At 39.0% G+C, this 65,799-nt stretch overlaps 1 protein-coding gene across 3 annotated transcripts; it reads right to left on the bottom strand.

Moving 5' to 3' along the window:
* Nucleotides 1-9,976: 9,976 nt before the first annotated feature.
* On the bottom strand, nucleotides 9,977-62,412 carry LOC133551288 (lysine-specific demethylase 6A-like). 3 transcript variants are annotated; one of them, XM_061897843.1, is made up of 22 exons: nucleotides 62,250-62,412; nucleotides 60,413-60,519; nucleotides 49,972-50,010; nucleotides 49,761-49,890; nucleotides 45,823-45,885; nucleotides 43,700-43,904; nucleotides 43,341-43,586; nucleotides 42,668-42,814; nucleotides 42,293-42,577; nucleotides 38,408-40,608; nucleotides 38,209-38,335; nucleotides 34,947-35,052; nucleotides 30,577-30,782; nucleotides 29,943-30,118; nucleotides 29,794-29,862; nucleotides 29,570-29,718; nucleotides 25,583-25,697; nucleotides 25,302-25,489; nucleotides 25,030-25,171; nucleotides 22,015-22,141; nucleotides 20,381-20,551; nucleotides 9,977-14,509 (listed from the first exon to the last, which is right to left on the bottom strand). In XM_061897843.1, exons 4-22 carry the CDS (start codon nucleotides 49,883-49,885, stop codon nucleotides 14,486-14,488), a joined length of 4,872 nt encoding a protein of 1,623 aa, XP_061753827.1. In that variant the 5' UTR covers nucleotides 49,886-49,890; nucleotides 49,972-50,010; nucleotides 60,413-60,519; nucleotides 62,250-62,412; the 3' UTR covers nucleotides 9,977-14,485. The 3 variants fall into 3 exon arrangements, with proteins under 3 accessions (XP_061753827.1, XP_061753829.1, XP_061753828.1); XM_061897845.1 differs by lacking the exon at nucleotides 42,293-42,577; XM_061897844.1 differs by lacking the exon at nucleotides 60,413-60,519.
* Nucleotides 62,413-65,799: the final 3,387 nt, after the last annotated feature.

The following is a 65,799-nucleotide window of genomic DNA, read 5'->3' as shown; positions in this document are numbered from 1 at the left end:
ATATTGTTGCGTCCCGGAAGAGTTAGTGCTGAAAGGGGTTCTGGGTATTTGTTTGTTTGTGTTTATGTTGTGTTATGGTGTGGATGTTCTCCCAAAATATGTTTGACATTCTTGTTTGGCGTGGGTTCACAGTGTGGCGCATATTTGTAACAGTGTTAAAGTTGTTTATACGGCCACCCTCAGTTCGACCTTTATGGCTGTTGACCAAGTATGCTTTGCATTCACTTGTGTGTGTGAAAAGCTGTAGATTTTATGTGACTGGGCCGGCACGCAAAGGCAGTGCCTTTAAGGTTTATTAGTGCTCTGTATTTCTCCCTACGTCCATGTACACAGCGGTGTTTTAAAGAATCCTAAATTCTACAGATAACTTTGAAACCGATACCGACAATTTCCAAGATTACATTTTAATGCATTTATCGGCCGATAATATCGGCAGCCCAATATTATCGGACATCTCTATCAGAAATATGTAAATACAATTTTCCATTGGCCTGTACAATATTGATGTACAAACCCCGTTTCCATATGAGTTGGGAAATTGTGTTAGATGTAAATATAAACGGAATACAATGATTTGCATATCATTTTTAACCCATATTCAGTTGAATATGCTACAAAGACAACTAATTTGATGTTCAAATTGATAAACATTTTTTTTTTTTGCAAATAATCATTAACTTTAGAATTTGATGCCAGCAACACGTGACAAAGAAGTTGGGAAAGGTGGCAATAAATAGTGATAAAGTTGAGAAATGCTTATCAAACACTTATTTGGAACATCCTACAGGTGTGCAGGCTAATTGGGAACAGGTGGGTGCCATGATTGGGTATAAAAGTAGCTTCCATGAAATGCTAAGTAATTCACAAACAAGGATGGGCGAGGGTCCCCAATTTGTAAGCAAATTGTCAAACAGTTTTAGAACAACATTTCTCAACGAGCTATTGCAAGGAATTTAGGGATTTTACCGTCTACGGTCCGGAAAATAATCAAAAGTTTCAGAGAATCTGGAGAAATAACTGCACATAAGCGATGATATTACGGACTGTTGATCCCTTAGGCGGTACTGCATCAAAAACAGACATCAGTGTGTAAAGGATATCACCACATGGGCTCATGAACACTTCATAAAACCAGAGTCAGTAACTACAGTTGGTTGCTACATCTGTAAGCGCAAATTAAAGCTCTACTATGCAAAGCCAAACCCATTTATAAACAACACCAAAGAACGCCGCTGGCTTCGTTGGGCCTGAGCTCATCTAAGATGGACTGATGCAAAGTGGAAACGTGTTCTGTGGTCTGACGAGTCCACATTTCAAATTATATTTGGAAACCGTGGACGTGGTGTCCTCCGGAACAAAGAGGAAAATAACCATCCGGATTGTAATAAGGGTAAAGTTCAATAGCCCGCATCTGTGATGGTATGGGGGTGTATTAGTGCCGAAGGCATGGGTAACTTACACATCTGTGAAGGCACCATTAATGCTGAAAGGTATATACAGGTTTTGGAGCAACATATGTTGTCATCCAAGCAACGTTATCATGGACGCCCCTGCTTATTTCAGCAAGACAATGCTAAGCCACGTGTTACAACAGCGTGGTTTCGTAGTAAAAGATTGCTGGTACTTTCCTGGCCCGCCTGCAGTCCAGACCTGTCTCCCATCGAAAATGTGTGGCGCATTATGAAGCGTAAAAAACGACGACTGTTGAACGACTGAAGCTCTACATAAAACAAGAATGGGAAAGAATTCCACTTCCAAAGCTTCAACCATTAGTTTCCTCAGTTCCCAAACGTTTATAGAGTGTTGTTAAAAGAAAAGGTGATGTAACACAGTGGTGAACATGCCCTTTCCCAACTACTTTGGCACGTGTTGCAGCCATGAAATTCTAAGTTAATTATTATTTGCAAAAAAAAAAAAAAAGTTTATGAGTTTGAACATCTAATATCTTGTTTTTGTAGTGCATTCAATTGAATATGGGTTGAAAATGTTTTGCAAATCATTGTATTCCGTTTATATTTACATCTAACATAATCTCCCAACTCATATGGAAACGGGGTTTGTAATATTTACACAACGAGGAAATCAATCAGTTTACTCAAATTTCAGACAAAAAAGCCATTTAGAAAGTGTATTGGCATGTATTATATTAATATAGTATTTGCATCAGAAAAAAGTATTAATAACAATCTTAAATTAGAAAAATAAATTGTAAAAAATATATTGTCCTTTATTTTGCAACTATAATTCACGGTTGGAAATAGGATTGATTTTAACGTGCCTTATAAACACAAATTCAAAGTGGCCGCCACAGACTTTCATTTTAAATGACATGGGAGGTATTCCTCCTCTCCCAGGAGCAGAAATGGCAAGGCTGTGACCTTTGAACTTTTTGATGAAAACCAGATCTTGCACATAAGGAAATGAGGCTGGGGGTGAGCCTGACTAATTTGGTGGAGAAGGAAGGACAGCGCCAGACTGATAAGAAGCCGTCGGGGGCTCAGTTCAAAGGCTTGAATTAGTATTATGATATCAAGTGTCATTTGTGGGCATTATGGCTTATTTGTTTGTTCCCTCACATGGCTGATAAAAGTATGTTTACTTTGGAGAGAACAGCTCGAAAACACGGAATCAGACAGCCTAAAGCCATGTTTGTCTGAGGTAAAAAACACAAACAAGAGAAAAACAATGCATGTTTTTGCATTTGACAAACAATTGTGAGTGTTGTTTGTGCGTTAGTGCGCTTGTGTGTCAGCGGTGGGGGAGGTGACGACTTATTAGAGGAAAAACATTTTTCCTGTCCTTGGAACCAGGATATCCTTTGCGGCGTCTGTGGATGTGCAACTTGTGCCATTTTGTGCTCATCGAGACCCGAGATGTACGTAAAGGTTAAAAATAGAGGCAGTAAAGTTGACAATAACCAGCATGGCATGGAGCATGTATGTGTGCTGAATGATGATCTCATTTATACTTCTTCTCACCCAAAATTGCCTTTAACACCGTAGTGGAGTTACGATATATAAAAAAAAAAAGCAAAATTTATCCTAGCTGCACTCGGGCGGAAGGCAGGCACAGTTCCGTAACGAAGCTGATGAAATAACTGAATGGAACCGCTTTTCTTGTTGGAGAAATGTCTATGGACATTTCTTTTTTTATTGAAAAATTGCGAAGGCACCACCAGCAGAAATCATTGAAAAATGAAACTCGATATTGACAGTAAAAAGTTGTTGGAAATGAATTTAAACCATAACCAAGCATGCATCACTATACTTGTCTCAAAGTACAGTGGGGCAAACAAGTATTTAGTCAGCCACCGATTGTGCAAGTTCTCCCACTTAAAATGATGACAGAGGTCTGTAATTTTCATCATAGGTACACTTCAACTGTGAGAGACAGAATTTGGAAAAAAAATCCAGGAATTCACATTGTAGGAATTTTAAATAATTTATTTGTAAATTATGGTGGAAAATAAGTATTTGGTCAACCATTCAAAGTTCTCACTGATGGAAGGAGGTATTGGCTCAAAATCTCACGATACATGGCCCAATTTATTCTTTCCTTAACACGGATCAATCCTCCTGTCCCCTTAGCAGAAAAACAGCCCCAAACCATGATGTTTCCACCCCCATGCTTCACAGTAGGTTTGGTGTTCTTGGGATGCAACTCAGTATTCTTCTTCCTCCAAACACGACAAGTTGAATTTATACCAAAAGGTTCTATTTTGGTTTCATCTGACCACATGACATTCTCCCAATCTCTGCTGTATCATCCATGTATCCAATTTGGTATAAACTCAACTCGTCGTGTGATTTGGAGTTTTTTGCAGTTTTCTTCTGTGAAGTGTCTTGCGCTCCTATTTTGGTGGCTTTTCCTGTTTTGTTGGTATTTTACTGTAGCAGTCTTCTTTTGAGCGCTATTCCCCGCACCTGCTTTGTTTTAGCAATCAAGACTGTTTCAGTTGTTGCTATCCTTGTTGATTGTCATGTCATGATCGGGTGTACATTGTGGACGCCATCTCTGCTCCATATGCTGTAAGTCTTTGCTGTCGTCCAGCATTCTGTTTTTGTTTACTTTGTAGCCGGTTCAGTTTGTTTTGTTCCCAAAGCTTCAATGCCTTTTTTTTTAGGGGCATTCAACTTTTTTTATTTCTTGGTTTAAGCATTAGATACCCTTTTACCTGCACACTGCCTCCCGCTGTAGTCTTCATATTGGGATCACAACAAACCATGTTTCCAACATCTACAAAGCAATTCCCACAGTTCCTGTTTTGTGCACCCCAAGGTATGTTTTCAGTTACCATGGGTGCTTATTGTTTTCACATGTCTCTGATTGGTGTTCGGGATGCTCACCTGTTACCTGAACACTGATCGGAGCGCTACTTAATACTGCCTTTTCCGGTCAGTCAGTCTTGCTTCCTAATTTGCTCCCCACAACAGTTGACGACGACTTTGATTCCTGATTTTGTATACTAGCTCCTGCGCTAGCCTCCTGTGCTGTGAGCACACCTTTGTTTTTCCCTGTATGAGTTATCCCAATACATAATTTCCTACCTGCACGCTGTGTCCGGAGTCCGTCTGCATCCTGGGAGAACGACCCCCTCATCACCATGCGTTCCGGTTGTTACAAAAATAGAACAAGCACATTCTGAAAAAGTATACATCACAAATAATCCTCTTGACAAAAAAACTTTAAGTTTGTTGAACATTTTGAAGAAAAAATGGTTGTTGTTTTTTTATCTATATTGCCAAAAGTATTTGGCCACCCATCCAAATGATGAGAATCAGGTGTCCTAATCACGTGGCCTGGCCACAGGTGTATGAAATCAAGCACTTGGGTATGGGGACTTTTTCTACAACTATTTGTGAAAGAATGGGCCGCTCTCAGGAGCTCAGTGATTTCCAGCATGGAACTGTCATAGGATGCCACCTGTGTAACAAATCCAGTCGTGAAATTTCCTCGCTCCTATATATTCCAAAGTCATCTGTCGGCTTTATTATAAGAAAATGGAAGAGTTTGGGAACAACAGCAACTCAGCCACCAAGTGGTAGGTAAACTGCCAGAGGGGTGCAAAGACTTTCTGCACAGTCAGTTGCTACAGAGCTGCAAACTTCATTTGATCTACCATTTAGCCCACGTACGGTATGTAGAGAGCTTCATGGTATGGGTTTCTATGGCCGAGCAGCTGAATCTAAGCCATACATCACTAAGTCCAATGCAAAGCATCAGATGCAGTGGTGTAAAGCATGTAGAACAGTGGAGATGCGTTCTCTGGAGTGATGAATCACGCTTTTCCATTTGGCAATCTGATGGACGAGTCTGGGTTTGGAGGTTGCCAGGAGAATGGTAAATTTTTGACTACACTTAGCCGAGTGTGAATTGGGTGAAAGAGGTGGGGTTGTTCCTTAGTTCCAGTGAAATGAACTTTGAATGCTCCTGGATGCCAAAACATTTCGGTCAATTCCATGCTCCCAACCTTGTGGGAACAGTTTGGAGCGGGACCCTTCCTCTTCCAACATGACTGTGCACCAGTGCGTAAAGCAAGGTCCATCAAGACATGGATGACAGAGTCTGGTGTGGGTGAACTTGACTGGCCTGCACAGAGTCCTGACCTGAACCCGATATAACACCTTTGGGATGAATTAGAAGGGAGACTGAGAGCCAGGCCTTCTCAACCAACATCAGTGTGTGACCTCACCAATGCCTTTTAGAAGAACGGTCGAAAATTCCTATAAACACGCTCCACAACCTTGTGGACAGCCTTCCCAGAAGAGTTGAAAATGTAATAACTGCAAAAGGTGGACTGACATCCTATTGACCCTATGGGTTATAAATGGGATGGCACTTCATGTTCATATGTGAGTCAAGGCAGGTGGCCAATTACACTGTATTGCCAAAAGTATTTCCTCATTGTGGGAGAAATATTTTATTCTTTCCTAACATGCTATGTTTGGCTAATTAATGAGATTTTGAAGGATTTTTAAAAATGAAATAAATGTAAAAATGTGTTTACATACTTGAACATATTCCGATGCAAAAAAGATAAGAGTCTCCTGACTTGAAACACCACAAACTAGTGCTGGTCTAACAACTAAATGTACATTTTCAATACATACCTTCACTGACTTGCAGCCAAAAAGTCACTGCAGATGAATAATTTTTCAAAACCACATAGTCGGAGAATACATCCATCCATGTTTCTATGTCAGTCAAAATGTAGGCAGCAGTGCACAGGTCCAATTTAATGGACAAGTGATTAATCACAATTTTATCAAATGTCCAAATGCCATCCATCCGTTTTCTACCGCTTGTCCCGTTCGGGGCAGCGGGGGTATCGCTGGAGCCTATCTCAGCTAACAATTTCTTCTCAGTTGTATTTATATTTGGATACCTGTAAGGGTCACGCAGAAACAAAGCGATGTGTCATGATGCAACATGCCAGTTTAGACTTTGTTCTTTATGTCCCTGTGTTTGGTATCACTTCCTGTTCTGTTGCTCTTGTTATGGTGGTATTTCCTGTTGTTCTGTGTTTTGCAGCAGCTTTAATGTACTGTATGGTCCATGGACACCTGTTAGTTATATTTAGTTCCACCTTGTTCACCTCTCTTAAGTGTTGGTTTATTATTTAGTGTATGCCATAGTTTTGTTAATTTATGAATACCTGCTCAATCTGTGTTACTTTTCTTACACCTGCTACCTGATTATTCAACTTTCTGCCTGCGTGTTGCCTGCCTTCTCTGCATCCTGGAATCCCACTAACAGTTGCCATGCGTCATCGTCAAATAATAAACCGATCCTGCTCTGCTCTTCTGTCGGCCATCTTGTTTAAAAGGGGTTTTTTTTGCACTTAACCACTCACCAATGGGTGGCAGTGTAAGGCAAAACACAATAGTGTATTTTAGAATAGAATAGAATGTACTTTATTGATCCCTGGGGGAAATTCAGCACCACAGTTTGCTCACAATAAACAATAATAATAATAATGAATGATATGACATGTATTATATATATATAATATATGATATATGAATAATATAAATATATTCTACATTTAAGTGCAGTCAAGAAGGAACATATGCATTATACAGTCTGAAGGCTGTCGGTATGAAGGACCTCCTGTGTCGTTCCGTGTTACATTTAGGGAGTCTGAGCATTCCACTGAACGTGCTCATTCTCTCCGCAAGGTTCGAGTGTGGTGGGTTGGAGGTGTTGTCCATAATGGCTGGGAGTTTTGCTAGACTTCTCCTCTCTGACACCACCGCCAGAGAGTCCAGCTCCACTCCCACCACGTTACTTCTAGATTAGGACTGTACGAGTTTCTGCGATATAACGACATAGTGTTAATTTCCTATAACGACACCGAGAGGGACCAGTGATAGAAAATGGATGGATGGGACACAAAGGAAAAAACACACCGAAATGGACAAATAAATGTGCATACTGAATGACGAGGCTGGCCCCACAGGACTCGTCTGCTCTAGCGACAAATCTAAAACCGCCGCTGCAAGTCGAGTCATGACCGGTGTGAGTAGAAGTAATTTCCCAAATGTCAGCCACCAGCGACTACAGCAGCACCTTGATTTACAAACCCATTATGATACAACTTTTCAATTTACAAAACCACAGTCCAGATAAAAATATGTTTTGTTGCACAGACTTTGCGTCAGTATACAAAAGTTTCAGCCACCCATTGTGTGCGTGCAGCGCAGCCATTTTGTGCCCGGCAGCACATCCATCAAGTGGTAAGCATGTTTGAGTGAGACATTGTGTGCGTGTTTCTTTAAAAGAGTGTTTGTGTCTATTTGAGCGGTTTAAAAAATGCCTCATATTTTTTTAGATGATATAGATACTACCTGCATGGTAGCATTGTGTAATTGGTGGCACAACATTTTAGTACTACTACGCCCCGAGCACAAATAGTGCAATGTCTTTATGTATCTGCTGTTTACTTATATTAGTTTTAACATATCATGGGTTAAAACATGTTTTTCGGTTTTCGTCACCATCATCAATCCAAACAGAACTAAGAAAAAATGACTGCACAATTAAAAATAATAACTATATATATATATATATATATATATATATATATGTATATATATACATATATATATATATATATGTACATATATATATGTAATATATATGTATATATACATATAGATATATATACATCCATTTATATATATATATATATATATATATATATATATATATATATATATATATATATATGCGGCAGGGAGGAGAGACACGCTCGGAAAGGCGCTGGAGCAGCAATCGGAGTCAGGTGCGTACACGACACACCTGTGCTCAATCCCTGCATCTTGTGCGGCAGCATAAGAGGGGCAAGGGAGGAACGATCGTGGCAGAAGAAGGAGAAGGAACACACGACAAGACCGACCACGAGCGAGACGAACGAGACCGGAAGACAAGACCGACCACGAGCGAGACGAACGAGACCGGAAGACGATGAGCCCCCGCAAGAGACGCACACACTGGCCACCGAAAGGTGGGCCGCCATGACCAGCGGGAAGAGCCACAGACAGGCAAGAGAATGACGTGATTATTGAAACAATAAATCAGAGTCAAGCCTGTTATGATGCGTCCTGCATTGAGTGTCACAGCACCCCACGCACGGATGGCTGGAAGTCCGTCACAATAAATATTTGGGCTGCGAATCTTTTAGTGTCCCACGATTCGATTCAATATCGATTCTTGGGGTCGCGATTCGATAATATATCGATTGAACGCGATTCTCGATTCAAAAACGATTTTTTTTCGATTGAAAACGATTCTGTATTCGTTCAATACCTAGGATTTCAACAGGATCTACCCCAGTCTGCTGACATGCTAGCAGAGTAGTAGATTTGAAAAAAAAGCTTTTATAGTTATAAAGGACAATGTTTTATCAACTGATTGCAATAATGTAAAATTGTTTTAAATATTAAACAAACCAAAAATATGACTTACTTTATCTTTGTGAAAACATTGGAGACAGTGTGTTGTCAAGATTATGAGATGCGATGCAAGTGTAAGCCACTGTGAACCCTCTTGTTCTTGTTTTTTAGAAATGTCTAATTATAATGTCAATGAGGGATTTTTAATCACTGCTATGCTGAAATTATAACTAATATTGATACTGTTGTTGATAATATTAATTTTTGTTTCACTACTTTTGGTTTGTTCTGTGTCGTGTTTGTGTCTCCTCTGAATTGCTCTGTTTATTGCAGTTCTGAGTGTTGCTGGGTCAGGTTTGGTTTTGGAATTGGATTGCATTGTTTTGTTGGATTGATTGAAAAAAAAACGATTAAAAAAAAAAAGAGAATCGATTCTGAATCGCACAATGTATTCGAATCGATTTTTCCCACACCCCTAATATATATATATATATATAAATATAAAATTGTATATATGTGTATATATATATATATATATACACATATACATACATATATACACACACACACACATATATATATATATATATATATATATTTATATACAGTACATATATATATATATATATATATATATATATATATGTATATATGTACTGTATATAAATTATATATCATTATTTTTTGTTAGGTACATAATCCACACGTGTTCATTCATAGTTTTGATGCCTTCAATGACAATCTACAATAGTCATAAAAATAAAGAAAACTCATTAAAATGAGGTGTGTTCAAACTTTTTGGCCTGTACTGTATAAATGCCAACAATTAATTGTATTTTCATGTCAAGTGTAGTGAATTTTTAATTCAGTAGAAGGCAAATGGCCATTACAAAACAGTAAAACAGTGTCAATACAGTTAGTTAGTGTGCCATACACTCACTGAGGCATCATTTACCCACCATTTTTGTTTCACATTGTTGTTGTTTTTGGAATAGGGCGGGACAATAAAAAAAACACAAATTACAGTAATAATGGTATATATAGAAAACAGTACACATCCATAAAGCGAATACATTGTTGAATAATTTATCAAAACATTTTATTGGACAACAACACAATATGTCACAGAAATATCACAGAGCAATTTAAGACAGGTCTGGCTCAGGTGTTTTTTTTCTACGTCTTCTATCTGAAACAATAAGTGAAGCATAAACCAAACAAACCATAAGAGGAAAAACTAACAAAAAAATTATTACATCCGCCAAATAATATTGAAGACAAAACACACACACACACAAAAACAAAACCTTGGCCATTAAAAGTCTCTGTAAAAGATTGACTAGTACAGCTAATAATGCTAATGAAGTCACCAATATCGCCACACAGGATTATGAAGGTCATACACCGGAAAAAATATTAAAAAAGATGTAGTATTTATGAGTTCATTACAGTACAAAAAATGCATTTATAGTTATAGTGAAACTGTGTTAAAAGTTTTTTTAAGCACCAGCAGGTTGGCTTGACTTGCTTTTTCATCAGTTATGTGTCGTGGAGGCAAGGAGGGGTCGTAGCACCGTGGGAATTACACCGACGCCCCCATTCCTCCATCTTTACTACATCGTGAAAATACCTTGTAGCCCCCATCACGTCAAGTGAAGTACCATTTGATACGCAATAAATATAAGAAAAGCATGTATATATATAAACAATGTCACAATGTACAATTCTTTCTTTTTGCCCGAAAAACAAACCTGACAACAGAAAAGAGGTATAAAGGTGGGAGGAAGTTCCCGGTACAGTAATTAAAACTAGAGTGAAATAGGACAATTTCAGGATGTTGACTATTTTTTTGAAAAGACAGAAGTAGACAATTTTGAGCATTTACAGATGAGTTAAGCAACAGTCTACTAAAACAGATACATTATGTACAGGAAATGGTGTGCATAGATGACCAATAGTGAGGGTTGATGGGGTATTTGATATCTGATTTTAGGTTAGGGGAACCAATCGTAATGTTGTACAATGGGCCTGATTCACTTTTAAAGGTCACAGACAACAGAATGTAGTCCTCGCAAATACAAAATTAAAAGCACCTTGCAAGATGACCCCTGACCTGGGCTGCAACATTCTTAAAAAAAACATTGTCTTCATAAGATCAAAAACTACACTACCTGAAGTGTAGCAAAACAAAATAGTGTTTACCTCGGTTTTAATATGTCATATTTGTTGTATTATTTTACATCAAAACAGTCAAACCTGTCTATAGCTGCCATAAAACATTTCCCTCACAGAAAAAAATTGTATTGTAAAACCATATTTTTTGTACCCCAAAATTTTTATCATTCAGTATAGTGGCTACTAATATCAACATTTGATGCAATTTTGCATGATGTAAATAGAGGTTATTATTAGTTATTTGTTTACTCTTTTTACAATATGAATTGTTTTCTTGTGATTAAATCTTTTGAAATATCTAAGTTGAATAATTTAACAAATAACGGAAATTGAAGATGAGGCTTGCTTGTGGTTGACGTAAATCTACTGCGGACATTTGCATTTCCGAGCTAAGAGCCAATTTTTTTCCCCCACGCTTTATACAATGGTGCCACCTGATTTATGAATTGTTCCTTGGTTCATGAGCTTCATATGCAGCCAATAGATTTAGCCTATTATGACATTGAACTTGCCAAACGGGTCACATTAAATCAAACACAATTACAGAAATTAGCGCCTTTGGTACTCACCCCTCGTCATGGATAAGAAACAACACAATACACAAAACGCAGCTCCCAAGCCAAAGAAGATCCACAAAGCCATCGACAAAAGAATAATCCACGGCACAGAACGGAAATCCACCACTACCAATTTGGTTCAAAATGGCGCCCACACCTGCATATAGCTGCATAGGTGCTTTTGCTGTTTACCTTCAATGCTTGCTGTCACACAACCATCGGTCTACGCATGTCAAAGACTACGTGACTTCCTGGCAACTTACTTAGCAGTTATGTTTGTGGATGTTGTTTTTTTGTAATCCTTATTTTTATAATGTAATATTTAAACATTACATTCCAAACAAACATTATCTATAACTTGTTTGAATTCAGTTGCACCTATGTGCGTCATTCAGTTAGAGTGCAAGTTATTGAAATTGTGGCAATACTTTTTTGTATCTACCCTTTGTTTATTTTTATATTATTGTTCTTATTTCCTATCATGTTGGCTTTTGTTTTTATAAAAATAATTAATAAAACATTCACATATCACAGCATTTGATGCCGCAAAAGCTCTGTCGTGGAAAAATGCAAGGAGGGACGTGACAGTCTTTGCACAAGCATGGACCCATCATGTCGTCTGGTACAAACCGTGTAGCAATGGTCGCTATTGACAGGTTTGATCATAGTTTGCCCCCGTTTCCGCAAACAGTCTCGGTTAACAAAACAGTAAATATAACAAACTAGTGTGTTCGCCCGCGTATCATTCTGCTGAGTGCCTAAACAAAGAATTCCAGGCATTGGTGACTCAGTCTCGCTTTTTAATTGATTTTAATTGAGTACGACCTCAAAATAAGCCAACAAGAAGCCAAAGAAAGTTGCGCTTTGATAAAAAAAAAAAAAAAAAAAGTGAGAAACACGGTTACATTCAAGAAATAACTAGTAAGGTGGGGGTCTTGCTCTGCTCATCACTGCCTTCGCCAATAAAAATCTTCAATAAAAGGTAAAAGTGATGTTAAATATCCATATCATTTGTATGTATTTTGCTTTGTTTTCTCTGTGTAAATGTATAATCATTCTCTATAAAATGTATTTTGTGTTCATACTTCTACGTGTCTGTAATATAATATTGTACAGGAACAATTTATCGGTTTTTAGTACAATTCCGTCGGCCATTTTTTTTTAAGGTATTACAAAGGAAAACCAAAGTACCACTGTATTTATAAAAAAAATAAAAGAACATACGTAAACAATATGTAGTTAAAATGTATATTCCTGTGGAAACTCACGCAGTTAAATAATTCCAACAGCTCAAATTTCGACACAACTGTCAACATTTGCCTTGCTGGTGGAAAGACTGCCTATGATAGTACAACTATTATTCTATTGGCATGCTTTTACTTTGAAGGCCTGCTTTCAACAGCTACAGGATGTGTTACACTGAAGTGGGCCCGAGTGGAATGGAAGGGTGGGGGATGCCTCTGTTGCCCTAGTTTTGCAGCACCAGAGGCTTTCTTTTCATAAAACTTGGGGAATTTATGGGAAGCAAGCGCAAAATACAGTAGTTTCTCTGGGAAAAAGTGAGGGTTGGACTTCTAATGTTAATTGTGTAGAAGTGCTTTAGTGTTTTGCAAATCAACATTTGATAGCTGTTGAATAAATTGATTCTGGTTTTGAAAAATATATGATTTTAATGAGAATTATGAGCGGTGGAAAGGAAAAAAAATGACACTTGAAGAACTTGTAATGTGTCAATATGCTTTTATCTTACTTTGTGACATATCTAGTCATTACAGCTGGTGTCAGTTGTGGATACTGTATGTATTGTGGATAAGAGAAGCATACTAATGAGTGAAGTTCTCACAGTGTTTAACAAAAATAGAAATATGGTGATTTACCCCCCTGTGCTCCATCTATGCACACCACTTTTTGATTTCATATAGTCGCTCACCAGTTATTTATTCTCATGTCATCTAAAAACCAAGCAACACAAAGAGGTATAAAACTGGGAATCAGTTCCCGTTCCAAAACAATGAAATAGAAAAATCAACACCACGTTTGATTCTGCAAGTGTCGTAGAAACCACACCATTTAACACACTTGATTCCCATCTAAAAATACGGCCATATTAGTCCTCAACTAAACCCGTAATTTAGAGAAATTGCTATTTATTTTTTTCTAAATAAAACATAGTCATGTAATTTTATACTCTAATTACACCTTCTCTAAATACAGTTCACAAGGCCAATGTGGTGCACTTCTAGGCTGGTACAACCTTTTGAATGATGTGAAAAGAATAAATAAGATCGGAATAGCACCTCAAGAGTTTACAGGCATGAGGAACACATGTCAAAATTTCCCTGAAAACCAGGTATCAATACAGTATTGTTAATATGAAGCAAATGTGACAATCAGCTACTTCTCCTGTATGAAGTGGTTTCCCCTGCTGGTATAGTAGAATCACAGCATATTCATGGACATGTAGAATAACTAGATTGGTGTAAAAAACAGAATTTGCATAAAAGTACCTGAATTGATTCAGAAAATTGGCTACTTGACGCTTTTAAATCACAGCAGTATCTGTCGAACGTATACAGTAAATAACCTGATTTTCAGTGGTAGCAGTGCTCTTTTTTTCATCCTAAATGCTTTCCATTAGAATTACCATTCTAGTCATTCTATTTAAAATGCACACGTCCAATCAGCAGCTGGTATGGGGAAGACAGTGAGCTGTATTTGGATTGGATGAGGATATCCATACCTTATTGAGTGATGTAAACAACAGAGTAAACGTTGACTGCAGGAACCAGATTGCCTTGGAGGCAACAATTGTGCTGCCATTAGTTTTGGTTATGGCTGAAAGACCTCATGAAGACGTCTTCATTTTGAAGCGGGTGAGGGAGCCTGAAGGGAAAGATGGAAAAAAACCTTAGTTGATGACCTCAACTGCTAATATTCTATACATATTGACTAAGAGTGTAAAGATTCATAAATACATTGATAGATCGATTTCAAGTATATCGATCTGTGCTCGGCAAGTTTGCCTTCCAAGAGATAGGTATTAATCCAAGATTGTTTTTAAAGAGAATTGGTCGATTTTTAGGCAAACATCGGATTTAAGAACGAAGTGAAGTGAAATGAATTATATTTATATAGCACTTTTCTCTAGTGACTCAAATCGCTTTACATAGTTACATTTTTTTTTTTTTAAACCAGTGTGGGTGGCACTGGGAGCAGGTAGGTAAAGTGTCTTGCCCAAGGACACAACGGCAGTGACTCGGTTGGTAGAGTGGCCGTGCAAGCAACTTGAGGGTTGCAGGTTCGATTCCCGCTTCCGCCATCCTAGTCACTGCCGTTGTGTCCTTGGGCAAGACACTTTACCCACCTGTTCCCAGTGCCACCCACACTGGTTTAAATGTAACTTAGATATTGGGTTTCACTATGTAAAGCGCTTTGAGTCACTCGAGAAAAGCGCTATATAAATATAAATCACTTCACTAGGATGGCAGAAGCGGGAATTGAACCTACAACCCTCAAGTTGCTGGCACGGCCGCTCTACCAACCGAGCTATACCGCCCCGGCAGACTTTATATGAATTTGAGCACTTAAAATAAAGATTGTAAACCCTAATTCTATATTTTCCCATCAGTGGCGTCATCTAAAAAAATGTATTGAAGATTATCTACGGTGGTCAAGAAAGGTCATAACAAATGCCACACGACAATAGTGTAATTAATATCTGTGACGTCTGCATGTGCGACTTTGAGAGATGGTGCTATTTTGTGTGTGACGTGTGCGAGTGCGGCAGTCTAGTGAAACAGTCCCACAAGATTTTGGGTGTCTGCGAGTTGTGGCGAACAGCACTATATACCGTACGTGTGTTTCGACTCCCCGAGTTTGTTACCGCATGATAAGAAAGCGTGTGAAAGTGTATCTCCAAATGCCTCTCCTTCTCCACTGCCAGGCATTTCAATATCATAACTTTCAGCTGCAGCCCGATTGCAAAAGCCACAACAAATACAAATGACATAACACAAGAATAAAGCCGCAACACAACTTTAAACCACAGACGATGCGGCTGACAAAATGGAAGTGACAGAGCTGCAAGTTACTGCAATGCACAGAATCTTGGAACTAAGGGAGAAGTATGTTTGTGAGAAACAAATAATAGAAGAGATACAGTAGATCAAGGAGGCTATGGAAATTAGGAAGCGAAACAGTGATAAGCTTCCGCTTCCCCACACCTAGGATGCGGTCCTTCATCGGCAAGACGAGGGTGGAGAATAGATACTGTATGGCCAGGTCGGGTAATTTTATTTAGGTGGTAATTATACTGTTCAATCAATCGTTCAAAAAATTTACATATATACTTCTTGATTACAATTGTCTCAAATGGCTGCACAAGCCACAACGACATCCTCGGCTCAGATGTTAAAAAGTTGATTAGTGTACTTTTATTGAAAATTGCTTGAATGTTTAAAATGTAAGCAGAAAAGGTTTCCTCTTGTTAATTCAACCTAAAATGTTGGTTGCATTTTATTCAAATAAGATGTGAATGCATTGGCTATTAATTGTTGTTTACTTGCCTGTTTGTATCTATAATTTATTTATACATAATTTCCCTTACAGGAAATAACAGGAATTTAGGAAACTTATTGCATGCAGTTTCCATCCATCCATCCATCCATTTTCTACCGCTTATTCCCTTTCGGGGTCGCGGGGGGCGCTGGCGCCTATCTCAGCTACAATCGGGCGGAAGGCGGGGTACACCCTGGACAAGTCGCCACCTCATCACAGGGCCAACACAGATAGACAGACAACATTCACACTCACAGGAATTTAGGAAACTTATTGCATGCAGTTTCCATCATCCACTATTCATTTCACAGTCACAGTACTTGATTTGTTTTGCAAAAAAGTTACTGAATCGTTTGGCTGAGTCTGGTACTTGTTTGCTTGTCAAGTGTTTTGAGTCAGCGTTTCTCCTTCCACTGGACCTAATGTCATGAAGAGCAAAGGTATATAGCACCATTTGATTGTACGTGAATTGATACCTAGTAGTACCGACAGCATTTGGTCGGTGCCTATAAAAGATTCAGAATTCTTTACCCATCCCTATTTACTCATTTAAATCCTTTGGTTATTCCCTAAGAGTCCTTCTGTCGCCAGGAACCTGAATGTTTAAATGTTAACAAAAACAGCAAACAGATTTTGGAAAAATAAAAAGAATCGATTTAATGACTCAGTAATCTGTATCAACACTGCCGATATATGGATCAATTCGCTCTCCCCTTATGTGTACGCCTGCCCGCTACAAAACATCAACGCAACATTATATTATCTTCTCTCGAGATGCTACCTTTAATTTTTTTGTTAATAGCTGCTAAAATTCCATTCTTACGTTTCTATCTACTCTTCATAAAGTTTCCTGAGCATTAATCAATCAATCAATCAATTAAATCAAAGTTGACATATTTAGCCCTTAACCACAAATGTCTCAAAGGGCTGCACAGGCCAAAGCATCATCCTTGACATGTACTTCTTGTATTGTTTTAAGCTATTTTAGCAACTAATTTATCGATTACAATGCCTTCTTGTTTAATGCTGCTTGTTCTTACTCTGTGCATAACATGTTCAGCCTCGTTCTCCAGTGATAATGTTATGTGTGAGAAATGTTTCTTTGCCGAAATGAAAGTGCAGATAATTAATTTATGGGCGCGGCTATGCACTGTGCACACACAATTAGCTGCCACTGCCTGCCGTGGGACGGAAAATAAAGAAGATATTAGCCTGAAATTGAAAGGCATTAATTGCCTTTGGTCGATTATGTAATTTGTTTGTTTTTTTTTGCACAGAAATTGCCTGATACAGATCTTTGGCCGATCAATCAGATCATCTCTAATTCAAAAAAGGGGAACTGCACTTTTTGGGAATTTTGCCTATCATTCACAGTCATTATGAAAGGCATGACGAGGGGTGGATTTTCTTTAATGCATTCTAAATATTAAATAAACGTAAATAAAAGTGCGATTACAGCGGAAGCCAATGGGACGTCCTCTATTCCGCGCTAAAAAACCCAATAAATAACCATTAAAAATGTGCCAACAATACTCATTTTACTTTTCATGACTTAAATATTAAAGGCCTACTGAAACCCACTACTACCCACCACGCAGTCTGATAGTTTATATATCAATGATGAAATATTAACATTGCAACACATGCCAGTACAGCCTTTTTAGTTTACTAAATTGCAATTTTAAATTTCCCGGGAGTTTTTTCTTGAAACGTCGCATAATGATGACGTGTACGCTTGGCCATACAGTATCTATTCTCCACCCTCGCCTAGGAATATGAGCGCTGCGTACACACACAGCTAAAAGTCGTCTGCTTTAACGGCATAATTACACAGTATTTTGGACATCTGTGTTGCTGAATCTTTTGCAATTTGTTCAATTAATATTGGAGGAGTCAAAGTGAAGGATGGAATTGGGAAGCTTTAGCTTTTAGCCACACAAACACACGGTGATTCCTTGTTTAAAATTCACGGAGGTGAAACTTTACTATGGATCCCAACCGAATGTCAACCAGCAGGTTTCGGTGAGATAATTGTGGTTAAAAAGTCGCTTCTTACCGGATATCAGCTGAGCTTGTGCCGCCCATACAGCTGGCGTCGACTTCCCTGAGACACTGCGCGTCAACACCCGGCCGTGGACGTACACTTCCGACTATCAGGTACTGTTAAACCCACTAAAACACTAGCAACACAATAGAAAGATAAGGGATTTCACAGAATTATCCTAGTAAATGTCTCTAAAAACATATGAATTCGTCTCAATGCAATCGCGTTTTTTTTTTAACTTTTTTTTTTTTTCTAGTCCGTTGCTATCAATTTCCTCAAACACGAATCTTTCAACCTCGCTCAAATTAATGGGGAAATTGTCGTTTTCTCGGTCCGAATAGCTGTTTTTGTTGGAAGCTCCCATTAAAATCAATGTGAATATGTGAGGAGCCATCAACATGTGACGTCATCGTCTGCGACTTCCGGTAGAGACAGGGCTTTTCTCTTAGCACCGAAAGTTGCAAACTTTATCATGGATGTTCTCTACTAAATCCTTTCAGCAAAAATATGGCAATATCGCGAAATGATCAAGTATGACACATAGAATGGACCTACTATCCCCGTTTAACTAAGAACATTTCATTTAAGTAGGCCTTTAACAAAGTATTAGTGATATTGTTATTAGAAGCACTAAGCACACAAACCATTTATTGCGGCGACATGCTCACTACCGTGTGTGCCTAAGTTTACATTGAGTGGTCTGCTGTGTCTTCACTTCTCTGCTCCTTGGAAGTCTATTGTAGATCATAAATCATGCATCTCACCTGGAAAGTAGATGGTTGAGGATGTAATTCAACAAGTTGGTACAATTCGACAGCCATTTAGGACCCCGAACTGGCGAGAACGACACGGAAATACGCTTCTTTCCACCTCCCCACCCTGTTTTTTTTCGCAAGGATTATAGTTATTTTTCATCTAAATAAGTATATATGCACATCAGTCGGCATCCAAATGACAGCACACCTTAAACAGCAAGTGATTTTTTATTATTTTTGTTGGCTCTCCTGGAGTCTCCAGTGGGTAATATTTGTGACATAAAAAAAAGCAAACATGATGCGTTTTTTTAATTAATGCACTGCGACTGTTAAAAATGATAATAATACGTTAATATTCAATGTTATTATAAATGTGCCCGTTACTGCATTACAATATTACATATATACTTACATCATGTATATAAAACCCTAATGGAAGTGTTTTGATGTTTTTTTATGTCCTTATATGCAGAATTGAGCAGCTTCCATAGGCTCCATTGTAACTATACTTTTGATCACATTTATTAATATTTAGAATAAAAAAAAAAAAAAACATGCTCTATTTTCACACCTATGGGAATTTGTTAATACATTTAATAAACAAAATATGACAACAGTGTTAGAGAGAATATCATAATATGTATGGAGGTGAATTGATGACACCACTTTTATGGTAATTACTACAACATTATATTAGAAGGAGAAGTAGGGGTGGGGTAATCATCCGCCCTCATCATCTTATTTGCAAAAATGGCCATGACGGATGTGAGCAAAAAACATAAAAAGCAAAGAGGGGTCCCATTACTTGCTAATTACTACTATCCCTTTAGCCAGTCTTCTCTGACAGACTAGGTGATATATCCATAAAAAGAGGAAAAGTTGCGCACAATGTTTTCCACACAATGTTTGTGATCTATAAAAGCGCAACTACAAATTTGAATGAATGGTTTTGGATTTCTGGTGTATGGAGATTTTTAGACACAACGCCACATACAGTTGTATAGATGAGGAGTAACGATGCCATCCACAGAACAGATTTGTACCGACAAACTACCTCTGCAGACAGTCCCAATTATAATGTGTTAAGGCAGTGGTCCCCAACCACCGGGCCGCGGCCCGTTACGGGCCGCAGCTCGATTGGTACCGGGCCGCAGAATAATTTTTTATTAGTTTTAATTATTTTTTAATAGAAAAAAAAATAATAATAATTTTTGTTTTTTTGTTTTTATTAAAACACCATAAAAAACACAAGAAACACTTAGAAGTAGTGCACCCACCCAAAAAAAACTCCCTTTATCATGACAAAAACCTCCCTTTTTCATGACAAAGGGAAAGAAAAAATTATTGATTTACCAAATACATTTTATATTTTACCATTATTGCAAAAAAGATACTGACCAGTGTGAAGCTGTCGTAGGTTTTCATCAAGTCTTCCATTCGATATTGTTCCAACACCACCACTCCAGCCAGCGAAGGGTTCTTCGCTCGGGCGCAGTCCTCACAGTGCACCACGTAGCTCTTCTTACTGCAGTTTTCACTGGTCACGAACAGCACGTCAAATGTCTCCACCTATACAAACGTAGATGACGCACACAACTACACAACAAACACTGCATACAGCATACTTGCCAACCCTCCCGGATTTTCCGGGAGACTCCCGAAATTCAGCGCCTCTCCTGAAAACCTCCCGGGACAAATTTTCTCCCGAAAATCTCCCGAAATTCAGGCGGAGCTGGAGGCCACGCCCCCTCCAGCTCCATGCGGACCTAAATGAGGACAGCCTGTTTTCACGTCCGCTTTCCCGTGTCTGCCCAATGACGTTATAACTGTAGAATTATCGAGGGGGAGTTTTTGGTTTCTTATGTGGGTTTATTGTTAGGCAGTTTCATTAACGTCATCCCAGTGCGGTAACAACTCACAACAACAGCAGTCACTGTTGTGACACTCTTAAACAGGACAATACTGCCATCTACAGTACATGCACCACAACACTTCCAAGGAACTTCAACCCTTTACTAATACCCGATCTATTAACATCCCATCTCCCCGGATTGTAAATAACCTAATAATGTAAATAATCAAATGTATGTCTAATGTATATACTTGATCTTATGCTATCTGAACTCACTATGTTCTCTGCTGGCTGTACATATCCTGCTAAGTAAGACTTACACTGTTTCAATGTCCATTTCTCTGATGATGGAGTTGTTGATGACTGAAGTACTGATATCAACCAAAGCTCCTTATCCCACCCCCCGGATTGTCCATCCATCCATTTTCTACCGGTTATTCCCTTTTAGGGGTCGTGGGGGGCGCTGGCGCCTATCTCAGCTACAATCGGGCGGAAGGCGGGGTACACCCTGGACAAGTCGCCACCTCATCGCAAGGCCAACAAAGATAGACAGACAACATTCACACTCACATTCACACTAGGGCCAATTTAGTGTTGCCAATCAACCTATCCCCAGGTGTAAATAATGTAAATAATTCAATGTATATTGTAATATATTGGGTTGGAATCAATAACAAGGCGAGATGATAAAGTTACGTCTCTTTACTGTGGGCTTCAGAACAGACACACTCACTTGCTGTCAGGTGCGCAACATCACGTAAATCGTTGGCCAATCAAAAAGCAACCCCATAACGCTCTAGCCAACATTCACCAGGGGGATGGCAACAGACAACATAGATCACTCTATTAGATATATACTATGATGATTATTAACTTGTGTGATGACTGTATTATGCTGATAGTATATATTTGTACCATGAATTAACGTGGACCCCGATTTAAACAAGTTGAAAAACTTATTCGGGTGTTACCATTTAGTGGTCAATTTTACGGAATGTGTACTGAACTGTGCAATCTACTAATAAAAGTTTCAATCAAATCCTCCCCTCTTAACCACGCCACGCCCCCGCCCCACCCCGGCCGCGCATCCCCAACCACGCCCCCCCATCCCCTACCTTCCGAAATCGGAAGTCTCAAGGTTGGCAAGTATGGCATACAGACAACTAGTTGGGAGACTCACGTCGCACTCATTGCAGTAATAAGCAGGCTCGTCTTTAACCCGACTCTGGTATGAGATTCTCTTCCCTGCAGCCGTCAGCTGTTCTTTCAGGATCTGGATGTGCTTGATGGACTGCATGAGGCAGTGTCTGGCAGAAGAGAAGCACAAACTTTAATCAAATCAAAAATATTATCAACATTTTCCAATAATTTGTGTGGTTGTTGTTGTGCTATTGACATAAAGAGTATGACCTCAAACATAAGAACCTAAGTTAACACATGTAGGAAATGTATCATTTTGTGTTCTTCCTTTAAGCTGATTATTTGGCTCTTTATAACAGTAAGCTTTAGAAACTATAATTGCAGTATTACAGGGTCTCTGTAGGTTCGAACAAGTAAAATTTAAGACTTTTTTTAGGACCATAAAGAAAACAATTAAGACCCAGTTCACATTGGTAGGTGAGAGACATTATTGATCTCGAAAAAACTTTCTTTGAGCACCAAGGCGAGAAAGCAGTTCACCAGTTGATGATGTCAATACAATCAAAAAAGTTAGCTCTCTGTGATCAATGCTCTGCTATAAATAGTTTGTCTCTGTCAGCGCCTATAACAACAATATCACTAATAGCCAGTTAATATTGAAGTCACAAAACAAAACGTAAATGGAGTATTGATGGCAGTTTTTGCACGGCTATTTAGAGGGCTATATGGGCGGAATAGAGGGCCTCCTATTCGACTACGATTCGATTAAATACAGGCATTTGTAATAAGAAAAAGTCACATAATTCACATTATATTTATTAAATTAATGGAAATGTGTGTAAAACTCGAACATAAGAGCCCTAAAATAAAGGAACTGGTCAGCTCTCTCAGTGAGGTGCCTCGCGACAGTCAGTCAAATTTTAGAACTATCTGCATTACTTTACTTACAATAAATACATAGATTATCAAAATTTATGTTTACTAATCAATTTTATAATGGTCCATGTTTGAATTGTGATGCATCTATAAATCGATTATTTACCCCACCTCTATACATGTCCCAGGTGATGTACAAAATATTTTTTGTTGTATTTTAGTAGATAATTTATCAACATCACTAATATTGAAAATGTTGAGTAAAATTCAAAAATTCCATAACATGCATGCAAAAACGTTTCTCATTTGGCAACTCTATATGTCAATGAATCTTCTCATTCATTCGGATCATTGTCATCTCAGGGCATTAAATCGATCGGTCAGATCGGTCAAATCTAGTCTAGACTAGACTAAATCTGACCAATCTAAGTCTATGATCACAAACTGATGAAGCCTACTCGGATGAGCGACGAAACCTCTTCTAAGACAAACCAAACAGTCCAGTTGCGATCGATTGAGATGAGTTGGGTAATATACTTCCGGTAATGTGACCTCTGTTTATTCTCATCGCATCAGAACTATACCTTCTTGCTGGCCAGCGTTGCCAACTTGGTGACTATGTCACTAAATCTGATGACTTTCCAATCCTATTTTTTTTTTTGGGAAACAGCTACTAGCGACAAATTTAGTGGCTTTTCCCGGTGTTAATGGAGACTATTTTGTGTCTTGAATACTTTGATGTGAAAGCATGCAGGAGTTCCTCAGCGAGTAGTTGACGGGTGCTGCCTATCAGCTGGTGCTGCTGCAGCGTGAGCAAAGCAGAGAGCCTAAAAGGGTGGTAATAATTTGCCGTTTGGACTTTTATAGTGCGTTTTTGTACTGGGAAGTCAGATTTTTCCAGTTACTAGCCAGACGTTTCGACACAAATGTTGAATTTAAATCTTTCTTCACAGTCACACTTAAATAAATCACCAATTTTGATTTTCCTACTGTCTGTGTGTGTGTATGTGTGTGCGTGTCTCTCTCTCTTTGAAAAAAGTGGAACATCTAGCTAGATAGCTCATCATGTCAGTCAGTGCAGAGAAGACCCACACGCCTCCAGACTGCAAATTAAATCCACATGTGCAAAGCTGCCACTTTTATCACCCTGGTTTACAAAGCGAGATGGATATATTTCTTCAGTCATGTCAACCGAATAGAAATCACTGCAACGCCCCATTTCAATCGTTCGTCATTAGATTTGGTTTGTTGGTGAATAGCACAACCCTCAAATCTTTTGATTAAATTTGATACATTTAACAGTGCAGAACAAAATTGATTTCAAAAACATCAACAACTAAGAATCAAGATATTAAAGTTATTTTGCAGTTGTAATCATACTTTATCATACATTATTTTAAACTCAAACTCACTTTTGTAACTCTCCTGCAGCTCCCATTGCAATTATTTATGCAAATGAGGTAATGACATCATTGAGTGACTTTCAGGACAGCCAATAGCTACTTTCCTTGCTGAGGAGTTGGCAACTCTGTTGCTGGCTCCTAATAAATGCTGTAGAACTACAACTGGTTAGGAACTAAAAGTGTTTGGATTGTAATCATCCAAATATGATCAGCAGCGAAGTAAAAAGTTGTCTACGTTGTGGCTCGGAGAGCGAATACAGGCAACAAAAAGTAAGCTAGCTAGATGATGCTAACTATGATAACTAGCAACCTTGTTTCGGTAGCCCCAATCGTCCCTGTCCCTGCTCATGTTGATAATTCGGTTGGAAGCCCAAGTACTCCCACACAGGGACATTTGACGTCACAATCACATTTTTTCCTCCTAGTTTTTTCTACGTTGCAAGTGGCGACTAGCGAGATTCTCTGTTCGTGCATCCTGTGGGTGTTAGTTAGCGTCATCGTCTCCGCCCACCGAGGCAAAGATTGACAAGAAGGTTGACTGCCGAGAGGGTTCACTCTGTTCATTTAATTACTCTATTGAGTACACGCGCACAGGTGCTAAAGCAATGCACAGAGTGAACCCCTCGTGTACCTTTTTTGAAAGTGACAGATGACGAACACAAACACGAACAGACATAGCAATTTATGGATGGCGGCAAGGTTATCGAGTTAATTTTCATTTACCATTCCAATAATTGAGTTATTGACAAAATGAAAAAACAAGATAAACATCTTACTTTATCATCTTGTAGGTGTCGTGGTCGGTGACTTTGATGGTGCGAGCCACATTCCAGGAAACGTGGATCATGGGAACAATTGACTTAACCTTCTTCAGCTCGTTCCACTCAAATCGCTGCAGTGCTAGTTGATACTGGTATGCTAACAAACACAAATAGCAGTTAAACTCAGTGCAGGGAAACTGAATATTTCATTTGTAATTTAAGACAAAGAGATGATTATCGAGCAGCTTAATGTTTTGCTTTTTACATTGAGTGGTCTAAAGACTCACAGTTCAGAGGTCCCACATTCCATGCAATGTTGTTGCACCAGCCCACTGCTTGGACCCAATGCACGGTACCTGCATTGATCCACACTAAATCGCCTGGTCTTTGAATGAAACGATACACGGGGATGTTGGAACTGTAGAGGTCTTCCAGAACAGGCCACCAGGAGCCTGTCAAGTAATCTACTCCATGCCTGAGGATACAGAATTTATAAAATAAAATAAAAAAACACAGGTTTTGAGCTCTCTCTCATCCAAGATGTCCAAGTGCAAGATCTCTCACTCACTTTTCACAGAATGTGTTGATTGATTCCCAGTAATGTTCATGGACAGCAAACCACTCGCAGTCACCTGGTCCAATATTGATGTTGACAGAGCAGAAGTTGTTGTTCTCCTGGTGACCTGGTGACAAACAATGCAATTCAAACAGTAAAGAAATACACTTTTCAAGGGACATGAAATGACAGTATGTGAATAATAATGGATGGTCTTGCCAAGCCAAAATGTAGAAGTTGTATTGAATGCCACCGCGGTGAACACAAAACAAATTTGCATTTGTTAGACAACAAAGATAAGGATGGAATCTTAAAAAAGTCTGGTCAATTGCCGTATGTGCTAACACTAGCAAAACCTGTCTACTATACAATACTGTCAGTGTTAATATTTGGAGAAATGTGTACTTTGGACACTGAAGTCCTAACATTTATACAGTGTTACATAGGTTTTCCTTAGTAATGGGTTCCAAAAGGTAAGAAGAAAACCAAAGCAATATTTTCAATAAGAAATAATGTAAATCCAATTTATCCCCTCCAGGCACTCAAAAATATGTTGCATTAAACACGTTCATACTTGGACTAACCATGCCATTTACTTTGCCCGTACAAGCTCATTTACACTATCTGCTATACAGTCAGTGATCAAGTAAATGCATACAAAAATGACTGCGACTGGTGTGCTCACTGGTAAGTTTTACTCCAAAAATACAGCCTGAAAGAACTTTAGAAACGGTTACAATGTTTTGTGCAAATAATTGGCATGCATTTAAGAAAAACGTTCCTGGGTGACAGAAAAATTGCATTTGTGTACAAATATTAGTTCTTTTCTTAAACAACTTTTAAATATGCAAGCAAGTGATCATCTGTGATTAATCATGATCAATATAAATTCCAAAATGTGAATAATATGATTAAACAAAAAACATTTGACAGACCTAAAACTATAAATGCAAAACAATTTATAGAAAATAGTTATAGTAGAAAACAATGCTAAATATATCTCACGGCATTCAATCGATTACAACTGGACTATTGCCTCTAATTCGAGTAGGCCTCTCATTACTTCATGCTCATAGACTTAGTCAGATTTAGTCTTAGACTTATATTGGTCAGATCTAGTCTTAGACTTCACTTGATCAGATCTAGTTTAGCGGCTGGTACTAATACCTCAGTAGGCTTCATCAGTTCATGATCTTTTTTGTTGTTGTTGTCCTGTCCAGCTACTCAGGCAAATCATGTTGTTGATTTAGATGCCTATATCAGCTGTACAGATTTACTTTACAAAAGAGAAGTGTGGGATACTTTTCTTGTTGCTTTATTTGTATTTGTCTCTATTGAATAGATTTATAATATTATTTGGCGCAGCCGGGCCGCAGCAGGAGGGGATATAAAGAGAAAAAAAAGAAAACAGAGGGGGAAATTGCAGGGAAAAGAGGGGGATAAGACGGAGAGACAACAACAACAAACACAACAATAACAACCACAACAACAACCGAACAGCATTAGCAAACATGATATGTACAAATATGATAGTAAAAGTGATAGCAGAGAAGCAGTTAGTGAAGTAAATACTAATAACACAGAAATGACAATGAACATTATCACAAATTGAGCAATACAAATACCAATAGCACTATTGATAATAAATAATAACAATAATGACCTCCATTGTCAACAATACAATTGTTTCAAATGCAACAATACATATACTGTACGTAATGATCACTTGAAATACAAAAAAAACCAGATAAATGAAGGGGAAGTTCAGTAGATGCTTATAGACTTACATTGGCCAGATCTGGTCTAACCCAAAAACCTAAATATTTATACTCCAAAACCAGGAAGGTGTGCCTGAGCAAGGATGGTTTCGCCCTACCGTAGTGAGGAAAAAAAGTACTTAGATGCAAACAAGCAATCCTACTGTCAAAGCCAATGACAGTCCATCCATCCATCCATTTTTTACTGCTTGTCCTTTACGGGGTTACGGGGGTCCTGGTGCTTATCCCAGCTGCATTTGGGCGGTATGCAGTGCACACCCTGGACAAGTCGCACACTTATTGCAGGGCCAACACAGATAGACAGCCAATCAACCTATCCCCAGGTGCATATCTTTGGAGGTGGGGATTCTGGTCACCCTATATGACCAGATTTTTGTCAAACGCCTGTTAATTGTTGGTGGCTAAATTGTAGCGTCTTTTAGGAATGGTTGAAAGGACGGTGTTGTATGTGGGACCAGGTGGTTCGAAGGACAACACTGTCCTTTCATTCATTCCTAAAAGACTCTGCAATTTATAAATTACACTTTAACGACTGTCATTGGCTTTGACAGTAGGATTGCTTGTTTGCATCAAAGCAGTTGTTTTTCTCACTACGATAGGGCAAAAACAACCTTGCCCAAGCACACCCTCCTGGTTTTAGATTATAAATATTTTATCTTAACCAAACAGTACAGTTATGTACTCCAGGGATCAATACTGAGACCAAAATGATTCTCTCTCTACATAAACGTTTATAAAAATACAAAATATTTCAAAATTGAATTATTTGAAGACGACACAACTGTTTTGTTCAGTAAAGAACAAACAGAAGATAATACAAATATTACTGAAGAAATTAATAAAATAAAAATATTGTTTGATAAAGAGTATCCTTAAACATAAGTGAAACAAAAATAATGCTATTCGGTAACAGTAGAAGAGAAAGTCAAACACAAATACAAATAGACAGAGTGGATTTTGAAAAAGTTAATTGAAATCAAACTTTTGATGTAATAAAGGGGGATAAAATTAACTGGAAATCTCATAAAAAATGTACAAAACAAAAGGGGCAAGAAATACATCAATAATGAATAAAGCAAAATATGTATGGGACAAAATCACTCCATATTCCATATTCCTCGTTAGTGTTACCATATTTGAGTTATTGCGTAACAATATGGGAAAATAACTACAAAAGTAAACTTAATTCACTAACAGTGTTAGAAAATAGCTCAGTTACAATAATACTGAAATCTAATGATATAGTGAACTTGCAAACAGCCAAAATTATGCACAAAGCAAATTGATAACCTTCTACCCAATTATGTACAACAATTCTTCTCAACAAACAAGCAGAAATATAACCTCAACGGAAAATGTAATTTAAAACAATCGCCTGGACATACATTTAAAACCTTTAACATATCAGTATGTGGAATTACATTATGGAATGGCTGAAGGAAGCAAATAAATCAAACAATGTAATTTAAAACAATCGCCTGGACATACATTTAAAACCTTTAACATATCAGTATGTGGAATTACATTATGGAATGGCTGAAGGAAGCAAATAAATCAAACAATGTACTAATATGATTGAGTTTAAAAACTTTTAACACTCAATGTGTTTACAAAGTACAAAAAAATATTATTAAATATGATAAACATTTTAAACTTTTTGAAAATAGGTATCTTATTCATCTCACTATGTTAAATAAAAGTTACTTAACTATTTATTTATTTTTGTTTTTAGAATTATATCTATTCATGGAGTAAATTGTGTACAAATTGAGAATAGGAAGTGAATACAAGTGTTAGCGATTGCTATGAAACGGAAAAGGGGTCGGATTGAATAAGCTCTGCTTATTCCTACTCCTTTTTGAACAACTGGAAATAGTGATGTATCATGTAACTGTATGCATGTTCAAAATAAACTTCAACAATAAACCATAGTAGGGTTGTACAGTATATCGATACTAATAAAGTACAGCGGTACTAATGAATTAAAAACGGCACAATACTGCTTCTGAAAAATATCAGTACTCTTTTTCCCGGAGATGACGGCACGACATCGTCATGTCCATTGCTGGTAAAACGAGTATAAGGAGACGTTGCACCAAATACTTCAGATTTAGTATTTCCTGGTTCTGACTATTAAAGTGTTGCTTAAAACTAAATATCAAATGGTTTACTCTAAGTTTAGCACAGCCCTGATCATAAATAAAATATTTATCTCACTGACCTGGTGTCCGGCTGCCTGGCACCTTCATGTAGAGCTGGACAGTGTTCATTCCCAGGATTGTGTGGCCAACATGGCTGAGCATGTTGTTGCTCGACTCCACACGCATGAACGCCGGCAGCTTGAGCAGTTCCTGCAGCTGAGGCTTCCACCTTAAAGAAATATTGGTAATCTTGTGATATAACTGCTTGATGAAGTGATTTAGGAAGCAAATGTTATTAGCTCACCGTTTAGAGTCAGAGAGATCAATGTTGGTGCCAAATTTGATGATCTTGCCAACAGCTTTCAGTTCCGAGCTGGGGAGAATGAAGTGTGAGTATCAACAATTTCAAAATGTGACATCTTTGTAAAAGCAGATGGCCTCTTGTGTGCTAACCTGGATGTGTTGTTGGTGGCGGCTTTGCTAGTTAAGAGATCAGAGGTGTGTTTAATTGCAGTTGAGACCAGGTTGCCTTTATTGTGGTCTGACCACACATTTGCTTTTGTGGTGGACGGCGTATCCGAAGACTTGGCCTGATCCTCTTCCTCTTCATTTTCACTCTCTTTCTCCTCCTATAAAGCATCTACATCAGCTTAGCTGGCAGGTTGGATATTGGCAAATAGTCTATTAATCATTATATTCCACTTAACTTCTAAACTCTGAAGTCAGATTATTACTTTCAAATTAAATTTGTTATGGCTACTAAGCAAAGTCGATCCATAATATGCACTCACTGGCCACTTCATCAGTTAGGTTGTACTGGGGCGACAATGGATCAGTTTGTGAATGCTTCAGAACCCAGAACCACTAAATAACTGTCAATCACTGCAAGTGTATCAGTATCACTCTTCATCAGAATATGCAGGGGTGGCATGTAGAGGATATTAGTCAAGCAAAAAAATAATCTGCATTGATGTAGTTGTATGTCAAATTGAATGTCAACAATGTAAACTTTACTGTACATTATAATCATTAACAAATACACATGTTTTTTTTATTCCATGTGGTTGCCCAGAGTGACAATGTCTACCTGCAGGCTCTCCTGGAAACTGGATGCTTGGTACTGAGCGTATTTGGCAATGGTGGTGTGTGAGCGGCTGCTCTCACAGGGCCACGTCTGAGTGGAGCCACGGGTATCCCAATTTTCATCAGCAGGCTGCTGCACCTGAGTCCTCACCTCCACGGCATGTTCTGCATTGGCCTCCACCAGAGATTTGGTAGAAAACAGGCCAAGGTCTTACAACGAGGAGAAAAACAGACAATTCTTGTAACTTGATCTTTTGAATTTGAGAATGGACACTTTTAAAGTTATGCTGTGCTCTGATCTTTTTCGGGGTAAGACATTTTGGACTTTTTGATTGTTCAGAATCATAATGGAAACTATCTTAAATGGCCAAATTAACAAGAAAACCAATACGAATTAAGGGGGCACTGATACAATTTCTTAATTTCCGATATTGAGCTAACATAAATTTCAATTTAATTTAAACTATTTATTATTAACTATGTACTAATGTTCTTTAGCTGTCTTTAAGATTACGTGGAGTGGTAATTGTTAACACCTAATGGTCACAATAAATCCTTAAGTTAAACTTATGACGCTGTGAGTTTAATGATGGGGACACATTTTTTACTCGATACTTTTTAATTCGAACTGCCTTGGAGACATACTGTAGGTGTAAAGTATATACGAACAGTAATATTTTGATATTTGTTTATATTGACAAATGCCATGTTTTAGACTGCAATATTGTTCAATTAAAGACACTTATTTTCTATGTCTAGGTTGTGTGCTAATTGTAGGCTGAGCTGTTTCGTAGCTGCTAGCTTCTGGTAGGCTTGAGCCTATCGTGTTCATCTTTTGTAAATTACTTCCCTAAAATACAAGAAAAGGCCAACTTTGTGTGCTAATATGAGGACATTTAGATGTTAGACTTAGAAAAACTTTATTGATCCACAAGGGAAATTGTTCCACTTTTCACATTTTGTTCCACTGTTAACTGGCAGTCCAGCTTTGCACAAGTAAAGATGTGAGCCGACAGCGGTTTAGCTCGGTTGGTAGAGCGGCCGTGCCAGCAACTTGAGGGTTGCATGTTCGATTCCCGCTTCCGCCATCCTAGTCACTGCCGTTGTGTCCTTGGGCAAGACACTTTACCCACCTGCTCCCAGTGCCACCCACACTGGTTTGAATGTAACTTAGATATTGGGTTTCACTATGTAAAGCGCTTTGAGTCACTAGAGAAAAAGCGCTATATAAATATAATTCACTTCACTTCACATCCAATCCAATTTTTTTTGCTGATATCGGACAGATATCCGCTGTGAATACGGAGTGAACGAATGATGGTTTCTCACTTCTCTGTGAAGCTTCTTTGAGTGTCTGTGAACCTTTTTTGAGTGTCTAGAACAGTGGCGTGTCCAGACATATTTTCAGGGTTTGCAAAGGGGTGGCACTTAGTTCTGCAGGGGTAGCCCCCATAAAACAGTCAGTCGTCTTAAATCGTCATGTAAGACAATTGCTGACATTAAACAATATTGCAAAGCATTGACCACTACAGTATGTCGCAAAATGCAAATGCAAAATGTCAAAATTTCTCTTTATTTAAGTAAAAATTTAACATCCATAAACTTTTATTTAAATTTGAACAGATTAGGTCTTCATTCAAATTCACTTTTTACAATGCTGGCAACAGAATATTTCTAAATATTATATATGGTGCCTTTAAGAGTATTTGCACAACAAATCAATTACCTGGACTGAGAACAAGGATTCCCACAGTGTTTTGTTGTTAAGGCAGCCGCCTTAACAACAAAGAGCCACCGCCTAAACTAAAGTCTTAAAAAAGTCCTGTCCAGCTTCTCAGGCAAATCATATAGTTGATGTAGATGCCCATATCGGCTGTTCAGATTCACTTTACAAAAGAGAAGTGTAGGATACGTCTCTTGTTGCCTTATTTGTATTTGACTTTATGGATAAATTAAAGTCTTAACAAGCTGCTACGGTTCGTACTGCCTCTGCCTCTGTCAGTGCGTCTCTGCAGCACCCAGCATTGTCCCACCCCCACAACCATCTGATTGGTTCGCCGCAGAGCGGTAACAGACAATCAGCAGTGAGTATTCAGAGCGCATGGAGTCAGTGCTCACGGCAGAGGTAGGCAGAGAGGAGAGACAGAAAGGGTTAGCAGAAAGGTGTTTAGCAGGTGAGCATAATGCAGTGGACTCTCCTAAAATAATAATAAACACCTCCCAGTTGACAACAAGTAATATCACTATGAGCCCGTTGACGTTCTGGAAATATAAGCGGCAGCTCAGCTCGCTCGCATTCCTTGAGGTGAAGGCTAATTAGCTGTGGCGTAACGTTAGCTTATTTTGCGTTGTGTGCATTCGTGTGTGTGTGTGTGTGTGTGTTACGGACAGCAAAGCCCTATCTGTCTGAGAAAAAGACAAGCATTATTGACCAACAGTTAACAACTAAGTTATTTCACTTTACCTTTGTCTGTGTTTACGCAGCAAAAAAGGATATTATGTTAAATGAAGAGTTTCTGTCACTGATAGTTGATATAATAATGTAACTGCGTCATAAAGCCTACATGAACTCCATGGGGTTCAGGGATGAATAGTCTCTCCTATTGCTATATTGTACTATTTTTTTCAGCTATAGTTACATTAATCATTAGTAATCTAGCACCCGAGTTTAATGACAGGGTCCCTGCTATCACATGTTGATAAAAATATAACATTTACATAATAAAAATCAACTACAGGCTTCCCAAATGCTGTAATAAATTAAGCATGATGAGTTGAGCATATGACAGCATGTGGCCACACTTTTAACTCTTTTTTTCAAACGCTTATTTACAGTAAGTCATTAATTTGACTTAGTCATTATTTTGTCTTAGTAAGTCAATATTTACTAAGTCAAAATTATGAATATAATAATATTATTCTGAATCTCCAGCGAGGGCTTCACGGTGGAAGAGGGGTTAGTGCGTCTGCCTCACAATACGAAGTTCCTGCAGTCCTGGGTTCAAATCCGGGCTCGGGATCTTTCTGTGTGGAGTTTGCTTGTTCTCCCCGTGAACGCGTGGGTTCCCTCCGGGTACTCCGGCTTCCTCCCACTTCCAAAGACATGCACCTGGGGATAGGTTGATTGGCAACACTAAATTGGCCCTAGTATGTGAATGTGAGTGTGAATGTTGTCTGTCTATCTGTGTTGGCGCTGCGATGAGGTGGCGACTCGCCCAGGGTGTACCCCGCCTTCCGCCCGATTGTAGCTGAGATAGGCGCCAGCGACCCCCGTAAGGGAGAAAGCGGTAGAAAATGGATGGATGGATGAATCTCCAGCGACTCCCCGCGACCCTGAACGGGACAAGCGGTAGAAAATGGATGGATGGATGGATGGATCACTAAGACGTTGTCTGGGGTTGATTTCAGCTTTGTAAACGGTACTTTGACACGTAAACAGTACAGTAGATACTTTTATTATCATACATACATGCATAAATCCCGAAAATTTGATTTCAAAAGTTTACATACATTTGTAAAGAACATAATGTCATGGCTGTTTTCAGTTTCCAATACTTTCTACAACTCTTTTTTTTTTTTGTGATAGAGTGATTGGAGCACATGTTAGTCACAAAATAAATTCATGAAGTGTGGTTCTTTCATGAATTTATTATGGGTCTACTGAAAAAGTGACCAAATCTGCTGGGTCAAAAGTATATATAAAGCAATGTTAATATTTGGTTACATGTCCCTTGGTAAGTTTCACTGCAATACGGCGCTTTTGGTAGCCATCCACAAGCTTCTGGCAAGCTTCTGGTTAAATATTTGACAATTCCTCTTGACAAAATTGGCACAATTCAGCTAATTTTGTTGGTTTTCTGACATGAACTTGTTTCTTCAGCATTGTCCACACGTTTAAGTCAGGACTTTGGGGAAGCCATTCCAAACCCTTAATTCTAGCCTGATTTAGCCATTCCTTTACCACTTTTGATGTGTGTTTGGGGTCACTGTTCTGTTGGAACACCCAACTGCGCCCAAGACCCAACCTCCGGGCTGATGATTTTAGGTTGTCCTGAAGAATTTGGACGTAATCCTCCTCCTAGTCAATAAAACTACTCTGAATCCAATCATTGAATAGTCAACTATTCAAATACCTTCCTATATCACAGTCTAGGAATGGAATTATTACGTAACCAGAGGATCATATATTAGAACAATACAGTAAAATGGGTAAATTACCCTGTGATCACCTTTTATACCCATAATACACTTACAGTATATGGCACCTTTGTCTTTAAATATTGCATGCACTGTCTCTTTCTCTAACTAATGCCAGAAAAAAAAGACCCATTTTTGGTTCAGCAACCTCAGAATATATGTATTGTATCAACTCACTGAGGCGGAGCGAGCCAGCAAGACCTCTGATGACAGTCACAGCATTTTTGGGGTTGGTGCAGAACTGTAGCAGAACTGGTGAGAAGGCGTCCCTCTTGCTTTCCAACTGCAAAGAAAAACCCAAACACACACATGAGTTCTTTGATATTGAAAAACAGTGCTAAAATTATTTTTATCAGTACACCAAGTTCCCTAATAGGCAACAACACAAGTACTGCAGCACAATGAAGCCAAAAAAAGAACTGCAAGATGATAATGACCACAGAAATAAATTGTCTAACACTGTATCGCTCAGTGAAAGCTCGTTTACTCGATTGTATTACATTGCGCAAGTGTATCTGCTAAAAACAGTGATGTTGATAGAATTTTAATGTAGTGAGTCCCCAGGAACCACAAGTTGTGATTTGACTGGGTCTCTGTGAAATTCAATAGATCCCCAATTAAAATGAATTATTACAATTTTTATATTCTTATTTTTATTCAATTGTACTGTTATACTTATTTGATGATAATATGGTATCAAAGGGTTATAATTGATGTACGGTATATACTCATAAATGTTCAAAATGTATTTGAAATTAATCAAATACCATTCATAATTGTCTGAGGTAAACATAATGGCACGTAAACATAATGCGAAACCAACTTTTGTTACCTGTTGATACCCGTTTGTGTATTGGGGATCTGCATAATTCCCGAAAATTTGATTTCAAACCATGGAGGCATAGCGGAGATACTTCTAAAACACTCTTGCCTTCTTAATCGTTCCTCTAAACAAGCTATTTGGAATTTGCGTCCTTCGTAACGTTTTTCCCCATTGGTGACTTTAGCTTATTATCCATATATGGTAAAGTTTTACACCAAGAGTTTTGTGCGAGTCCGCCATTGTAGTCAATGAGTTCCTTCTTTTTCGCTATTCTCTTGTTGTGGGGCAGACAGGCTTGTACATGCAAATGCATCCTCTGCTGTTGCCATTTGTAAAACAAAGCAGCTTATAGTTTGGATTTATATCTGTCAGTAGACTCCATATAGAAGCGCTAAAAACTACAAACTGACTGACGAGGAGAAGACAAAGTCGAAGTGGAGCCACGTATGTAAGACCACCTTATAAAGCCATGCATCCTGAAGAGACGGTTGGAAAGGGGCTTGAAGACGGTCTGTAAAACATAATCTATGCAAACTGACAGAAGAACCATCATTACATGTTATGTCACCCAAACTCAAGTCTTTCAAATGTAGAAAAAAATTATATACGACCTCTTTAAAGTATTTTTTTCACCGCCACTGTATGTTTTTTAAAATGTAATAATAGCACGTGTGGGGCTTCACGGTGGCAGAGGGGTTAGTGCGTCTGCCTCACAATACGAAGTTCCTGCAGTCCTGGGTTCGAATCCAGGCTCGGGATCTTTCTGTGTGGAGTTTGCATGTTCTCCCCGTGAATGCGTGGGTTCCCTCCGGGTACTCCGGCTTCCTCCCACTTCCAAAGACATGCACCTGGGGATAGGTTGATTGGCAACACTAAATTGGCCCTAGTGTGTGAATGTGAGTGTGAATGTTGTCTGTCTATCTGTGTTGGCCCTGCGATGAGGTGGCGACTTGTCCAGGGTGTACCCCGCCTTCCGCCCGATTGTAGCTGAGATAGGCGCCAGCGCCCCCCGCGACCCCGAAAGGGAATAAGCGGTAGAAAATGGATGGATGGATGGATAATAGCACGTGCCCTAAACGTTAAAACACCATCGAGCTCAACGTAGAGCAGTGGAATAGTGGGTTTACTTTACTATGAGGATCATATCCTTAACTTTTGAAAATAAATCTGTGGTGACAGGCTAATTAATTTGGTTGCGGTTAAACTAGCATGTTGCAAAACTGTACAGGAGATGACGTGTGCGCTGAGCAGATGCAGAGAGAGCTACTCCAACTAGGTTAGTAGTTACTAGGGCTGCAACTAACAACTATTTTTATTCTCAAGTAGTCATCGACTATCTAAAAGATTAGATGACTAATCGTATCATGAAGCATATATAGCAGCTGTAATTTAGCCATCGGCGATCCAAATTTAGCTTGACATATTTCATGCATGCTAACTAACAGTGATGACTACCTCATTCAAAAATTGTGTAACTGTGCTGCTCATAGGGCTGTTACAATATAATAACTTGATTAAACTTTTGTCCATTTAAAAGCAAAGAAAGGAGAAAAGTGCGGATAAAAAAAACACAATATATTTTTGTACATAAATAAAAGACTGTCAAAACAGCAACAATAACAACAACATTTATGTGGCATTTACCGGTATTTAGCTTCCAAAAAATAAAACATTTTGTGATGATAATGGTATTTAGAAAGATGCACACAGGTTTTTAAAAAACAATGTTTTGCTGGGAAACTTTAGCTAAATTATAAATTAATACATCTATTTTTCACACAACTTTGTTGTTTGTTGTTAGCTAGCCAGCTAACAAGGTAAGTACCTTACAGAGGAGAGTCTGAGATTTCATCCACCAGAAGTCTGACATGCCTCTGCTTTAAATGCTTCCGCATTACAAGCGTACTGCCGTGGAGATCAAGGTTAACTTTTCAAATTGAGCAAGTTATTTGTGTCGTGGACGTGTGGGTTTTTACCCGAAGTGTTTTTTCCTTCTTGTTGCTCGGCAGTCACTGGTCGCCAAGCACACAATTCACCCCTGTACAATATCCTGCCCTAATACCCTACTGTGCAATACTACCCTTCGAGTGCAATATGTCCGGCACTGATTGTTATTTATTACTTCGGTACTCTTGTCTTGTTCTGTATATTGTACAGTATTTTGTATTTCTATAGTGTTTGTATATAGTATAGGATTGCTTGTTATTTTTATTGGATAGTAGTCTGTTTATTTCAATCGTTAGTTTCTCCTTTGTTACCTCTTGTGTTATTTATTTTACCCCATATTTGTTCCCACAACCGCACCTTAAGTTGGAGTCTTTAATCTCGTTATATGCAAATATAATGACAATAAAGTCTATTCTATTCTATTCACATACATGTTTGTTAAAGTCTGCTAAAACACGAGCGAGGACATCACAGACTATTATTGAAAAATTATTTTATTGGAAGCACATTTTCGTTGGTGATTTTTGTCTACTAATTACTGTGATTTTAAAGACAATGCAATGTCCACGAGAAGCAAAAAAGTGAGTTGACTGGATTATTTCAGATAATAAACCATCAGGGGCGCAGGACTCGTACCTAGCAACATCATTGTAGTTTGTGTGCACTCACATAGATGCTCGGTGTGGGAGGGTTGAGCTTTTCTCGAGGAATCGGAGTCCGACTAGAAATGTCAGGTTTGACAGAGAGGGAAGTAAGCAGGTATGACTCCTTAAATTTTTCCTTGACATTTGCCCCTCTAGGATCAAAGAAACAAACAGTAATCATTTACGCTCAAAGCAACGAGAAGTAACTTTTTGCAAACACTCACTTGCAAGCTCCTACTACTTCGGTTGCTGTGTTTTGAATGCTGATCTGAGAAAGTGGGATTTTTCGTTCTTCTACTTCTGTTACGTTGAATGTGTGCCTGGCATCAAGCTTCATCCTCACCACCAGGACCTTCAGCTCCTTGGTAAAGCCCATGGACAATGCTCTCAGCTTCAATGGGTTGGCAGCAGATTTACTTGCTGGTGTGGTGGTAATTATGTTGGATGGATTGATTTTTATAGTTGATAATGAGCTTGAGGTCTTGGGGGTTGAGTTTCCAGTTGCTGCTGAGGCAGCATTTTTTATTGTCTCATCATTGTCTTTATTGTCAATATTAATCTTTACGTTAGCTTTTTCATGTTTCACACGGTTTCTCTGCACATCTTTGCAGGAAGGGGATTTGTGTTTACGTTTGAGTGTATTTCTTGAGATAACAGTGCTTTTTTTCTTCTTCTTTGTCTTAATTTGGACCTGACTACCATCCTTGGCGTTTTGCTTTCGTTGTTTCTCTGCACCTCGGAGGTGGGTCTCCTCACTCTTCAGTTCCTCATCCTTCCCGGTGACTACAAGGAGGTGGCTCAAAGAGGAGGTGTGGGTGGTGGTTAGTCTCAGCTCTGCACTGAGAGAATGGTCCAAAAGTGAATCTCTTCCTTCAGGCAGGATATGTGTGCTTCTCCTGTCTTGCCTGTCTTCAATATCCTCATCAGTCTCCGTTACTTTGAGTGTAGGGGTTTCTGTGTCAGACTCACACTGATTTGTCACCGTATGGGGCTTCACATGTGAATCAGACAGATTATTAGGCTCCGACTTGAGGTCGGAAACCTTTTGCTGGTGACAGCGGATATCTGGTCCGAGAGCAAGCGCAGACACCAACTTAACCCCACTAGCAGTGCAAGGAGAAGACCCCCCGAATGGACCACCTCGACACGTGGCCCTCTGGCTACCAAGAAAATTGGCCAGGCTCTTGAAAACGTCATCCAGGCCTGCTTTGCGGTGAAAATCCTGTGACAGAGAGCTGGAAACCGCTAGACTTTCTGACTTATTCTCACCTTTAAGATCTTGTTTGTTTGTACTTGACGGGTTACAAAGTTGGGAACACTCTACCTGTTTACTTCCACAAGGCTCCTTAATCAAGTCATAAATGTTCTCACCTTCTGAGGGGGGAGGAGAAAAGCACTGGGTAGGACTGGGCTGGAGGACAGGTCTGCTAATCACTCCTTTTTGCAGCTCGTCCTCATCCTCTCCCACATCTGATACCGGTGAGCCCTGCCAACTGAGTACAGGAGGCGTGTTTGCTAGGTTCTCCCCAGCTTCCTGCACATTTCCTATAACACCCATAGGCTGGAGGTCCGGGGCATGGAGAAGCCCTCGTTGAGTTTCAGGAACACAAGACGCTGCACTGAGAGGTTCTACGGCTTCATTTAAAATAGAAGGTAATGAATTTTCAGGTTTTGCTTTGGGTTCTAATTGGGATGAGACAATAGAAGCCATCTTCCTGATGGGGCTCTTTATGGGGAGTAAGTGTACCTGTCGATCCTCAGTAAGATGTTTAGCAGAATTCCTTTTGGGCAGTGTTTGCCAAGAAGTGCATCCGGGATGTGGAGATTGTTGCTCCTCTCCTGAAGAGTTGGAAATAACCTCAGTCGTTAGAACGGTCAGGCCTATTTTCTTTTCTTTCCTTTTCACTTTATCTCTTTTCTTTCTTCTCTCCCCTAAATTATGTTCATGTTTTTTCTTACGTTTTTTTCTTCCTTCTGCCCTGTGGTTTGCCTTTTCAGCATTGCTCCTTCTTTCCCTTTTTACCAGCTTATCTTTATGTTTGCATTCAGCTTTTCTTCTGGCATTTGACTCCTTTTTGGGCTTGTTTGTTTTCGAGTTGCCATGGGCGGACAAGCACGGAGGCTGTGAGATCTTTTTGTATTTGACATCTGAAAACCTCGGCTTTGCACAAGGTGATGATGCACAAGATGGGGTAGAGGTTGAGCAGACCCTTGCTTTATTAGTAGGGCTTCCCTGGACGTTTGATTGTCCACTGAGGATCGGGCTACAATGTCTACTGCCATTGGCTGCCATGTGTAGTGACGGACTAACATGTGGACTGTGAGAAGAATCTTTCGGACGGCGTGACGACTGAGAAGAGACTGCTCCAGAAGACCAGGAGGTGGCATCTCTTGAAATGCCGCTTGGAAGAGTACACTGAGATTCCTGTGGATCACACATAATATATTTGTTTTCTTAGGGAAACACATTATATAGACACAAAATAAATTATGGACTGTTTTTAACACTTCCTACTGCTATGGGAAGACTTTCAAATAACTTCCATTCATTAAAGGACACTTAGAGGAAGAGATGGGTATTATTTAAATGTTCACCAATCCAGTGCAAAACTGGTAATTTATTACTGTAAAACAGTGCACAAAGCGATACTTAAAAACAGAAAATATTTTTGCTTATTTTCAGCAAATACATTTTCACTCCCTGCGCAACATTTTTTTTTAGCTATCTCCAGAGGTTTGTTTGTAACACTTCCCTAGGTTTCCAGACTTACAGAGTGACAGTTTTAGATGTTTTTGACACCACTTTAAAAGCATCACTTTTACATATTTATAACCAGATTTTTATGTCACGCCCTGAGTCTCCGAATTTAAATAAGTCACTTTGGGAGGGGGACTTGGGAGTGATTCTATCTGAGAATAGCTGGACAGAGAGCTTAAGTAGAATTCTAAAGTGTTCCATTATTGCAGACATAGCTTCATTCAATGCAAGCTAATACATCACACTTATTATACCAAGGTCCTAGTAGCTAACATGTGTGACAAGATATATGTATCTTGTGATTGGTGTCAACTGTCTCCAGCTAACTTGATGCATGTGTTTTGGTTTTGTCCATTCCTGTGTAGTTATTGGACAGACATTTTCAATACTTTGTCTGTGGTAATTGGCGAAAAGATTGAACCAAATTCTCTAAGTGGACTATTTGGGATAGTCCCTCCATCATCCTCTCTCAGCAAATCCAAAGAGAATCTTCTAGCATTCAATACTTTGTTGGTTAGAAGACTCATTGTGCTAATTTGAAGACTGCAGTACTTTCCTGCCACACTGGCTGGATTACAGATAGTATTTTTTTTCTCAAATTTGAGAAGATTAGGCTGACATTCAATAATTGTTCAGCAAAATTTCAAAAAGTATAGGATGCTTTCCTAAAATATGTAAAATCTCCAATTTAACCCCGATTTGAGATGCTAATATTTTAGGTTACGAGCTCTTGTCACAGAGAATGTGCAAACAAATGGTTGTTCTATATTGTTGATGTTCAAAGTTTTGGAGTTTTTGAATGCGCCTGGCTAGGCCTGAGCGTTATTGGTGCGTAAGGAAAGTGTTTCTGTTTTGTGTTGGAAAGTGTTACAGCAAAATATGGGTGTGTTATGGGCCTGAGCCATGTTGTTGGTGAGTTAAGATCGACAATAAAGTTAAAAAAAGAGTGTGTGCCCTTTTGGGACGCCACATTACGTACAAGAAGTTATTTGCACAATACCACTTTCAAACACTGTTGCGAGTAGCTGAGTTTGTATTATTTTACCACTAAAATCAGCCACTGATAGCTACTTTTTTGGTCTGGTTGTGACAGTTTACATTTGCATCTGTGCCATTATGCATCCAAGTTTTGGTACCCATCTCTACTTACAGCGTCACCAATAAATAAAACATTTGTTCATTATTTTTTTTCAATGTTTTGTGGAGCTGATCAGTGCTCTTTGCAGGCTTGTCCAAATCGCATGAAAAATGTGCCTTAGTACTGACATGTCCATATACTGCATCTATTTATACAATATAGAAACTAACATGTGCCATTATTCTTAAAATTGTAATGACTGGTTTTTCTCACTGTGCTTTGATTATGGAGATGATTCTTTGAGTCCTCCTCCTCATCCAGGTGGTATCGCAGACGTTTGTGCTGTTCAACTTTGAGGTGGCGTGTGTGTCGCTGATGATGGTAATGAGGGTTTTGGTGGCTGTAAGGCACACGAGTGTGTTCTGCTGGTGAAGAAGTTTTTCGACAACTCTTCCTACTGTTTCCAAGATGTGACATTTTGTTGCTGTGACCCTGGTTTTGGACTAGGGGGTCGCTATTGAACAAACTATATCCTCCAACTCTCGATTTCGAGGTTTCCTGTGTAAATATGTAATAATACCGGAAATTAAAAATGGCCTGCAATGTTAAAGGTTGTTTTTAATCATCACTGAGTGACTGCAAAATTACCTGTTGCTGTGTTGTTGAGGTCCTGTAGTCAGAGAGGCGGCAAGGACCTGTCCTGTCATGAATAGGTTTCCAGTCATCTTGGTTACGATGGTGGTGAGGTGGTGATGCTGGATGGGCAACTAAATTCCTTGATCCAGAATGAGATGGCTGAACAGAAAAGCATACATCATGTTACAAGTCAAAAATAGGAGTACAGTGGGTCCATGCCTGCCCCTCAACTTACATCTATTAATTCGTACTATTCAATACAGTGGTTTGGAGATTGTGCTGTTTCGGGGATGGTAGTGGACAAGCATTAGTTAAATTGATTTCAATTAATTCAGTTAAATAGGATACGTTGATTTGAGATTCAAGTATTTTGAGTTTTTTAGGTTTGTCACAAAATCAATTAAGCTTGTAAGTTGAGGTACTACTAAGCCGTATCTTATACGTTCTTAAACCAAGTGATGAGCCATTGCACCCTTAAAGATACCAATGACTGAATGGTAAACTACCAGTGGGTGGTGCTATTGCGCTCAGAAATAAAAGAGGCAATGATTGGGTGTACATATTTTAATATCACCCAAAGCCTGGTGCTATAAGCTTTATCATAATCAAAGCTCATTCAAACATTTAGAACAAAGACCGCGTTAAGAATCTACCAAACTTGATTAGTGAAGAGAACACTTTATACCTGATCAAGTGCAGAATCCCGGCTTCTCTTGGCCAGACCCTCATCCTTCATAGATGAAGAGTGCTGGACTGATGGTCGATGCTGGTGCATTTGGTCTTGGCACTGATGAGGAGTTGGCCTTTTCCAAGGCTCTGCCCTGTTAATGATCATTCGACCTGGGAAACTCCTGTGAAAGTCTGAGGGAGCCCATCTTTGTGAAGGAGGCTGGATTTCTCTGCTGTTGCGATGTAGGCGAGGACTCCCATGCTTGAGAAAAATGAGAAAAAAAAATATTTTATAAGAATGTTAAGTGAAGTCACAACACAAGTAAATCCTTTGAAAATGTACTTTTATTGAGAACACCCCTTTGAAGGCCTCACCAAAGAGTTGCTGACCCAATTTTTGCAGCGCTGTCCCGGTCTTGTTAGATAACCATTGTCGGCACCAGCTCGGTTGTGGAATGAGCGCATCGAGTTCTGATGCCAGTTCTGGGCCTCAAATGGCTGTTCTTTAGCATCCCAAAGATGCTCCCTGTGCCTCTTAGAGACACCCTTGTCTTGGGCATAGTGGACTGTTCGTTCCCCCCTTGGCAAACAGAGAACCAAACTAATCAACAAGCAGCATTGTGTTGGATAGAATTTAAATAATCACGCACGGAGGAATTGGGTTCTTTAGATGCATACTGTCCTGTTACATTACAAAACAGAGTCCAAAGGCGCTTCACAATCTAATATAATCTTATACAGGCACTGTAATAAAAATGCTCCCAGAGCTCAGTTATGATTGACACTGTCAAATGGTATTTATTGCATATGTGATTAATTATATGTATAAATTATTACTGTAAAGTTAAACTAAACTACATCTTCAACCGAAGCCAAATCATGTAACTTTCGACTGACAGACAACTCATCTCAGTATGTCATAGAAATCAGATTTATGAATGCGTACCGATAGTTTAAACAATGACTGAAGTTGCAATGTAGGTTGAACTAATATTCCGGGTTTGGTTTTCTTGAAAACACCTATCTCCACTTTTTTTTGTTGTATTGGATGCGAGTGTTTCCTGTACATTTACATGTGATGGAACCTGGATTTATGAACCCCCCATCACACAGACCTTTTGATTTATGAACCACATGCTGGATAAAAAAATGCTTTGTTGTATGAACTTTGTCTCAGTGTACACACTTTTCATCTACCCATTATGTGCCTCACAGGGCAGCCATTTTGTGCCAGGCAGCACATTTTAATTACCTCGGAAGTTGGAGCTCAAAATGACGTCAGAGCTGAGTTGTGAGTGTTCCAGTTACGAGGTCGGAAATCAAGATGGCCACATCCACGAAAGCGCTTGCTTTGTCTGAATATAAACAATATATAGGAAAATATGGACTGTTTCTAATAACTTCAAGTACGGTGGATGAAGAAGAAACACATACCCTATTGCTAGCAACTTACAGCATTTATAGTAAATCAAATAAATATAGTTTACCCTACAGTGACATTGTATATGTCTGAATTACTGCTACAAAAACTAATCAAAAGTGCTAATAATGAATATCATAGAAGTGTGCATCATTGTTTACATCCAGAGCGGCCATCTTTAAAACAAACTTGGGGGTGGTGAGAATGTTCCAAATTTTCAAGTCAGAAATCCAACCTTGAGGGGCGTTCCAGTTGAAATTCCGACAAAGAACTCGGAAATTTCGACTTCCCAGTACAAATGGAACGCACCATTATTAAGTTGGCTTAGTGCTGCTTTTAGCTACTATGTTACTTGTGTCTGCTTTTAAGGGTTTTTATAGGGTTTTTACATCATTTGTTTAGTTTTCATAGCTCAATATGAGTCCAAAGAAAGCAATGGACAAGCGATTTGGTACATTCAGAAAGAATGCGTTACGTTCTTGGGATACTGCTTCCTCCTGTGCACGAACCATGTTTAAGAACTAATTTAGTTTGTAAATCAATTTTCCACAAATTTGGAACGGCACAGAAAAGGAGAAAGATTCAATGTGAGTTTTTTTTTATTTGGCATGTTCACTTTCGCTTAAAAACATTTTATAATGGTACCGTCGGTGTCGCTTGCCATTCCAACTCCTAACAGTAGATGGCAATATAACTCTCCTTCTTAATACAACGTATACTTGCATACAGTAGCGTAGGTGACTCTGCCTCACATTAAGATGCATCTGTTCATCAACATAGTGATATATCAGACGTACAATGGCATTATTTTTGTAAATCAGTGCACACTTATACAAGGCTCAGGAAACAACATGTTTTTTTAATCGCCTGTGTGTTTTATAAGATGCACCGCCCAAAATAAAATCAACACCCTAAAAGTCCATGTTCTGTTCATGTCCGATTACGCATTTTATACATCACATGCACCCCGTGCACATTCTGGTTTTGTGGGAAACACTGATGTCCATACTTCGCTCTGTGTATCCAAAACATTCTTGGTTTCATTGCACTGTGCAGTTTAACTAATCTTATTCCTCACCTGGTAAAAGGCTGACTTGATGGTGAGATGGAATAATCGGATGGATGGTGTCGTCCGTGGGATCTGTAATGGCAACAAGCACAACTCTGTCTACAGGTGTATCAAACAACTTTAAAAGAGAACTGCACTTTTTTGGAATTTTTTTTCACAATCATTATGAAAAACATGACGATAGCATCAGACAACAGCAAAGCCAATGGGAGCTCCACTATTTCGCCCATAAGATTAAATAAACAACCATTCAAAAACTGCCTACAATGCTCCATTTACATTTGGTGACTTGAATATCAACCAAGTGTTAGGGATAGTTTTATTATAAGCGCTAATGCAGACAAACTATTTTATTGCGGCGCCGTGATCACTTCCATGTGTGCCTATGTTTACATCATTGAGTGGTCTGGTGCTTCCTTGCTTCCTTACTCCCTGTAAGTTTATTGTAGTTCACAAATCAGATATCTCACCTGGAAAAAAGAAGCCTGAGTAGGTATACCGACAGGTTGGTAGACTTTGACAGCCATTTAGGACTCGAAAATGACCAAAAGGGCAAAAGGACAGTTGGTCCCTCCCGCACCTCAACCCTGTTTGTTTGTGAGTGTATAAGTCATTCTTTATCTAAATGGGAATACATGAACATCCCAACAGTTGGCATCCTAATGACAGCAGACCTTGCACGTTAAGCGAGGTTTTATTATGTTTCTTGGCTCCCATAAAGTTTGCAGTGCGTAATAATCAGTGATAAAGGAATATTCAATGCGTTTTTTAAATTAATGCACCCCGTATGCTTAAAATGAGCAAAATACGTAAATATTATTATAAATGTGCCTGTTACTACATTACATATATGCTTACATCATGTATATAAAACCTCAATAAAGGTGTTTGGATGTGCTTATGAGGGCTTTGTAGGCGGAAAAGTGCGGCTCCCATCGGCTACATTGTAAGCAAAATTTTGATCGCATTCATTTAATATTAACATGTAAAAATTAGACTGCACGACATACATCGGTTGCCTCCATGTGTTTCTGATTTAGAATGGTTACATCAAGATGATGACATGTTAAGATCTGATGTTTTGTCCTTTATAAAGTGACTACAGTCAAATGCCACATCCAACTAGATAGATTGGCATCATATTTGCATCTTTGACTACTGACTATATAGAGCGAATCTTCTTTCTGTGACAACTGGAGACACTTTGGGCTCATTTGCTCTTATAAGTTCAATCTCACAGCTGCAGCTGAGCTAAGTGGTTTATCCTGAATGTGCTCATCACAGTTCATCAGTCTATATCATTGGCACTTTTCAATCAACACCACAGAGACCCTCAAGTTGTTCCCGTTGCCACTCCCACTAGCATGGGGCCAGAAATGTGCCGAAAGCAATATTACCATGAAGATGCCCTACCATCACAAACCTAATGAAATAATAATTTCAAAGAGAAATTCACAAAATGTTAAAATGCCAGCCATCCATCCATCCATTTTCTACCGCTTATTCCCTTTGGGGTCACAGGGGGCGCTGGTACCCATCTCAGCTACAATCAGGCGGAAGGCGGGGTTCACTCTGGACAAGTCCCCACCTCATCGCAGGGCCAACACAGATAGACAGACAACATTCACACTCACATTCACACACTGGGGCCAATTTAGTGTTGCCAATCAACCTATCATATCTATTATATTAGCTTGATAACTAACTGTACTTTAAATGCCCCCTTTCCATTGTCAGAATCGATATGTGTGTTCCCTCATGCTTGTTCAGCAATTCTTCAAGCATCTTGAGGAAAACATCAGTAGAAGAGGATGCAATAAGGAATGGGATACTAGCGGATTACCTTCTTTGTTTGTCATTTTTGTGTGGCGGGTCTGCTCTCCTTTCACCATTTTCTTTCCTTTTTTCCCCTCGACGGTGCTCCTTATTTTCGGGATCGTGTTTGGCTTGAAATTGTTTCCATTCAACTCAGACCAAAACCATTCTTCTTCAAATTCAGAATCATTAAAATGATCGCTGTAATTCAAACTCCTTTCGCTTGGTCCGTGACTGGAGAGGACCATACTTTGCATATAGAACCATCATTTGGAAATGTATGCAGACTGACGTCTTTAGTTTTATTGTTACAACTTGCAATACTGCATCTGGCAGACATACTTAAGAATTCCTTCAAATTCTGCACGGAAATATGATTCGGAATGAAGATGCTACTAAAAGAAATAATACGCAATAGGGATGTAACGGTAAAAGATAATATGATAAACCGCGATAAAATTCCAGATGGTTAGAAAAAACGTCCTTTATCACTGAATTTTAGGCAACACTGCTTACTTCCTGGAAATAAGTCACAGCACCGCTAGCACATGTATACATGCGTCGTTCAGCTAGAAAAAAACACGGCGGAAGAAAACTATACAGACTTTGCTACAGAGATTTCCCCTCGAGCCAAGCATTTGGTTCAACTTAATTTGCCCTCCCCTCATTTCCGTGGAGTATCGGCGTGGGTTTGAGAATGCTTTGCTGTTTTTTGATGGCGTTAAGTGTGGACAATATTGGAGACGGACGCAATTGTCTCACACTAAAAGTATTCAGCAAAGGAGAAAACTATTTCTGGTTGCTTTTATTTTGTCAATACAGCATCCATCAGCTGCTGTGACTGAGGGTTAATGACGTGAGGAAACATGCAGCAGGCGATGTGTTGGGAACCTTGCTACAACTTGTTTATAAAGTCTTTGTTTTGCTTACTCGGATGCTCACTCGTCCTTGATTTAACTGCAAATTGTGTCAGTGTTCAAATAACATAAATACTATCTAAAATGTTTTCTCATCTCATCGAATTGAACACAGGTTGAGAAGTATCACTGCTGTTTATTTTTGTTGGCCAGACTGTTGATGTTGTTGGAGAAGAACAACGCTTGTTTATTAGACTCTATTTTCATTAGCAAAAGTGCTTTGTGTTTAATGAATAGTCATGATTTCAATATTGATAAATCTTAATTATTATTTTGGCCATAACTGTGCAGCTCTATGTGAAAGACTAGATTTTATACACAAACACTATTTTATCTGTATGGACAAAAAGTGCAGTTATGTCTTCATTTTCCTAAAGGAACCTCTCCTGCAGGAATCATTTAAGTACTATCCATCTATCTATGGCAATCAGGTGTCATCTTGCAAAATTCTTCATTTTTTTTTCTTATCTCTGAAGTCCATACGTGCTATCTTTCACAATGTTCACATTTATTTCATGTATTTATTTATGTTATACCATATTACTTTGTTTATAATGCTTGTGTTTCTTTCATAAGCACGTTCAATTTCTACTTAAGGTCCATGAAACAGCGTTTTTATCTAAATGTGTTTTTTTTTTTTTTGTTTGTTTTTTTTTACAAATAAAATGTTTCAGTACAGGTGCTTCTTGAAAATCTTAAGCACATTTAAAAATACCGCTATTATACTAATAACCGTTATAAGAAATGTTCATACCGTGACATCCCTACTAAGCAATATGAAATTGCCTCCCGTCTATATTTCATAGGTCATGTCAGCAGGCTGATGCATTTTGGAGCTTAAAGTTGTTGTTCTAAAATGTGCTGAAACAGGCATAAAATCACAACTGCGTCTATTTTGGAAGACATTTTACCTAAATACATTATTTTTTAGGTCCAGAACTATGAAATAAAGGCCAATGTTGTCTCATGTTATGTTCATGTATATCCATTGCTGACTCGACACGCCTACTATAACTCCGGTCTGTCTGTCACTCAGTTCCCGACATTTTAACTTACTTGCTGGTTTTGTCTCTAGGGGCCACGGTTTGATTAATTACGGTTAATTACTGTTCATATTAAATTGTTCCAAATTCTCCCAAATCAGTGGCCTGTGTGAATACACTTTTCCTTCCAAAATAAGCTTAAGTGTGAGTGTCTGTGTATTGCACTGCTAACCTTTGTGTTTGGCTCCAAGTCGACTGTCGACTGTCCACTGGAGCCCATCGCCCTCTGTTAGGTCCTCCAGCTGGGTAGGAGTCCCATGATTTACGGCCAGAGTACAGCTCTGCCGAGTGATACATGCAGCCTGCAATAGAAAAATTGTTAGGATATGAACTACATATAGGAATACATCATGATTCGAATCAAAAAAATAGTCTGTGATTACCAGTCTTGGTCTGTATATGGTAGGCCCTCCACGTCACACCTGAGCATACATATATGATGGAGAAAAGTTATTTACTTATTTTTTCTAATCATTTCATTAAGGGTTATCTGCAGTTTTTAATCTACAGTTACATTTCTGAAGTGGCACTGCTGTGAATCATCTCGCAGTAAAATACTCTTGGCTTAAAGATGAAAGCGCTCTCACTTTAAAAACAAAGGAAAAAAAAGAGTGTGGAGGCGGCATTAAGATGTTGTTCCACCCTGTAAGGTTGACTTATTTAGCACACTTCACAGGAGTGCTTGTGAATGAGCAGATCTTCCAAAGGCTGGCCGTTTCTTCATCTCTCATGAGTGAGTAGTTCCAGGAGAGAATCCATACTTGTTTTGAAGTATTGCAGTAGTGAGTGCAATAACAACTTGGCAAGCTCTCTGCTACTTTTAAAGATCACATTGTTTGGTGCTTGTAGATGTCCCATTTTCCTCTGTCATGGAGGTTATCAACGTGGGTTTGTTTCCTGTCGACATGTTTTCAATTCACATAATCAAGCCATATTTTCTTCATATTATGATAAAATGGGAAAATATTCTCAAAATGTTGATAACCTCCCTACCCTGATAAATGTATAAAGAAAAACAACTGTTTATTTTGGGGAAATCTAAAAACGTCTTTTATACGTTATTTCATTAGGATAGTTATTAAATGCATGCATTGTCCACAGTCATAAGGTCAAATCATGTTTACATCTAGATCCGTAATTTAACATGGCAGATCAACTAGAACGTTTATAAAATTGTTATAGCTTACATATGGAAAGGTATTACAATTTTACTTGGATGAAAAATAAATTAAAGATCTGTGTGAAAATAACCTACTAGTTTTTAAGATCCTCATCCTGGCGGTTTTTATTAATCCATCATTTGCATCCCCAGTACATGAAATATATATTAAGGCATGTTAAAATTAACCGGTCCACTCCCTTAAATTAGACTTCATCATTAAATATAATAATTGAAATCCTTCAGAAATGTTGTATTGTTTACACAATTGTGTTCCACATTATCCCAACTATGTTTTAAGCTTATTCTTCTTAAAACAAAAAGTACTGCAATTGTGTAAACCACAAGTTACATGTCACACAAGAAGTTGCATCATTCAAATGTAAAGACCAAAAGTAAGATCACAACAGTATATTTTTTCAACACAGTCCTGTAACAATTTTTGTAATTATTATTTTTTTCTTATTATTCTATATATATATTTTTTTTTGGTAAACATGCTATTACCATAAATCCCATGTTGCTATGTTTAATGCATTTGCTAAAAACCTGCTACTTTCAGTCCCGTTACTCAAATGAAATCCTCTTAAGTTTAGGAACTTTGTACAAAAATTAAATAAAGTTAAGTGACATTTGCCAACACACAATTTGAATAATTCAATATATAGATTTACAGTTGAAAAAAGACAAATAGTTTAACTGTTAGCAGGGAGGATTACTGTTCACATTTGAATTGATACAGTAGCAATTTTCTCAACGCAATTGGTACTCAACGATACCAATTTTCGGGGTGTTTTAATGTGTTGATAATACACTAAGTATTTTTAATTTTATTTTTTAATAAAATTCCAACATATGTATTTATCATTTAACACTGAGTCGTACTGTCCAGTTATCTTGTTTTCCTACACTTCTGTGTTTTACTTTCAACCACTGTACTGTACTGTATAATATAGAAGACGTTGCATGCAGTTGCAATTACAAGATGCTAGATGGCAGTAATGTATACACTAAAGTGTGGAAGTAGTGCTTGCCGTTGGTTCAATGGACCAGTCTTTTTTTTTTGTTGACACTATAGGTGTTTGATTGTAATTTTAGTTGTACATTTAATTACCAGATGTGGAGTTGTTGAAGATGCCATGTAAAGTCGCATGTGGCACCGGTTTGGAGGAATGGGCCCTAAACCTACTACTGTAAGATGGAGGATGCTGCAAAGTATAGTAGAGTTGTACCAGAGTCTCAAAATCTTAAATGCAAAATATTGAAAAATGAAAATGTAGAAAGATCAACCGATAAGACCACAGCTGTGCCAGTTGTGGTTAGTCATCCGTACGATCACATACCAAGCACCTATGCAACATGCACACACTTCCTTAAGCAGTACAAGTATTTCCACAGCCCTTTGCTTATACAGTAGTTTTTTTCTACAGTGTTGTGCAGCAATACTGTAAAAACCTCACCACAGTATGTCTGATGCTGAGCGAGCTAACTGAACAAGCTCAAGAGTCCATTTGTACCCAGTTGCTACAGCAACTGAAAGCCAGACATATTTTACTGCTTTGGCTGTAAGCCACGCAAAGACCATTTCATTTGAAATTATTCTTGTAGAAGAACAAGGGCACAATAGGTGCATTTAGCTATATATTACTATGCATATTGTGTGGGATTAAATAGTATTCTGTGTCAATTTGCTTGCAGTGCTTGCTGTATGAAATAAAAAACTGTAGCATGCTAAATAAACATGCCTGCTTACAGTCGCTCTAATCCTCTTTCTGAGCATAAGCTTTCAGTCAATTTACTATTGATCAGTTTGACCTTATTTTAACTTGTTTTTTTGCACAGATGGTCTCCTACATTTCTGAAGTATATCCCAGTGTTTCCCATACATTTATTTATTTGGGGTGGGCCGCCACAATTACATTTGGATCCCCACAGACAGACTTAACATCCGTTTTTTTCCCTAGCTTCCACTCACAAACACAATGTCTGTGTCTACTTGTCATTCCAATTCTGTAAGGTAGGGTTGCGCGATATAGGCAATATACAATATACATGTCTTGGGCACGACGCCAAAGTGCATCCGGCAGTGGAGGCTCCTCTATGGGGCTTTGGGGCACTAGGAGGTTAAACCCTTTACTACTGTTACCCCAAGTGGCCCTTGGCAAAGGCCTAGTACCTAACTGCCCCCTAACCAGGGATACGGTGAAGACCTCAACGGTGGAGCAGGTGGAAGACGGTAGATTTAAGAACTACCACAATGGCTGCGATGACGGAGGAAGGCTGCAGCAGAAAAGGGTACACAGTCGCCTTGGATTCCATGCCATTGGACCCTGACCCGTTTCTGTAAAGGATCGTGTGGTGACTGTCTGTGCACCAGTTTCCCCACGTTAAACATAGTCACGCACAGGCATCCTCCATAAAGTGATACACACTTTACCAGGATGATCGTCATACTCGTTCGCGAGACCGCCGATGATGATGATGATACAATATACATTATTTATATTTCGCCGACGATAGCGCTTTTAATACTATCATTATTACTTTCTCGCTGTGTCCCGCAAATTTGACAGTGACAAGCGAACAAATGCATCCTCAATGCACTGTAGCATTCTTAGAGGGTAAAAGTTCCTCCTTGAAGCAATGCCAATTCTAAGTCAGCAAATTCTTGCGTCCATTGCTGCCAATAAACTATGTTTCTGACAAGAATCATCATTTGAGGTTGAAGAAGGGCTAAATATGCTACACTTTTACATTTACCGTCATTTAGTGTCTACTTTTTAGTCTCTGGTAAAGAAATGAGTAAAACATCAATTAAAACATCTGTTTTCAATTTTTTCTTGAAATGGTATATCTGTGTTGGCCCTGCGACGAGGTGGCGACTTGTCCACGGTGTACCCTGCCTTCCGCCCGATTGTAGCTGAGATAGGCGCCAGCGCCCCCCGCGACCCCTAAAGGGAATAAGCGGTAGAAAATGGATGGATGGATCTGCTTTTATAGATTAGGGTTTCAAGAAACACAGAGTTTAGCGGCATGGCTAATAATGTAAATTTGACTATGATGTCATTTAAGCCGCCCCCCATTTGCAATACCATCAAAATATTAGAATTCGAGCAATCTTACATACATTCCGTAACAGGCAGTGTTCGTAATAACATTAACGCCTTTACTTCTACTAGTAACACGTAATCTAATTAATTACTTTTATGTACGCTACAACACCATTACCTATACATATGATGTAACCTTGCATGCTATTTTTGATGTAGTTATATCTCAACATGACAGTGTCAAAAGCACAGCAAGTTCAATGTAGGAAATAGTTTTTACTATTGAAAGCAACAACCAGCAACACACCAAAATAATAATATTAATAATAATAACAATAATAATGGATTATATTCATACAGCGCTTTTCTATCAACTATATGTCAGGACTGTGACATGGATTTATTTTGCTTCTTCTACGCAAAGGATGATTCGAACGGACGAGACATGAATGTAAGTACATGGTTTTTATTTATACACTATAATACAAAAAGGCAAAACAAAAAGCACGCTCGATGGCGGATAATAATCTATGCTAAAACTTAGAACAAAAACAGCACAAAGGCAATACTATCTACAAAACAAACAGAAGATACTATAAAAGGCACATGGCAATCCAAAAACTAGCAGAGGCATATATACAAAGAAGTCTTACGTGGCGTGGTCAAACAAACAGCGTGGCAAAGCATGAGGGTCCGGCAAGGAAAGGTAGGTGCGTGGTCATGAGTATTCAACACAGTCCTGTAAATAAAGAAGCCAGGCCGAGGAAAGGAAAACAAATGACTTAAATACTGCTGTGGTAATTAGAACCAGGTGTGCGAGGCTGAGGATGGGGGCGTGATTAAGGGGCCCAGGTGGAAACTAATGGGTTGGCATGGAGACAAACAAAACCAGGAAGTGCAAAACGTGAAGCAAGAGTCCAAAAACAAAACAAAACATGACCAAACATAAACCTGATTTACAGGCATGACACTATATACCCAAAGTGCTCACTCTACATTCACTATGGTGGAGGTAAGCAACATTTGGAGCCACAGATGCCCTGGGGTGGACTGACGGAAGCATGGCTCACAATTTGTGTCTACGGCCCCTCCGACCACTATCCACATTAATTCACCAGTGTGAGCGGCACTGGGGGCAAGGGTGAAGTGTCTTTACCAGGCACACATTGCCAGTGATTTGGATGGCAAGTGGCGGGGAAAGAACCTAGAACGCTCAGGTTTCTGGCTCGGCTGCTCGACCCACCATGCCACACCGTCCAAAATAAACTTGATATCAAATAGACGGAGGCAATATTACACAGCAAACAACTTGTAATACACGCACATATACACGCTACTACTACAAGGGATTGAACAAAAAAATCAAAGACTGATAGGGATGATGTTCGTTAAGAAATTATCGATCTCGATGCCATTATCGAATCCTCTTATCGAACCGATTCCTTATGAAATCTCTTATCGAATCCAGATAGGTTGTTTTGTGTGCACTGAGTTCCAAAAGCCGTAGATGTTATGTGACTGGGCCGGCCCGCTGTTTATATGGAGGAAAGGTGGACGTGACTGAGGACAGCATGCAGACGTTAAAGGGTGAAGGTTTTAGGTGAGAGAGGACGCTAAAGGCATGCCCCCGGTGAGCATATAGTGCTGCTATGTGCGTTGTAAATATAAAAATTGCCCACAAACACATCACCAACATGGACGAGGTGCCTCACTTTCGACAACCCGGTGAAGCACACTGTGGAGAAGAAGAAGGGGACCAGCACGGTAGCGAATCAATACGCACAACGGGGTAAGAGAAGTCGGCTTTTACTATTGTGCTAGCTTGCTATGCTGATGGACAGAAACTGCCACCTATGGTGATTTTCAAGCGAAGGACGGTGACGAAAGAAAAGTCTCCACCTGGAGTCATCAGTAAGGCATGACGAAGGAACTCCAACCGCTGGACATGGGTGTAAACAGGATGTTCAAAGTGAAGTTATGAGCACCATGGGAGAGATGGATGACAGACAAACACAGCTTCACGAAAACCGGGAGGCAGCGTCGAGTGACTTATGCCACAATTTGTGAATGGATCGTGGATGCTTGAGCTAACGTGTCTGCTTGCACTGTTTGTCCGAGCTTTCGTAAAAGCAGGCATCTTTTCCGAGGAGCCCCACGGCAACGAGACTGACTTTGAAAATGAGGAGAGGGAATCTGGCGTGTTTGATGGAGAACTTGCCCAGCTGTTCATTTCGGACACAGAAGATGAGGACTTTGATGGATTTGTGGATGAGGATTGATCAAAATTAATGTGAGTACATTGATAAATACTTCAATAAAGTACAACCAAACTCAGATTTGCTCCTGCTGCCTTTTTAAAACAGCGTCCATGCATGCTAGCGTATGTTTTAAACTAGCGTATGTTTTAAGCTAGCGTATGTTTAACCATGCCTGCGCCCAAAAATACACTGCGTCTTATTTATGCGTTAAAAATACAGAAACAGCCCCCGTAACTGACACAACGCCTTTTAATACGGTGCACCAGAAGGTCGCGAAAATACAGAACCGGTTCTCAAAAAGGGTTTTGAATCAATGGAATCGGTTCTTTTCTTATCGAAGCATCGGGAGAACCTGTTTTCAAACATCATCCCTAATGACTGAAGTGACAAACTTACCATCCTACATTACCCTGTCTGTGGACAAGAAGATATGACACCAATCGAAGCAAATTCAATCCCTTTATTTACAAGAGGTAAGACAATCCCGTAAAAAGATTAACATCTAAGCTAAAAAAATTCTCAGAGAGCACTTTTGCTGATGTCACATTTTGACAACAGATACACTCTGCTCTCATGAAACCTCTCTCAACTGCATATGCAGTTAGTAGCTACTTTATCCAGTGGTTAATTACATCCAAGAAGAGTAATTATGTTAGTAACTCAATTACTTTTTGGGTTAAGTAATACATAACTATAATTAATTACTTTGTAAAGGTAATTTTGCTGGCAGTGGTTATAGGGCATATGTAAATACATGTGGTTTCAATTCATGGTAACCTTTGTTCAGTTTTTTTTATTTATGTGACGCTTTGTTTCTCCACAAAATGCAGCATACAGCTCTTTTACCTCCTCACTTGCAATTATCTAAACCAATGTTTCTCAAACTTTTTTTAACAAGTATCACCTCAGAAAAAACTTGGCTCTCCATGTACTACAATGACTAGCATTAAAATACAGTGGCAAAGTAGGGCAAAGTATTCATTAAAAACAAGGCTATATTTACTAGTATATTTAATATTTTTGGGTACTGTATCATTGCACATAGTTTGAACAGTAACACTTTGAAATAAAAGGAAAATAAAACACTGTACTTTAATCAAATTATTTTTTGGCGTACCACTAGATGGCGCCCGCGTACAGTTAGTGGCAGAGTTGTGTATAGAGAGAGTATGGACAACTACACAAGAGGCACCATGTTTGGTACCTAGGACATGTGTGGCTGGGCCCGTAAGCGCGCTATTGAGTTGTCCGGACGTTATACTCAAGCTTATAAACTTACAATAAAACATGCTTTTATTTCTTTAACGTAGTATGTATAATAATAATACTGGGGCACATTTTGTGTCCGTTTTTGATGCACTCCACCATTATATTCACGCAGTGTTTATTGACCAGCTGCTCTCTAACATGCTACCACCAGCAAAATAAGTCTGAAAATACAAAATACCCAAAAATAAATGTACTACCCTCATTTTGCCAAAATCCCCTTTCGCTTAGGACCAACAGTTATGGAGAAATTATGACTTTTGTGTGAAGTATGTCAACTATGGTGACTGCCTCCAATGTATTGTTTTTAATTACTGTGCTATATATGCCTGTGCTTTTTTGATTATTTTTCCTATGTTTTGCTGTGGAGAGTCATGGCTTCCTGGTTTCATTATCAATGTATCAACTTGAATAGTGAACTACTGGTGACACATGCAGGAAAGGTGCAATTTTGAAGCAAAGTTTTGTCCGGCAAAGTGTATTAATTCACTGTTACTGAGAGTGTGATATACTGTGTTTCTCATGTGTGTGTATGCTTGCTTATCTCGCAAAATAATCTGCATGTTGTTATTGGCTCTCCAGTCTACCTGAAGAACCTTCACTTCCCATATTTGTGTACTTTCTGGGTTGCGGGAAACATATTCCATTGTTTCCTGCATCTTTTGTGAGTGGCGCATCCCCATGCCGCAACACAGTTCATGTTTACACGTCAAACACTCGGCAAACTTCAATCTTCAATTAAAAGAAATGTATAATGAGGAAGTGCAGTGTCGCTGAGCTGCGGCTTCAAACTGTTGACCAATCATTGAGGAGATCGCTTGAAACCGGGTTGTCCATACTCTCTCTCTATAAGCCTGATTAGTGCTACTGGTGCATGTACTACAGTTTGACAATCACTGATCTAAGCATAATCACAAAGACTGAAGATATATCTTATTTGTTTTGGAGCCTCACTATGGCAAAGTGTAAATGCAAACTCTTTGTTATAGAGATGAGGGGGCAGTCGCTCGTCAGCTTCGTTTTGGCTCAACAGAACGGCTTAGTGTGTGCGCCCAATATTAAACCCATGTGTGTAGGGTTAACTTTACACATATGGAATTTAGCTCTGAGGCCTAAATGATGTCACGTGCAAGAAGGGGGTTATGTTAGGAAACATATTTGCTGTAGAGGCAGAATCCCTTTTAGTAAAAGAACATGCACAAAACAACATTTGGCACAAAAACCTGCATTGCAAGGGCAAGCGGCTTCTGTTTCCATGTTACAGATTTGTGCAAGCCAACTGTTTGGAAAACTATTGTCCATGAAAACCTGGTCCTCTTGCTTTCACTGCAGGACAGCTATGCATGCTCCTACAGAACCCTTATTTGCGGAACAACAGACTACACTTTCGCTTATATGATCAGAGCTGACAGTCAACTGGAGAATATACCCTTATGAATGTTTATCCAGAAACAGTATGTGTTTACGCTCACCAACCAGAATATTCATTATTGTGGTTGTATTAAACACAACTCCACATCATATTGAGATGTGTTTCTAATTCTGTATTTTTTAATTTAATTTGCTGCAGGCAATGAAAGCATTTACAAATAGGTGTCAGTAGGATACAGTGCAGTTCCACACAAATTCAAACTACAGCTTAGGCAAAGGAAAACGGGTGAAAGCATAATAAAGAAGCATGATAAAGTCTACACCCCCCGATATGTACTTAATATGGAGTACAGTGGTACCTCACCTAAAGAGTGCCCCAACTTAAGAGTGTTTTGAAATAAGAGCTGTCCCTCACCTAATTGTTAAGTTTGATGTTGCAAGCAAACATTTGATTTACAAGCATCCCCACCTTTAATTGGCAGAGCAAATATCGCAGTAAACCCAGTATTATCCGCCCAAAACATCTGGTCATACTTGCTAGCCTTAGCTTACAGCTTGCTATCGACCTGACTTTGTTTTCCAACCATGGGGGAAAAAAGTGAGTGTAAAGGACAGTGGTGAGACGAAGTGGATAGTATACATATATATATATATATATATATATATATATATATATATATATATATATATATATACATATATATATACACTAGATATATATATATATATATATATATATATATACATATGTATATATATATATATATGTATATATATATATATATATATATATATATATATATATATTGTATATACATACATACATACATACATACACATACATACAGTACATACATATACATAATAATAACTTGATTTGTATTGCCCTTTTCTAAACACTCAAAGCGCTCACAGAGAAGTGGGACTCAACATTCATTCACACCTGGTGGTGGTAAGCTACATCAGTAGCTACATCTACCCTGGGGTAGACTGACGGAAGCGGGGCTGCCAGTTTGCCCCTACGGCCACTCCGACCACCACCTATCATTCATTCATCATTCATTCACCAGTGTGAGCGGCACCGAGGGCAAAGGGTGAAGTGTCCTGCTCAAGGACACAACGGCAGCAATTTTTTGGATGTCAATAGGTGGGAAGCGGACCTGCAACCCTCAGGTTTCTGGCCGGCTGCTCTACCCACTACCCCATGCCACTACATACATACATACATACATATACATACATACATACATACATATGTATATAATATAATTGGCGCAGATGTAGATGTTGCCTTGATTTATGGCTGAGACCAGGTATCTTGGGCTCAAAAAGGTTGGTGACCACTGTTCTATTATATTGTTTTCGTACAATATATTTTTTATATGAAAGTGTGTTTTTCTTTTTTGTTACATTTTAAAATGGTGCTGTTTTGGGAGGGTCTAAGCACAGATTAAATGATTTTACTTCATTTCAATGGCATATGTTGATTTAATATACAAGTTGTTTAAGTTAAGAGCTCCGCAACAGGCCCAAATAAGCTCGTGAGTTGAGGTACTTGGTATATCAGTATTACCTCTCCCTTTCACTGCAAACCACAATCGGGACTTCTTGATACAACTCTGGTATTGGATGTCATGATGACGTTGTTGATAAAGTGTGTGCGTGTGTGTGTGTGTGTGTGTGTGTGTGTGTGTATATAGATCCCAGTGGGCACTCTTACCTTCAAGTGAAATATGAGTGAAAAACAGGGGATGATCTCTCTGTCAGTCAATCCAAAATAGCAAAGACAGCCCAGATCCCTTTAAATAGACATGCTTTCTCTCCTCTCTGGGAAATACACATACACATAGGAGTGAGAAATTACCATTGACTTTATTGGTTTGTTTCAAATAAAACATGTATTCTCTGAAACATATGTATCCACAATGAATTGCTGCATCTGTGACTCTCTCTAACAAAAGAAGCTGAGGATGAAGCTTCATAACTCAGCATCATTGCCATTGCTGTCACCATTAACGTTTTGAAACAATTAATTTACAAATACGTGCAAAAAAGCCTTTTTCCTTTCTGTCTGGCTATTCCTCACCTTACTTTTTGTCCCTGCACAATGTGTCTGTGTATCCCTGGCAACCAATGACTATTTAGACTGGAGTTAGTAGCAAGGTCTCAAGATAGTGTGTGATTTTGACAGAGAGGTGGGTAATTATAGTGAGCTGATAGAGAAAAAATGTAGACTGTGCTATTCAATGCTCTTTCTTCTGATATTTTTACAAACCTACCACAATCTGACAATGCTTACTAGTTGCAGTGCAGCATTGCAGATGTGCATCTCTTGCTGAGACTCTGTGTGTGTGCATGCATGCAGGAAGGCTAACTGTGATCCAATACCATAAAAGGAAGGATGGGCTGCACCAGACTAGAACTGTCTCCAGTGACTTCCAGGCTTACTAACACAAGGAGCAGACACGAAGAGAACAGATGGGAGAAAACCCGAGAAAGCTCCAACAGTCAGCACCAACATAGACGCTTCAGACAGCCTGGCCCAAATATCGCAGTCTGTGAGTGTATTGCGTGCTTGACAAAAAGAGAATGTACAGTAGGGAGCCGAATATCAACGCTATTTTCTAAAAATAACCCTCCTTCCTCCTGCCGTTTCCCCCTTCTATAATGGCAGCCTCTCCCTGTGTATGCTCCATAAAGCATGTCTCTCTGAGGGGGTGCCGGGTTTTACCAAGGCAAGGTCAAGAGTGAGAAAGAGTGGTGTCTTTTGCTTACATGGCCATGTATACCATACCGTGGCAGAGGTTGAAGGGTACATTGCTGGATGCACGTGTGTGTGTGTGTACGTCGGGAAGCTGGTCTAGAAATGCTAAATCTAATTGCAAAAAACAACCATATCAACTGAATGCATTTGAAAGGCTTGCACTGTATTTATGTGAAATAGGCTCCAGCACCCCCGCAGCCCCGAAAGGGACAAGCAGTAGAAAATGGATGGATGGATGCTTCTACATTATCAGCAGTAAGCCTATGGTTGTCTGTCTTACGCAAAGTAAACGACACACAAGCTGAATATTGACTCAACGTACTTTGCATGCAAGTGTGTCAAACAAATAGAGATAAACTTTCAATGAAAGTATTTTTAGTAATTACCCTTGTCTCACACACACGTTTCCACAATATTCAACAGTTTAAATAGCTGCAATAGTTCCACCCCGACCACCTTCATAAATTACCACTCACTGCTTGCTCTTGAACCTGCACATGAAAATTGCATGTGTGTGTTGAATGTGCTGCGCACACACACACACACGCGCACGCGCGCGCGCGCACACACACACACACACTGCAGTATCACCCAGAACAATGACATACACGATAAATAATACACCAAATTGAGCTAATGCAAACAACATAGAAGATAAAGAGATGAACAATCGTGTAGACTTCTATGAACATGTCAGTGGTGTTACTACAATGCTCCATGCAAGCTCCGCCGTCTTCATGGAGGCAAAGGCGAATCGATCACATTAAGTTGCCGGTCGACAGTGGACTTTTACCTCTTAAATGTCTTCCTTCTGGAGGTCCACACACTCCCCTCTGCTCCCCTTTTCCTCCCTTTCACTCCTCACCACCTTCTTATCTCACCCGATCCTCTCCACCGTCTCTTTTCTTCCCCCCACTATATTCCTCTTCCTGTTTCCACTCCACTCGCAAAGCCAAAACCGGGTGGCGGGAGGGGGGGGGCTTGCCAACCGGCTGCCAATCAAAACAATCCGACCAATCAGAGGACAGGGTTTCAGATCAGCCGGGTTTGCAGGGAAAAAAAGGAGGCGGGGCGTGGAGTGGCTCTTTAATTTTACTACATCAGATTTCTGTGTTTATTCGAGAGTTGGAGCATAGCCAGCAGATCATATCAGATGTTTTAGAAATTCCACATTATCTACAGAAAAAAATATCCTCACGTTATACATGTATTATTACGGTAAGTAGTAATCATACATCGGCCATTTTTCCTCAACAAGGCTTCGAGTGCTGCCTGAGCCCGGATGACAGGAGAACCACGGAGGGGCGGAGCTACATTTAAAAGGAGGGTTTTCGCGTGTAAACCGACCTTCTATCGCCGTCATTTATACCAACTGAAAGAATTCAACAGACAATGGGGCTACGAGCGTGTCAAAAACTGATAAATAGACCACATTCGGTTTGAAATAATCGACGCAAACTGCCACAGGGGCCTCTGAAGTGCCATAGCAACAGCCACAGATCCCCTCAATGCTTATTGGTCAGTATTTAAACCCACGTGACTCTATGGACCAATCAGCAATGTTTGGTGCAGCACTTGTTGGCGCAAATTATTTGTCATTTGTTGCCCCCTGCTGGCTAATTGGAAGCATCGCCTCTACAAGTGTGTACTGCAATAGTTAAAAAAAAAACTGAGAAGATGACTACGTTCTGGATTTAAATGCGTTAAATACGTTTTTGAGTCGTTCTCATTCGAATTAAATATTGTGGTTAGAATCAAAAAGTGTTAGCAATTTCACAAAATCATTGTTATCAGTCCATTCGCACTACCCGGCAAAATATATTGTTTGTATAGTCTTCTCACTGATGAAGTAATGAGAATAATGAAATATGTATTGTTTTGTATAATGCAATGTAGATACAATATTACACAAAGTTGTTTAGGGTTTTTCATTTGTAAAGAAAATTACATACTGTTACACTGTTGGGCAGTACCAGTCAATTCAATGAATTCGTCAAATTCAACGGTTTACTGAAATAAATGAGTATGGTAAATGTCAACATTATGTATATGTCCCACAATATCCTAACCTTGAGGATATACACGAAACAAAACCACACTGCCTCCAAGTGGACAATAACTAGTATTGCAGGAATGTATATTTTTCTCCAATATTGAGTATGTATTGAGGGGTCAGTAAATATTTCTTTAACCTAATAAGGGTATTAATATTCCTCTTGCGTTATTTTGATGGGACACAATAAGTTACTTTACTTAATATATTCATGACGTGCGACTTGTCCAGGATGTACCCCTCCGACCACCCAAGTGCATCTAGGATAGGCTCCAGCACCCCCGCAACCCTGAAAGGGACAAGCGGTAAAACAATGGATGGATTCATGACCTGCTTTAAACACTGATCGATGACCTTTTGGTTATAAATGTTTGTCATATAAAAGGACATGCACCTGGGGATAGGTTGATTGGCAACACTAAATTGGCCCTAGTGTGTGAATGTGAGTGTGAATGCTGTCTGTCTATCTGTGTTGGCCCCTGTGATGAGTTGGCGACTTGTCCAGGGTTTACCCCGCCTTCTGCTCATGTGCAGCTAGGATAGGCTCCTCCGCGACCCCAAAAAAGGACAGGCGGTAGAAAATGGATGGATATCTATCTATCTATCTATCCAAACACATACACACACACACACAGACACACATATATATATATATATAGCCCTGCGATGAGGTGGCGACTTGTCCAGGGTGTACAGCGCCTTCCGCCCGATTGTAGCTGAGATAGGCACCAGTGCCCCTCGCGACCACAAAGGGAATAAGCGGTTGAAAATGTATGCATGTATAATATATATATATATATATATATATATATATATATATATATATATATATATATATAGCCCTGCAATGAGGTGGCGACTTGTCCAGGGTGTACAGCGCCTTCCGCCCGATTGTAGCTGAGATAGGCACCAGTGCCCCTCGCGACCACAAAGGGAATAAGCGGTTGAAAATGTATGCATGTATAATATATATATATATATATATATATATATATATATATATATATATATATATATATATATATAGCCCTGCAATGAGGTGGCGACTTGTCCAGGGTGTACAGCGCCTTCCGCCCGATTGTAGCTGAGATAGGCACCAGTGCCCCTCGCGACCACAAAGGGAATAAGCGGTTGAAAATGTATGCATGTATAATATATATATATATATATATATATATATATTTATATATATATATATATATATATATATATATATATATATAATTATATATATATATATATATATATATATATATATATATATATATATAGCCCTGCGATGAGGTGGCGACTTGTCCAGGGTGTACAGCGCCTTCCGCCCGATTGTAGCTGAGATGGGCACCAGTGCCCCTCGCAACCACAAAGGGAATAAGCGGTTGAAAATGGATGTATGTATAATATATATATATATATATATATATATATATATATATATATATATATATATATATATATATATATATATATATCCTTGGATGAATAACATAACATGGTCACTCCAAAAGACTTATTAGGGCAGTGAAGGATTGTTGCTCTCATTAATCTGACTCATTAATCTGACTAACAGTTTCCATTGGCATGCAGGCTGCAGTGCAGGGCGGCAAAGGATGGCTGCTGCAGCTCACTTTATTTGTTTTATATTCAAGACATTTTGGATGATTTCCAGCATGTCTGGTCATACAGTATTAGACTTTCAGAGACAGTTTTAAATGCCAGCACTTTGATAAAGAAGGTGAGAAACACACATTAATTCAAAAAAATAAGTTCTAGGATAGTAATTTTTGATTATGAAGCTTTTAAGAACCGGAATTGATAAAAATTGTGATTTGGATGTGAAACTATTTTTGTCAAACTTTCGTCTTTCCGCATATCGCCGTGTATGTCAACAAGAGTCTTCATTAAAGGTAAAAGTGATGTTAAATATTTTAATTTTTTTTAATTTTTTTTTTTTTTTTCATGTTGAATAATAATTATCCATTAATTCCTCATTTATAAATTCCAATACCAAATTGGCACTAGTGTGTGATTGTGAGTGTGAATGTTGTCTGTGGTGGCAACTTGTCCAGGTTGAGTGCAGCTGGGATAAGCTCCAGCACCCTGTGACCCTGAAAGGGACAAGTGGTATTGGAAAAGAATGAATTGTTTTCGCCATTGTAAAACTGAAAAAATTCTCTATAAAATATGTTTCATGGTTATATGTTTTGGTGTCTCTACCAAATTTAGTAACAATATTTCTTATGGGCAAAAATGGATTCGGTTTTCGTACAATTCAGTCTTCATAATTTCCGGT

Source organism: Nerophis ophidion, linkage group LG04 (genome assembly GCF_033978795.1).
Source record: "Nerophis ophidion isolate RoL-2023_Sa linkage group LG04, RoL_Noph_v1.0, whole genome shotgun sequence".
NCBI classification, from domain to species: Eukaryota; Metazoa; Chordata; class Actinopteri; order Syngnathiformes; family Syngnathidae; genus Nerophis; species Nerophis ophidion.
Note: the sequence above shows the minus strand (reverse complement) of the source record. Positions and strands in the feature narration are given on the sequence as shown.

What these genes read in the sequence shown, in the direction of transcription:
- LOC133551288 (XM_061897843.1), bottom strand. Translation starts at nt 49,885, where the DNA reads ATGTATCACTCGGCAGAGCTGTACTCTGGCCGTAAATCATGGGACTCC. An exon ending in GCCACCAACAACACATCCAG is followed by an intron (nt 29,863 to 29,942) that starts GTTAGCACACAA and finishes CATTCTCCCCAG; the next exon opens with CTCGGAACTGAAAGCTGTTG. An exon ending in ATCAACACATTCTGTGAAAA is followed by an intron (nt 25,490 to 25,582) that starts GTGAGTGAGAGA and finishes CTGTATCCTCAG; the next exon opens with GCATGGAGTAGATTACTTGA.